Source organism: Apium graveolens, chromosome 1 (assembly GCF_009905375.1).
Source record: "Apium graveolens cultivar Ventura chromosome 1, ASM990537v1, whole genome shotgun sequence".
NCBI classification, from domain to species: Eukaryota; Viridiplantae; Streptophyta; class Magnoliopsida; order Apiales; family Apiaceae; genus Apium; species Apium graveolens.
In genome coordinates, this window is record NC_133647.1 from 42,580,849 (window position 1) to 42,652,937 (window position 72,089).

Genomic DNA, 72,089 nt, shown 5'->3' on the forward strand with positions numbered 1-72,089 from the left:
ATAATGACTCCCAATTGACCCCAACGACATGCCGATATATGGATTTGCGGGAGTGGAATGCCCCGTAGAAGGAATAATCAAGTTGCCAACAACCATAGGACAAGAACCAAGGCAAGCAACTTAGATGTTGGATTTTATAGTGGTGAAGGTGAGTTCAACTTACAACGCTATCATGGGAAGAACAGGGATGCATGCCTTCAAAGCAGTCCCTTCTTCCTATCATTCAGTTATGAAGTTTCCAACCCGAGATGGGATTGGAGAAGAGAGAGGAGATCAAAAAATGGCTAGAAGTTGTTATGTGGCCTCTTTAAGGGCAGACGGAGTTGGGGGCCAGGTTCTCCCTATTGAAGACCTAGATATCCGTGAGAATGATGAGAAAAGAGGAAAGCCAGCAGAAGACTTGGTTTCAATTCTTTTAGCCCCCGAAGATCCTGAGAAGGTGACTTTTATTGGAGCCAAGCTCGAGGAGCCCCTTAGAGGGAAGTTGGTGAAATTTTTGCAAGAAAATAGCGATGTGTTCGCTTGGTCGGCAGCTGATATGCCAGGAATAGATCCGGAACTGATCACTCACAAGCTGAATATGGATCCAAGTCGGAAGACGGTGAAGCAAAAGAAAAGAAGTTTCGCTCCAGAAAGACAAGAAGCTATAAAACAGGAAGTGGAAAAGCTCTTAGAGGCTGGTTTCATAGAGGAGATTCAATTTCCAGAGTGGTTAGCAAACCCTGTAATGGTGAAGAAGGCCAATGGAAAATGGAGGATTTGTGTGGATTTCACTGATCTAAATGATGCATGTCCTAAGGATTGTTTCCCGTTACCAAGGATCGATACTTTGATAGATGCCACTGCTGGGCACGAGATGCTGAGTTTTATGGATGGATTTAGTGGATACAATCAGATCAAGATGCACACGGACGATATTCCGAAGGTATCATTCATCACTGACTTTGGTGTTTATTATTATCTTGTTATGGAATTTGGTCTCAAGAATGCAAAAGGCACCTATCAAAGATTGGTAAATAAAATTTTTAAGGATCTTATTGGCAAGACTATGGAAGTCTATGTTGATGACATGTTAGTCAAGAGTCTAGTAAAGACTGATCATATAACCCATTTGAGGGAAGCTTTTGAGGTCTTGAGGTACCACAAGATGATGTTAAATCCTACGAAATGTGCTTTCGGAGTAGGATCTGGAAAATTTTTGGGATTGATGGTCTCCAAGAGAGGAATCGAGGCCAACCCCGATAAAATAAAAGCAATCCTAGATATGGAACCACCAAAAACTGTCAAAGATGTTCAGAAACTCACAGGAAGGGTTGTTGCCCTAGGACGATTCATCTCCAAGTCAGGGGACAAGTGCTTGTCGTTTTTCAAGTCCTTGAAGAAGGTCAAAGATTTTGAATGGAGTGAGGAAAGCCAGAAGGCATTTGAGGAATTAAAGAAATATATGGCTCAGGCCCCGTTGTTGGCCAAGCCAAATTTGAACGAGGTTTTATACTTGTATTTGGCCGTTTTAGAAAATGCCTTGAGCGCTGTGTTGGTTAAGGAGGAACTGGGAATCCAGAAACCCGTATACTATGTCAGCAAAATTCTGCACGGAGCTGAGTTGGGTTATTCAACCATTGAGAAGTTTGCTTTAGCTCTGGTAATGGCTTCAAGAAAGTTACGTCCTTACTTTCAGGCTCATCAAATTGAGGTTCTAACAAATTAACCCTTGAGAAATATAATCCACAGTCCTAAGGCTAGTGGGAGACTGATCAAATGGGCAATAGAGCTGGGAGAATTCGACATTAAGTATAAGCCATGAACGGCAATAAAAGCCCAGGCATTAGCTGACTTCGTGGTGGAATGTACCATACCCAACCAAGAAGTCGGGGGCAGGAAGATACAATACCTCAAGACAAGGAAGTTGATAAGGGGGTAAAGAAAAGGATGATAAGGAGAAAGAATATTGGGTTCTCTATTTTGATGGAGCATCAAAAACAAATTCAAGTGGAGTAGGTTTGGTGTTACAAAGCCCCGATGGGTTCTTGATTGAGTATGCCATGAAGTTAGACTTCCAGACCACAATATGAAGCTCTGATAGCTGGCATCGGCTTAGCAGGGACACTTAGAGTCAAGAACTTAAAAGTCTGTGGAGACTCGAAGCTGGTCATATCCCAGGTAAGGGGAGAGTTCGAAGCAAGGGATGATACGATGGCTAAGTATGTCCGCCTAGTAAGGGCTGTGATGACCCAATTCGATGAATACCATATTGAACACATTCCGAGGGAGGAAAATGCTAAGGCAGATGCGTTATCAAAGTTTGCTTCATCCGAGATAGAGGAAAGTTTGGGAAGTGTATACTTCCGCGTTCTGAAGACACGGAGCATTGATGTTAAGCTTGTAGCTCCTGTAGGTCTGGGGACTTCATGGATTGATCCCATTAAGACTCATATTCAAACCGGATGGTTGCCAATCGATGCTACTGAAGCACGAAAGTTGGCTGTTCGAGCACTAAGATACTCTTTAATAGATGGGATTTTATATAAAAGATCTTTTGTGGTTCCTTACTTAAGATGTCTCAGACCTGATGAGGCACGTTTGACTCTTGAAGAAGTACATTAAGGCATATGTGGACAATACTTGGGGGCAGAGCATTAGCTCATAAGATAACCTGTTTAGGCTTTTATTTTCCAGAAATGATGGTTGATGCCAAAGAATATGTGAAAAAGTGTGACCGCTATCAGAAGCATGCACCTGTTGTTAGATAACCCCCTGAGATGTTGACCTCCATCAACTCACCCATCCCTTTTGCTATGTGGGGAATGGATATACTTGGGCCTTTCCCCATGGCCACGGCACAAAGAAAGTTTTTGATTGTAGCCATTGATTATTATACTAAGTGGATTGAAGCCAAGCCCCTGGCCAAAATCACAACTAAGCAGGTTGCACAATTCCTATGGGAAAATATCATGTGCCGGTATGGAATTCCCCGCATCCTAGTCACTGACAATGGAATACAGTTCAACAACGAGGAATTCAAGAAATATTGTGAAGAAAATGAAATTGAGTTACGGTTCATCTCTGTGGCTCACCCGCAAGCCAATGGGCAAGCGGAAGTGGCAAATCGAATAATCCTGGATGGACTAAAGAAGAGGATCGAGAAATCGAGGAATAATTGGGTGGATGAGATAATCCCAATACTATGGGCCTATAGGACTATCTATAGAGTCACGACCGGAGCAACTCCCTTCATGTTAGCATATGGGGCAGAAGCAGTTGTTCCCGTGGAGATATCACATTCCTCTCCCAGGATTCAAGCTTTCAATGCTGAGGAGAATGAGGAAGGACAAAGATTAGCCCTGGATCTAATCGACGAAGTGCGAGATGAGGCACATGCGAAGATAGTAGAATATCAGAAAAAGGCTTTGTTCTACTACAATCTAAGGGTTAAGGAAAGGTTCTTCAAGCAAGGAGACTTAGTCTTGAGGAAGGTGGAAGCCTCTGGTGTTGGGCAGAAAGGAAAGCTTGCCCCGAATTGGGAAGGGCCGTACAAGGTTAAGAGCGTTCAAGGAAGGGGAACCTACAAGTTAGAGACTATGGATGGTTTTGAAGTGCCGAGAACTTGGCATGCATAAAACCTGAAGGTTTACTATGTGTAAGTCAATTGAGTACGATTCTCACTTGTCAAAATGACAAGTAGGTTTAAAAGCACCTTGAAGCTTTGCTTGCGTAGGATTTTATATTCCGGTAGAATTTACATTGTCGAGTCATTATTGTTAAGGGTCGAACCCATACTATGTAAGGTTTTGGAAAACTAGACTTCATATTAATGAGTTTGAAATTATTTCAACCTTTGGATGTTTAAGTTGTGACAATACCTTGTGTGATTTTAACAAAAATCATGCTTTGATCATTGAAAGAAGAAGACTTCAAGGATTCTTTTATTATAAAGAGTGCATGTTGCACAACTCAAAGGGCCAAGTAGTTCAAGTTTAAAAGCATATTAAGTGCTGGAAAGATAAAGGAGAAAGATGCGATTAAGAAAAGCAGCATAAAATAACCCCGAAGGGTAATAAGTTCTGATACAAACAAAGTTCAAACATAAGTTAATAATAAAATTACAAACTAGAAAAACTACTCCTCCATGCGGGAGCCTTCATTCCCTTGCTCCTTATCGGCACCTTCTTTCTCAGCATCCTTCGCAGGAGAAGCGGGAGGAGAAGTAGTGTTAGGATCCAAGATGCGATCATCTGGCTGAGGGGAGTTGAAGAGGGCATCTATGTTGTCCTCCGTCTCAGCCTGTTCAGGACTTATAAAGTCCTTAGGGTCGACTAAGCCTTGATGCCTCTCAGAAACCGCCTTCACGGCCGCATCCCATCCCTGGGTAAACTGTAGGGAATAAAGACCCTCATCATGAATCTCCATGAGATTATTAAACTTATCAGAATCCATGTAATCATCGATGAGTTTTTCCTTATCACTCCTAAGTTTCACCAGCTCGCAATGAGCCTTAGCCAGCTCCTCCTTCTTCGTGTCCAGCTTCTTCTCCAGGGCTTTAGCTCTCTCCTCCCATTTCTTCATCTCCTTCTCAAACTCATCAAAGTTACCCTTGCAAGACCCAGCCTGATGGAGGGCCGCCTGGAAGTAGGTGCTACTTTGCATAAAGAAACATGAGTTAACACAAGTTCATTGAAAAACAAGAAAGTTGGAATTTAAAAAAGAAAGAGTAGAATGTTACCGCAGCTTGGGCCTGAGAACCTCGATGCTCAATAGTCTCAATGTCACTCCCCGTAACGATGTCAGTGAAGTCATGGGGAGTGATGGAATGGTACGACCAATCCTTAGCATGTTTAGTGGATCCAACCACCATGTGACTTCTCCTAAAGCCCCAGTTAGGCCTGAAGGAGTGTGCCTTAAGTGGAGGATCCACGTCATCCCCCAGCTCCACAACAGGGACGTGGGGCATAAGGAAGGTGGGAGCATCAGGCTTGCCCCTGGGGTCCCTGTTTAGCTTGGCCCTCTTCTGGCGGCCAGATTCCCCCTCCTTGGGCCTGTTGACATTATTAATAGCCTCACAAGCTGAAAGAAAAAGTAGAAGGAATATTAAACTTCAGAAGATAATAAAGTTGCAATTAAAGGGAAGGAAAAATAGCTACGTGTTAGGACGAAAACACGCACTAATATTCACGCAAGTATACACGTTCGCAAGTAATATAGAATACTTTCTAGTTCGTTCCCTCAGAGACTCAGACTAAATTATTGTCTAATTAAACTCACTCACCAATGTATGATTACTTCTCAATGTTAAGATAATAACACTTAAAATTGTTGATCAAATATTAACTATAATTAACTACTTAGTTAACCACTTAACTAACACTTCAAATTATCAATAATAAAACACTCATGAGATCACAACTTCATTATTACTTCCTTCTATAGCCATTGTTATTACCTTTAGCATGTGACAGTGATGACATTAATCGAATAACACGAAACTGATAAAAGCCAACTTTCATTGTACTAGTACCATTCTACCAAGCATCCACAATTAAGATAGAAGTTGAATAGTCATCAATTATGTTGAGTTCCTATATGTCTACAGAAATTGACAACACAACGATTTAAGCACAAGTTATTCCTTTTGATTACATAGGGCAAATAAAACTGTTAGAATTACCCACTAATCATGCACAACGTACATGAACCTATGCTAGCATGGTAAGTTCTAAATCTCAAGATCCACCGTCGCTTCACAAGAGATCAACACCCTATCTTATATGTTCGCGACGCACATAAGACGAATACGCACAACCAATACTAGATATCATGCAATCATCATACACTAAAGTATTAAACAATTAACTAAAGAATTCCATAATAAATCCGTTGTAACCCCATGATCACGATTAGCCCATAATAGAACTCATCGCCATCATGGGTTCATATGAAATCATGATAAACAAACACAAGAAAATAATAACTAAACTAATTATATTAAAATATAATACGTCACAAGAGTAAATAAGTCAAAGCAAGAAAACTAGCATCCAACGTTACAACGAAACAAGAATCACAAGAATATATGCTTCCTCTTCGTTGTGGTGTGCTAAATCGGTCTTCTTCCTTATCTCCTTCGCTCCTTGCGTAAAACACAATCTAAAACATAATCTCCTTAATAATCTCTATGAAAACGTCTCAAATCTACCTATATAATAGTCCCATAAAACTCAGATTACATAGAAGTTAGAAGCCACACAGAAGTAGAAGTCTAAAATAATTCAGCTTTTTTTCCCCGACCCTGCGCGGCCGCTCAGCATTTCTGCGCGGGCGCGCAGGCTACTGCGCGGCCGCTCAGCATTGCTGCGCGGGCGCGCAGGACCCTACTGGAAAAATTCCAAGCTTGCTCCGTTTCTTCGCCGTAATCTGCCCATTCCTTTCCTCTCGCAATGGTGAACACATGCCAAGGCTTATTCTTGATGATTCCTCCCCCGAAATGCAACTAATACCCTGAAATACATAAACACTAGAAAAACGCATAAAATACTTGATTTCAAGACACCAATTTAAGCCATTTTAAGACGTTCTAAGTGGTATAAAATGCCACTTATCACACCCCCAAACTTAAATCAATGCTTGTCCTCAAGCGTCACAGACTCAAAACAAATAAAAATATGCATGAATGCAATCTATATGAAAATGCAACGATCCCCCTTACTACAATTAACCAACCAAATTGTCACATCTCAACGAATGCAGTTAGACATCTAAAGATCAATAAACTCATGCAACCGGATAAACAGCCAGAAACGTGGTGTGTGCAAATGCTTAACAGGTATGCTTCGGAACTAGACCAATTACTATGACTAGACTATCCTCAAGGCAATCCTACGATTATACAAAGAATAAAAATTCTAGGCACAAAGTGATATACAACACTACAAGAACTCTGGAGCTTACTACGGAATTGTGCTTTTTATTTACAACTCAAATGCTTATTTGACCGTGCAATGAGTGAGGTCCACAAAAGACTTATACAATGGTATCTATGTAACGAGCGTTAGGTTAGCGGATCCCAGACTCTAAAAGCCTTAGGTCACTAGGCACAAATGTAATAACCCCAATTTTTGGGAAATTTTTGAAACCCTTATGAATAGTGTTTTTGCTGAATGAGAAAATTTTTCATGCCACACTATATAGGGGTTCTGATATGGATATTCTGAGATTTTATTAGTACTTTATATGGGATATAAGTGTATGTAAAGATCGTCAGAATCCAAATCCGAACACTTTGATTTTTCCCGGAAATACACTAGATACGGAAAGATTTGAGAAAAAGGTAACAGGATAAAAAGGATTTAAATTAAAGGATTATAGGAGAGGATCATAAAAGGAATATAATATATTGAGAAAGGTTAAGGGAACCTAAGTAATAAGATCCCGGGTATGATCCCTCAAACGATAAACGAAAATGAAAGTTAAGCGAACTGTATAACAGATCAGCGGTCATTAGGCAAACGATTAGGAAGTTAATCAGGGGGATTAGTGGGGATGATGTCATCCAACCAATAGAAAGAGGACAAGGAGGGGAGGATGGCATCATGAGGATGACACAAGCATGACATGGGAAGGAAGGAGATGTGGTGGCTTTTTAACCACACAAAATCAAGGGCAACTAGGTAATTTACTAAAACAAACACAAAAATCAAACCAACCAAGCCAAGCAAATCATTTTTCATCAAAATCAAAAAGAAACCAAGGCATTGTTCTTCATGCTCTCGGCCAAAACAGAACCAGAACACTAAAACTGCTGTATCTCCTTCATTTCTCACTCAAATATTGTGTTCTATAGCTCATTGGAAAGGTATTGAGATGGCCTACAACTATTATTCACAAGTCTCGTCCAAATAATCATGGTAAGACCCTCATTTTTACAGTTCTTTAAATCGGACTTTTAGAAACTTCAAAGCCTAACTTTGTGTTCTTGATTTCTTTGGAAAGATCAAGCTTGTAGGAGGCTCCCTAAGGCTTCCTAGCAACTTAACACCTCCCAAGGAAGGTATAAACTTCAAACCCTAGCCTTTACTTTATTTGTTAGTAAGTTTAATGGTTGGTGTTGTGAAATGAGAAGCATGGATTGTGATTATTAGTAGTTTGGTTTGATTTGGAAGTGTTTTGGTAATTGAAGCTTGATTATAGTTCATAGGTCTTGATTGTGGTTGTTTGAGTTGAAAACCTTGGAGATTATGGACTGATGTGGTATGTTTTAGGTGAAGTTTTGTTGTATTGATGGTTATGAGTTGGTTGGTGGTTAATTGGAGTAGTTTAAACATTGGTAATCGCCTAAACATAGCCGTCGTAACGTCCGATTTTCTTTGGACTGTTTTTGTGCATAACATTAGGACCCGAGAACCCCCTGCTAGATTATGACCCCTGCCATGTTTAGATAGCTCATGTTACGAGCTTCGTTTTGATATGTAGTTCGTTCGATTCCGATGCACGGTTTAGGAGAAACGACCGTTTCAAGTAACGGCGTTTCGCGAACGAAACTTTTCCCCTCGCCTTACTTTGAAACATAGGTTAAAGACCAAAAAGGGTTAATTAATGTATGAAACATTTATGGTAAGTGTGTTAGGCAGTTGGTAAGACACTCGCGAAGGAATCGCCTTAAAACTCGTAAAGGTTAAATTATTAAAAATGGTGGAGCCGAGGGTACTCGAGTGACTTAAGAGAATCAGTAAGCGCAGAACAAGCGTTAGAGTCTAAGTTAGTTAAAGTATAGATTTACAAGTGACTTTGGTTTAATTCCAACTTACTTGTTGTTTATAGGTTACCAGACTCGTCCCGAGACATTCGTAACCCTCAGTCGCTCAGGCAAGTTTTCTACCCGTTATACTGTTGTGGTGATGTATATGTGTATATGCATGATCTTGCGATAAATGCATATTTGTTATTAGCAAATTCTTGCGATATATTGTAGCATGTGATATGGTATATATGCATGCTTGATTTATATTCTTGGTTTATATATCTGTTGGTTCAAATGCTTATAGTTGCATAATACCTATGCTAGAGATAAGCGGTATTTGAGTTTACCCTTAGTATAGGGGATAAAAGGTGAACATATTTCTAAACCGGGAGGCGAGGCTCCCGAGTATAATATATATTTATATATATATTTTGATATAGTTTTTAAAACTATTAATCGGATAAGGTTTATTCGATAACTTTATTTTATTTAATGAATATTATTACGAATATTCATTCGAGGACTTATGACTCCTTTTATTTTATTATTTGAATATTATTCGAATATTCATTCGAGGACTTATGACTCCTTTTATTTTATTATTTGAATATTATTTGAATATTCATTCGAGGGCTTATGACTCTTTTATATTATTTATTGAATATTATTTGAATATTCATTCGAGGGCTTATGACTCAGTTTATATTATTTAATGAATATTATTTGAATATTCATTTGAGGATCTATGACTCCGATTATTTGCTGAGATATATTCTGTATTTTATTAAAGAATAATGTTTCGATAATCAAACTTATTTTCGATTATTCAAATAAAGATAGTATTTTCATATAAGTATATCTTTGGTTATTTAATACTCATTTCAAGTATAAGTCTTACAACTTCTACTTCAATTATTTGTATAAAGATTATTCTTTATGGGAATATTATTTAAATAATAATATTCAGACATTTTCTAAATATATTGGGACTGATTTACTTCATTAAATCAGCATTACTCCAAACACTCTTTAAAGTGTTTTCGAGTCTTCAAAATGATTTTTAAAAGTTAGAGCGGATCCCAAAACTCATTTTTTATATTTAAGATCTTCCTTTTAAAGGGGATTTAAATACTCGTTCAAAGCCTGAGGGATCCGGCTCTATGGTGTATTTTATATTCGCAACAAGGTTGCTGTTTTGATAAATGAATTGATTACTTGCCCAATGTTCGGGAAGTAAGCCCATCTAATTGAGTCGGCATAAGCGACAGGCCGGGGTACGGTCTATCAAAGTGTAAGTGGTTGGGTGGCAGTCCATCAACGCGTGAGTGGCCGGGTAACGGTCTAGCGCGAGGTCCTAATGCGGCCAGGGTGATGACCGGTAAGGAATTCATCCATATACAGTAGAAAAGGTTACTTATTGGTATCTTTGCCTGATCAGCAAGATATCTATCTGGTTTATGCCAAAATTCTTTTCCTTTTCAAAATTCATTGGATATTATAACTCTGTTCATACTTTACATGACAGAGATTTTCAGGAAATGTATGAGATATATATATATATGGATATATATATCAGGACTTAATGAAGTATCTCGTAACTTCATTATTTATAATGATATTTCAAAGATTGAATCTATTCAAGTCTTATCTTGTAGTCTCATCTGGGTGATGAACTTTGAAACTGATTATAACTTGAACGGTGGTAGTTCAAGTAGTATGTGGATATAAAGTATATTGGAGTATCTTGTAACTTCATTTTTTTTAAAACTTATATCTAGTAAATGATTATCTTATGCATGACAAAGATTTTCAGAAAAACGTTGAGACAAGGTTAGATATATGAGATCACCTTGCAACGGTATTTTTATACAGTTATACACTGGAACTCTGTATGTATTATGCATGGAAGAGGACTTCCAATATTTTGAAAAGTATATATGTATATACTGAATATTTTGCGACTTCATCGCATTAAGATATCAAACTTGGTTCATTTCTTTTGACCAAGACTTTCATGAGTACTATGAGAAGGCTCATATACTATTAATCATTATACATATTATTTTGGTGGGCTTGCTGCTCACCCTTGCTTTCTTCTTTCATCACACAACAACAGATAGAAAAGATGAACAGAACCAAGCTCCCGATTCGCAAGCGATTAGGAGACGTTCTGCAGTTTTCTAGAAGCATTGATGCCGCCGTAGCTGAGGTAGGAACTACCAATAGGCTAGGCTTTCAACTTTTGATGTACCAGATTTATTTATATTTATGAATTGTAATAATGGCAAAGAAATGTAAATTTATTCAGAAAACCTTTTAAGGTGTATTGGCAGATAATTGTGGAATAAAATGACTTGTGGTTATTTTTGGATGTTCATCTCTGAGACTATAACGTGTGGTGTGTGTGTTTATTGTGGGGTCACAGTACAGAGTAGTTGAGTAATTATTAAGATTGGGTGTTATTAAGGGAAATGGAACTCGTAACGACCCGGATCCCCGACCCCGGATCTGGGGGTGTTACAGAAATGGTATCAGAGCTAAGCGTTATAAACCTCAGAGATGATGGGACGTTAAGATAATAAGTTCACTAAGATAATAAGAACTCTTGCCAAGTTCATAGTCGGGCTACCTAACGTAGTACTGACAGTTAAAACCCTTATGGGAACCCTTATAAATATCGTGATAGGAGCGTAGTTCGTTATCGTATATGGTAGCGGGACTCCGAACCCTGAGGTTGAGGAGCAACATCGCGATGATATTTTATTACTAATTGGAGATCGGATTGTGGATCCGATAGAGTGTCCTAATGCAGGACCGGATGATGTTGATATTGAGAATTTAGCGGTTGAGGATGTTGTCCTAGAAGGGATAGTTGTTGAGGAGGATCCTGACAGGATTGGATAAAGGACCACTGATGAATTGATGACCATGGTTTGGTCGACTACCAGAGGTAGGATTGGCCGGTCACTACCGGAGGTTCGTTCAAGTTGTAAAGATAGTAGCCCCTTTAACGTGGCTTACTCATAAGACTAAGAAGTTCGAATAGACAGAGAAATGTGAGAACAGCTTTTAAGAACTGAAGCAAAGGTTGGTGACGGCCCCTATGTTGGCGTTGCTGGATGGAAAAAGGAGATTTTGTGATTTGTAAGTGACGCTTCGCATAAGGAATTAGGGTGCTTCTTAGCACAGCAAGATAATCGCGTCTGCGTCAAGACAATTAAGGTAATATGAAATTCGATATCCCCGCCCATGAGCTTAGGCTCGTGGTAATAGTTTTACCCTAAAGATTGGAGGCACTACTTGTATGGAGAGAAGTGCGAGAATTACCTAAGCCATAAGTGCTCTAGTACATTCTTACGTAGAAAGAGCTCAACATACGCCAGAGGAGGCGGTTAGAGCTAATCAAGAATTATGATTGGGAGATTCTTTATCATTCGGGGAAAGCCAATGTGGTGGCTGATGCCATTAGTAAAAAGGAGAGACTCAAGATGATAATGTCTTTGGGAGAGTTGATAAGAGATTTTGAGAAAATGGAAATAGTAGTGAAGGTAACCGGAGCCGGTACCGAAAAGCTGTTTGAGATTGCAATAGAGACCGAATTATTGGAAAAGAGCATATTGTGCCAGAAAAAGGTGATGAATGAAGGCAGAGAGCCAACAAATAAATATGATATTAATACTGAGAAAGATGATAAGGGAATAATGAGGTATTCCTATAGAATTTGGGTTCCGAAAGTTCAAGAGCTTAAGGATGAGAACTTAGATGAGAGCCATAGTTTGAGGAATAGGATTTAGGGCAAACCCAGAGTGTGATAGTCAGGGAGGTTGCCATCAAGAAAGAAAGAACCCATAACATAATAGAGTGGAAAACAAGGTTTTTAATGTATAAGATAACCCCGATTATGGGAGAAGGTTGAAACATTTCATACTAAGGAAACAGAAAGTCGAGTAAGGAAAGGAGACCCGAGACGGTATTCCTATACGGCAATTCATGGACCTGTCTAAAAAGAACTTAGACTATTATCCCCAACCACCACCCTGAGGAGACAGTGCGGTGAGAAATTCTTTCAGGACCTTTAAGTCGCTAAGCTCTCAGAGTTCCATGGAACAAGATGACCCAGCCGAGGCAAGAGCCTGGCTAAAGGAAATATAGGAATTATTTGAGATTCTAAATGATTGACGAATCACAAAAGACTGTTTTTGTCACTTACCCTCCTAAGAGAGAGACCACCCGCTGGTGAAAGACCAAGGAAGGCACGGAGCAAGAGATTATAATAAACTGATTTAAGTCCAGTCAATTGTTTTCGGGAAAGTAATTCCCAAAGATAAGGAGATAGTGTAAAAGCTTTAGAGTCAGAACAAAGGCAGACGAGTATGATAAATTATGAATCTAAGTTGTAAAAGTTGTCAAGATTCGTTCTGAGGACACGAATCCAGAATGACGGGATGTTTGAAATCAATGCTTATGTTGTGTTAGTTCATGAAATAATGATAAGGAAGTTGGGTATGAGGAAACCCTAAAGACTCGTAGTAGTAGAAATAGAAAAGTAAGTAATCGTCAGGATGAGGGTGATTCACCATGAGTTAAAATTGATGGTTGAGGGCATAAGAGATACATATATATTATCCCCTGTAAGTTGGGAGGATTCGAAGAAACCTTGAGATAGTTCGAAGGATAAATAATGAGACGCGGATAGACTGGGGAGACAAGAAAGTAAGAAATTAAGAAAATTGGATGAAGGAAGTGACCTTCCAGAATGTGAAGTGTAAGACCGGTGGCTTGATACCGAGGAAGGGAGATGCCAGGTATGAAAGATATCCCAACATTGAGATGACTGTTGAGATAAACAACAAAAGTAAATAAGGATTTATTAAGAAGAAGTTCACGTTGAACACGACCAATATCTTCCAGATCATCCATGTGATCATTACCAAATCAGGAAAGAAAAGCGGATAACCATTTTTATCTTTTGGAGGCCATGTGGATTGACCTTAACTTGAATAAGGATGCTATTGTGAAATTCGGTATAGACTATCGAGGTGGAAATGATTGAATAAGATACCCTTATCAGGGATATAAGACTTTATTTATCCATGGAAGGATGCTTCTACCTTTTTAAAGGTGGAATTAAGGATAGAACATCGGTAACTTAAAACGAATCCTAGGGGAATGCATAAAGGTTGGCATTTCACCCTTAATAGGGATAGTATGAGTTTTGACAATATGAATTGGAAAGGATTAAGGTAATAATAACCTTTAAGGATCAGTGGAGAAATTTTTCAGAAGTATATAGACAATGGTTCTAGTATCAGTAAATGGTATTTTGATATGCCCTGTATATAGGGAATACAGGAGGAACGATTGAAGGATAACCTTAGAGGTTTTACAAGGAGAAAGGAAATATTCGAAATTCTCAAGAATAAAAATGTTGATAAAGGAAATATGACATAATTATAATGATGCCAAGTGGGGCACGTGTTAAACCACGAGAAAGTATGGATCGAACCAGTAAAGGTCGAAATTATTCAGGGCAATTAAGACTTAAGATAAAAGATGTTCTAAGTATGATTGAGAGTCAGTCGTGACAGTGATTAACCTCTAAAGACTGAGGCAATAACTTATGGAAAAATGGTGATATTTTTTTTTACTCATCAGATTTTAAGGAATACATCTTCACAAAAGCAGTGATTGAAATAAGGTAGAAAATTTATTTGGAGGTGGTTAAAATGACATTGACTATAAGGAAATTTTAATATCAGGAAAGGCCAAAGAGGTGGCCGACACTTTAAAGGTAAGAGGATAATTATAGGCGCTTGTGCCAGAGGAATACAGTGATGATGGTTAAAACTGTGAAGGTTGTATTATGGTTTGGAAGATTGACATTCCTTCTGATGACTGTGCAATACCCAACCGTAATAGTAGTTGGTAAAAGTTTAATTCGTGTAATCGCCATGAACGGGCTATCTATCTTAGGAGGTCCTATCTTGGGATAAGCCAGGACCATGTTTCCAAAAGGACTAGACGAACCTTTGAGTTAAGTCTTCTATTTAAGGCATATGATTAAGAATGGTATTAACCTGCTATCGTTGCTTTGATTGAAACTCTTCTGCAATTTTATCTGCTTCACGTCATGAATATACGTCAGGATCAGGAGTGTTCTTCATGAATCAAGAACGGTGATCATGTTACCTCCTTAGAAGAATTCGATATGATATAAATGGACTCCGTATGGTTAGCTATTAAAACTTCATGGAAAACGAATGACTACAGTAGGTCAACGGTGGGCCATAGTAATGTAGGAATGATTCTGAGAGTAATGAGCTGATTACTTACAACCGTGAGAGTTGTATTGGAATGGATGTTGAGAGTAAGTACCATTAATCGGGTCGTGGTGGTGTATAAGTTATCATTGATAGACTAATTAAGTCAATTATCTACCTATGATATATTTATTCCTTCTTATCGATAAAGAGTAGTATTACCCATACGAAGAAGGTTGCGGTATAGAAATGGATTCTAGTAACGATGAGGTCTAGAATGAGATCCCAGATTCGATTTTCGATATCGAGGGAGTTTCAAAGGTGATTGTGTATAAGCTCGAGGAAGAGCATGGGTCCGTAGAATGATGGACGGAATAGAAATATTTAGGTATGGGAAATACGATGCTATAATACTTGATGCTGATATAAATACGTTTATGTTTTGTTCACCTATGACAAACCTCTATAATTCAGAGGTAGGTTCCAAGCCAGATATTTTGTGGCAGTATATATATATATTTTTTATATATACAATTCTCTTCAGTTTGTTCTTTTCTCTTCTTTTCATTTCATGTAATCTGAGAAGAACAACCCTTCCAGAAGGGGTGGTATTGCCAAATGACTATCTATCTGTGTGATAGAAGCCTAGTAGGATACCATCTATTGTTTAATTGCTTGTCAAGTACTAAAGGCTGGCCACCTTCTGTACTAACTATGCAATATAACAAGTGTTCATGATCATAGTGATCTCTAAACAAATTCCTTTACTTCTATTTGATTGATCAAATTTTGGAAAATAGAAACAACTGAAAAAGGAGTAATAAAGTAGTGGTAGTATGCGGAATGGAAACACATTCGTGATACTAAGGTTGTCGTGGTCATTAAAAGGTTATAGAACGCTAACGAGCAAAAGTATAACTAGTATAATATTAGGAACGGAAGGTTGTAGCGATTACGAACTAGAAAAGAATGGGTATTGAGAAGCAAAAGCTCTAATGCTAAACGCTATAATGAGAGTCTGTGCAATAGACTTGAAAGAATTTGGAATGATCACTTAACGCGGATTTAGTTATATCACGACAATAGATCATATATCATTATCGAGGTGTCACCTTATGAGATCCTTGAGGGAAGATAATGTCGATCTCCCTTATGTTAGGATGAAGTTGTAGAGCGCATAGACTTGCAACCAGACGTAACCTATATGGAGCAACCAGGAAGGGTATAGAGTAAAAAGGAACGAGTGCTTAGGAGAAGGGTTATCAAACTAGTAAGAGTTTGACGGTAGAACCACAATGTGGGAAAATATACTCGAGAGTTAGAAAGTGCAATGCTAAGAGAGTATCCCTATTCACTTTCTATCTGATTCCGGGACGGAATCCTTTTAAGGAGGGGAGACTGTAATAACCCCAATTTTTGGGAAATTTTTGAAACCCTTATGAATAGTGTTTTTGCTGAATGAGAAAATTTTTCATGCCACACTATATAGGGGTTCTGATATGGATATTCTGAGATTTTATTAGTACTTTATATGGGATATAAGTGTATGTAAAGATCGTCAGAATCCAAATCCGAACACTTTGATTTTTCCCGGAAATACACTAGATACGGAAAGATTTGAGAAAAAGGTAACAGGATAAAAAGGATTTAAATTAAAGGATTATAGGAGAGGATCATAAAAGGAATATAATATATTGAGAAAGGTTAAGGGAACCTAAGTAATAAGATCCCGGGTATGATCCCTCAAACGATAAACGAAAATGAAAGTTAAGCGAACCGTATAACAGATCAGCGGTCATTAGGCAAACGATTAGGAAGTTAATCAGGGGGATTAGTGGGGATGATGTCATCCAACCAATAGAAAGAGGACAAGGAGGGGAGGATGGCATCATGAGGATGACACAAGCATGACATGGGAAGGAAGGAGATGTGGTGGCTTTTTAACCACACAAAATCAAGGGCAACTAGGTAATTTACTAAAACAAACACAAAAATCAAACCAACCAAGCCAAGCAAATCATTTTTCATCAAAATCAAAAAGAAACCAAGGCATTGTTCTTCATGCTCTCGGCCAAAACAGAACCAGAACACTAAAACTGCTGTATCTCCTTCATTTCTCACTCAAATATTGTGTTCTATAGCTCATTGGAAAGGTATTGAGATGGCCTACAACTATTATTCACAAGTCTCGTCCAAATAATCATGGTAAGACCCTCATTTTTACAGTTCTTTAAATCGGACTTTTAGAAACTTCAAAGCCTAACTTTGTGTTCTTGATTTCTTTGGAAAGATCAAGCTTGTAGGAGGCTCCCTAAGGCTTCCTAGCAACTTAACACCTCCCAAGGAAGGTATAAACTTCAAACCCTAGCCTTTACTTTATTTGTTAGTAAGTTTAATGGTTGGTGTTGTGAAATGAGAAGCATGGATTGTGATTATTAGTAGTTTGGTTTGATTTGGAAGTGTTTTGGTAATTGAAGCTTGATTATAGTTCATAGGTCTTGATTGTGGTTGTTTGAGTTGAAAACCTTGGAGATTATGGACTGATGTGGTATGTTTTAGGTGAAGTTTTGTTGTATTGATGGTTATGAGTTGGTTGGTGGTTAATTGGAGTAGTTTAAACATTGGTAATCGCCTAAACATAGCCGTCGTAACGTCCGATTTTCTTTGGACTGTTTTTGTGCATAACATTAGGACCCGAGAACCCCCTGCTAGATTATGACCCCTGCCATGTTTAGATAGCTCATGTTACGAGCTTCGTTTTGATATGTAGTTCGTTCGATTCCGATGCACGGTTTAGGAGAAACGACCGTTTCAAGTAACGGCGTTTCGCGAACGAAACTTTTCCCCTCGCCTTACTTTGAAACATAGGTTAAAGACCAAAAAGGGTTAATTAATGTATGAAACATTTATGGTAAGTGTGTTAGGCAGTTGGTAAGACACTCGCGAAGGAATCGCCTTAAAACTCGTAAAGGTTAAATTATTAAAAATGGTGGAGCCGAGGGTACTCGAGTGACTTAAGAGAATCAGTAAGCGCAGAACAAGCGTTAGAGTCTAAGTTAGTTAAAGTATAGATTTACAAGTGACTTTGGTTTAATTCCAACTTACTTGTTGTTTATAGGTTACCAGACTCGTCCCGAGACATTCGTAACCCTCAGTCGCTCAGGCAAGTTTTCTACCCGTTATACTGTTGTGGTGATGTATATGTGTATATGCATGATCTTGCGATAAATGCATATTTGTTATTAGCAAATTCTTGCGATATATTGTAGCATGTGATATGGTATATATGCATGCTTGATTTATATTCTTGGTTTATATATCTGTTGGTTCAAATGCTTATAGTTGCATAATACCTATGCTAGAGATAAGCGGTATTTGAGTTTACCCTTAGTATAGGGGATAAAAGGTGAACATATTTCTAAACCGGGAGGCGAGGCTCCCGAGTATAATATATATTTATATATATATTTTGATATAGTTTTTAAAACTATTAATCGGATAAGGTTTATTCGATAACTTTATTTTATTTAATGAATATTATTACGAATATTCATTCGAGGACTTATGACTCCTTTTATTTTATTATTTGAATATTATTCGAATATTCATTCGAGGACTTATGACTCCTTTTATTTTATTATTTGAATATTATTTGAATATTCATTCGAGGGCTTATGACTCTTTTATATTATTTATTGAATATTATTTGAATATTCATTCGAGGGCTTATGACTCAGTTTATATTATTTAATGAATATTATTTGAATATTCATTTGAGGATCTATGACTCCGATTATTTGCTGAGATATATTCTGTATTTTATTAAAGAATAATGTTTCGATAATCAAACTTATTTTCGATTATTCAAATAAAGATAGTATTTTCATATAAGTATATCTTTGGTTATTTAATACTCATTTCAAGTATAAGTCTTACAACTTCTACTTCAATTATTTGTATAAAGATTATTCTTTATGGGAATATTATTTAAATAATAATATTCAGACATTTTCTAAATATATTGGGACTGATTTACTTCATTAAATCAGCATTACTCCAAACACTCTTTAAAGTGTTTTCGAGTCTTCAAAATGATTTTTAAAAGTTAGAGCGGATCCCAAAACTCATTTTTATATTTAAGATCTTCCTTTTAAAGGGGATTTAAATACTCGTTCAAAGCCTGAGGGATCCGGCTCTATGGTGTATTTTATATTCGCAACAAGGTTGCTGTTTTGATAAATGAATTGATTACTTGCCCAATGTTCGGGAAGTAAGCCCATCTAATTGAGTCGGCATAAGCGACAGGCCGGGGTACGGTCTATCAAAGTGTAAGTGGCTGGGTGACAGTCCATCAACGCGTGAGTGGCCGGGTAACGGTCTAGCGCGAGGTCCTAATGCGGCCAGGGTGATGACCGGTAAGGAATTCATCCATCTACAGTAGAAAAGGTTACTTATTGGTATCTTTGCCTGATCAGCAAGATATCTGGTTTATGCCAAAATTCTTTTCCTTTTCAAAATTCATTGGATATTATAACTCTGTTCATACTTTACATGACAGAGATTTTCAGGAAATGTATGAGATATATATATATATGGATATATATATCAGGACTTAATGAAGTATCTCGTAACTTCATTATTTATAATGATATTTCAAAGATTGAATCTATTCAAGTCTTATCTTGTAGTCTCATCTGGGTGATGAACTTTGAAACTGATTATAACTTGAACGGTGGTAGTTCAAGTAGTATGTGGATATAAAGTATATTGGAGTATCTTGTAACTTCATTTTTTTAAAAACTTATATCTAGTAAATGATTATCTTATGCATGACAAAGATTTTCAGAAAAACGTTGAGACAAGGTTAGATATATGAGATCACCTTGCAACGGTATTTTTATACAGTTATACACTGGAACTCTGTATGTATTATGCATGGAAGAGGACTTCCAATATTTTGAAAAGTATATATGTATATATACTGAATATTTTGCGACTTCATCGCATTAAGATATCAAACTTGGTTCATTTCTTTTGACCAAGACTTTCATGAGTACTATGAGAAGGCTCATATACTATTAATCATTATACATATTATTTTGGTGGGCTTGCTGCTCACCCTTGCTTTCTTCTTTCATCACACAACAACAGATAGAAAAGATGAACAGAACCAAGCTCCCGATTCGCAAGCGATTAGGAGACGTTCTGCAGTTTTCTAGAAGCATTGATGCCGCCGTAGCTGAGGTAGGAACTACCAATAGGCTAGGCTTTCAACTTTTGATGTACCAGATTTATTTATATTTATGAATTGTAATAATGGCAAAGAAATGTAAATTTATTCAGAAAACCTTTTAAGGTGTATTGGCAGATAATTGTGGAATAAAATGACTTGTGGTTATTTTTGGATGTTCATCTCTGAGACTATAACGTGTGGTGTGTGTGTGTTTATTGTGGGGTCACAGTACAGAGTAGTTGAGTAATTATTAAGATTGGGTGTTATTAAGGGAAATGGAACTCGTAACGACCCGGATCCCCGACCCCGGATCTGGGGGTGTTACAACAAAGTCCCCTAAGAACTTAATAACTCGAATACCAAAGAGCCCACTCTTGATCAATTATGCAGAATTTTTTTTTTTTTTCATAACTTCTGAGCAAGTGCGTTTCGCTCCATCTTACTCAACCCTAGACTACTCGCAACATAAGCGAGCCGGCTACTAGCCATTTGACGCCTAGCCACAACTAGCAACAACTTCCATATTTTTTTTCTCCAAAACAATTTTTCTTTTTCATGTTTTTATCACTAAGAACCTATAATCGAATTCTAAGCATAATAAATAGATTGACCTTGAAAACAACCAAATCATAACAACAATCTAGCCCTTACGCATTCTTTAAGACTCAGTGGATTTACATTTGTTTCTAGCATGCATATCAACCTACACAACTTAATATCACTTTAATGCTATCACTACACTCGCATCAATATCACAATTCAGTCGATAAATCATTGCAAAAGGGATCATAGTAAATGCATGAGCTACATGACATTCATAAAAAAAACTATATGGCATAAATTATGCAACTATATGAACTAACTATCATGAATATGCAACTAAATGACACACACACAATATTCCTTTAACTACCACCCCCAGACTAAAAATCTTCACTGTCCTCAGTGAAAGTAGTAGAAAGGAACACAAGGTATACCTACTCGGAGTCATCATCATCACCCTCAGCGGGTGGAGTATCAGGCGGCGGGTATGCAGAGTCCTCACCAAAAACTGGCCACTGGATATCAGCTCCAAGGCCTCGAAAAGCAGTCCCTAACGCAAGGGTGAGCTCCTGAGCAAACCTACTCTGCGTCTCATACATGGCATCCATCCGCCGTGAAAGCCTCCTATACTGGGCATCACCCATCCCAGCACCCTCCTGAGCTCTCGACGAACCAGCCTCACCACGCCCTGGCCTAACCATAGTAGCACCTCGTGCTGGACGCCCTCCTGGAAGACGATAACCCAGCCCATGCTCCTCAGGCTCACCACCGGTCCACTCCTGCATCCCATTCAGAGTGCCAGAATCTATTGGAGCTGCTGGTAACTGTAACTACTCATGAGCCGGCCAGTTCACTCCCACTGCTCGGCATAGCTTCGTAACCGTGGATGCATAAGGGATGTTCATATGCTTTGCTCCCCTCAAAAACTTCAGAATCCCTTGGTAGATAAACTCACCAAGGTCCACATAGTATTCCTCATTCAGAATTCCCCACAACAGCAGTGCTCTCTCAACTGTGACCTCGTGTGCATGTGAAGAAGGCAAAATATTAGCACATATAAATGCATTTCATGCACGGGCATACCTGTTCATGGCGATCACCGGAAAGTGACGATACTCATTGTTGGCTGGACTGCGGTTCCAAACTGTGCCCGGTCGACAGAGAGTCGCACAAATCAAATCCAAGTCAAAATCCTCAGCAGTCTTTTCATTCCAGTTCTCCTCCTCGGGCTTCCTCTCTCGCTGTCCAATCACACGGCGAATCGCCGCAGGATGATAATCAACCGTCAGCCCACGGACTACAGAAAACCCATTCTTTTCAGCCTTCGCGTTCGCGTAGAACTCGCGAACAACGCTCATTGGTACTGCTTCGGGTGACTCACAAAAAGCTATCCACCCCTTCTCTGCAATCATGGGCAACAACTCACCATCCCTCCCTGATGGTAAAAACCCCCTCTCCTTCAGAATCGGCTTCCCCAACAGCCTAGTGTACTCCTCCTCCGCAGCTCTATCAGTTAACCGAGGCCTTGCAGCAGTGCCCCTCGAAGAATCAGCAGTAGGAACTGTGCTGCTGCTGTCAATAGTGTGTGCTCTCTTGGGTGCCATTGATTCGTGAATAGAAGTGTGTAAGAACTGATTTTTGATATTTGTCAGAGGGTTTAAGTGTAGGAAGTTTTGTGGGAGATATGTAGGATAAGTGTATGTATATATAGGGTGTGGATTAGATTAGGGTTTGGGAATTAGGGGATAAAATCATGGGGTAGTGGGAACAATTCGTGGGTTTATGGGCTAAAACTGTTTTTGTGTTTTTTTTTTATTTTTTATTTTTTATTTTTTTTCTGAACTGCAAAAAAATTTCTGGAACTCGACCCCTGCGCGGCCGCTCAGCATTTCTGCGCGGGCGCGCAGCAAGCTGCGCGGCCGCTCAGCCTAGCTGCGCGGGCGCGCAGAGGGTCTCTGGAATTTTTTTTTTTTCAGCCCCTGTTTTCTGATTTTTTTGTGTTTTTGGATAGGTTATTAACTTCTAAGGGTTCCTGTAACAACAATTCATGGGTTGCCTCCCATGCAGCGCTTCTTTTTCGTCATTAGCTTGACGTTCCGTACCTTTCTCAAGTAGTCAACAAAATGGCACTAACCACCTCTCGGCTTGCCATATCCCCATAGTAGTGCTTCAACCGCTGACCGTTAACCTTGAATGCTTGGTCCGAATCATTCTCAAAAATTTCCACCGCTCCATGTGGAAACACAGTTTTGACAATAAAAGGTCCAGACCACCTTGATTTCAACTTCCCAGGAAAAAGTCGGAGCCGAGAGTTGAACAAAAGAACTTGTTGCCCTGGCACAAATAACTTAGGATGTAGCTTCCTATCGTGCCACCTCTTCACCTTTTCCTTATACATTTTGTTATTCTCGTACGCTTGAAGTCGAAATTCATCAAGTTCATTAAGCTGAAGCATTCTTTTCTTACCAGCTGCATCTAAATCCAGGTTCAATTTCTTCAATGCCCAGTAGGCCTTATGCTCAAGCTCCGCTGGTAGATGACATCTCTTACCGTACACCAACTGAAACGGTGACATCCCTAGTGGAGTTTTGTATGCTGTTCTGTAAGCCCAAACAGCTTCATCGAGCTTTAAAGACCAATCCTTCCTTGACGGACAAACAACCTTCTCTAGAATGCGCTTTATCTCTCTGTTAGACACTTCCGCTTGACCATTTGTTTGCGGATGATAGGCAGTAGCTACTCGATGATTCACATTATAACGCTGCATCATAGAAGTGAACTTACGGTTGCAAAAATGCGATCCTTCATCACTTATGATTACCCGAGGCGTTCCAAACCTTGTGAAAATTTGCTTATGAAGAAAATTTAGTACTACCTTTGCATCATTTGTCGGTAAAGCTTTAACTTCGACCCATTTTGAGACATAATCGACTGCCAGCAAGATGTACTGATTATTGCAAGACGAGATAAAAGGCCCCATGAAATCGATTCCCCACACATCAAAGACCTCGACTTCAAGCATCACATTTAATGGCATCTCATCCTTCCTTGACAAATTTCCCACTCTTTGGCAACGATCACACCTTAAAACAAACTGATGAGCATCCTTGAACAAAGTAGGCCAGAAAAAACCTGCTTGCAGAATACGAGCTGCCGTCTTCTCACCTCCATAGTGTCCACCATAAACCGTGGAATGGCAGTCTCGTAATATCCCCTCCGTCTCACAGAACGGGATACATCTCCTGATGATCTGGTCAGCTCCCTGTCTAAACAAATATGGTTCATCCCACATATACCACTTCACCTCATGCAGAAACTTCTTCTTTTGCGCGGATGTCAAATTAAGAGGCATTATATTGCTGACAAGATAGTTTACAATATCTGCAAACCATGGTTCTTCCTCCTGAATTGCAAACAACTGCTCATTCGGAAAAGATTCATTGATTAACGTCCTATCTTGTGAAGTAGAATCGGGATTCTCCAACCTAGAGAGATGGTCAGCTACTTGATTCTCGGTACCTTTTCTATCTTTGATCTCTAACTCAAATTCCTGAAGTAAAAGCACCCAACGAATGAGTCTCGGCTTCGAATCCTTCTTAGAAACCAAATAGCGAATAGCTGCATGATCAGTGAATACTGTTACTTTCGTACCAAGCAGATAAGATCGAAATTTCTCAAAGCCAAAGACTATAGCCAAAAGCTCCTTCTCAGTAGTGGTGTAGTTCAATTGGGCACCATTTAAAGAAAACTACGGATTCCTTTCACAGAATTGGGTGGGGGAAGATTTTCAATGACTCCCACCTTGGCCTTGTCCACCTCCAGACCCTTACTAGAGACCTTATGCCCAAGGATAATGCCTTCACGCACCATAAAATGACATTTCTCCCAATTAAGCACCAAATTAGTTTCCACGCATCTTTTGAGTACGGCGCGCAGATTATTCAAACATTCATCATATGAGTGTCCAAAGATGGAGAAGTCATCCATGAACACTTCGACGTTATTTCCAATCATGTCAGAGAATATAGCCATCATACATCTCTGAAAGGTGGCCGGGGCGCCACATAACCCAAACGAAACTCTACGAAAAGCAAATGTGCCAAATAGACAAGTGAAGGTAGTCTTTTCCTGATCCTCTGGTGCAATACAAATCTGATTATACCCGGAATAACCATCCAGAAGACAAAAATACTCATGTCCCGCCAATCTGTCAAGCATTTGATCAATAAATGGAAGAGGAAAGTGATCCTTCCTTGTGGCTTTGTTCAATTTCCTATAATCCATGCATACTCTCCATCCTGTAACTGTTCGAGTAGGGATGAGCTCATTCTTTTCATTTGCGACCACAGTGATACCTCCTTTCTTAGGTACACATTGTACGGGGCTCACCCACGAGCTGTCAGAAATAGGATAAATGATGCCTGCATCTAGCCATTTCAGAATTTTTTTCTTCACCACCTCCTTCATAATGGGATTTAGTCTTCGTTGCTGTTCCACAGTTGGCTTACTACCTTCCTCTAGCAGAATTTTATGCATACAATATGAAAGACTTATCCCCTTGATGTCTACTATGGTCCATCCTATAGCCGATTTGAATTCTCTCAAAATCCTTAAGAGCTTGTCTTCCTCACTACCTGAAAGGTCAGCTGAAATAATAACAGGTAACGTAGATGAATCACCTAAAAAAGCATACCTCAAGTGTTCAGGTAGTGGTTTGAGCTCCAAGGTAGGTGCTTCCTCTATTGATGGTTTGAGCTTCCCTTCAGCATTCTTAAGGTCAGAAGTACCAAGAGATTCAAATGGTATGTCCAGCTTTCGCTTCCAGGGAGAAGCGTTCAGATATTGTAATTGCTCGTTGCTATCTTCATCATCACTGTCAAATTCCCCCACCAAGGCCTTTTCCAATGCATCAGACATTAGCATGTGCTCGAGTTCCGAAGTAACCGCGGAATCAATCACATCCACTTTTAAGCACTCCTCATCTTCTGTAGGGAATTTTATTGCCTTGAATACGTTGAAGGTCACATCCTAATCTTGGACCCGCATAGTAAGTTCCCCTTTTTGTACATCTATCAAGGTACGGCCAGTAGCCAAGAAAGGCCTCCCCAAGATTATGGGAATCTTCTTATCTTCCTCAAAATCCAGAATAACAAAATCTGCTGGAAAGAAGAGCTTATCCACCTTGACGAGCACATCCTCAACTATGCCCCTTGGGTAAGTAATGGAACGGTCCGCCAATTGTAGCGACATGTATGTGGGTTTTGGATCAGGCAGATCCAGCTTTTTAAAGATCGACAAGGGCATCAGATTAATGCTTGCTCCCAAATCACAAAGGCACTTGTCAAAAGTTAGATTGCCAATGGTGCAAGGAATGGTGAAGCTTCCTGGATCTTTCAGTTTTGGTGGTAACTTTTGTTGCAGAACAGCGCTGCATTCTTTCGTGAGAGCAACGGTTTCAAGGTCATCCAGTTTCACCTTCCTTGAAAGAATAGTCTTCATAAACTTCGCATAACTAGGCATTTGTTCCAGAGCCTCAGCGAAAGGTATATTGATGTGAAGTTTCTTGAACACCTCCAGAAACTTCCCGAACTGTCTATCCAGCTTTTGTTGCTGCAATCTCTTAGGAAAAGGTGGTGGAGGATAGAGCTGTTTCTCCCCTGTATTAGCCTCAGGAAGAGTGTGTTCAACAGTAGTCTTCCTTGGTTCCGCCGCTTTCTCCTTTTGCTTAGATTCTTCATCTCTAACTTCAGCTTCGACTTCTTTTGCCTTTTCAGCATCAGCTACTTTTCCAGACCTTAAGGTAATAGCCTTGACTTACTCTTTAGCTTCCTTCCTGCCTGGTACTTCCGTGTCACTGGGAAGAGTGTCAGGTTGACGATTGAGCACTGCATTGGCTAATTGACCGATTTGATTTTCCAAGGTCTTGATAGAAACCGCCCGACTCTTGCACAACAGCTTAAGTTCCTCAAAATCAGCACTAGTAGGTGCAGCTGCACTTCCTTGTTGAGGATATAATTGCCTTGTAGCATACTGCTGTGGTTGCTGAAATCCAGGTGGGTTAAAATGTTTACTCACCCCTTGCTGATATGGTGGCTGAATAGCATTCTGATTATTCCCCCAGCTGAAATTTGGATGATTTCTGTTATTAGGATGATAGGTCGCTGGCACAGGCTGCTGTTGTCGCTGATAATTATTCACATACTGAACAGATTCGTTTACAAGAGAACACTGATCCGTAGCATGAGAACCTGCACAAAGCTCACAAACCATAGCTATTTGATTAACTCCATACGTAGCCAGAGAATCAACCTTTATTGATAGTGCTTGGAGCTGGGCTGCAATAGCGGTGGCTGCATCAACTTCCAGAATACCTGCTACCTTGCCTGACGTCATCCTCTGAGTTGGGTTTTGATGCTCATTTGCAGCCATCGTCTCTATAAGATTATACGCCTCAGTATAGCTTTTAGCCCATAAGGCGCCTCCAGCTGCTGCATCGAGCATGGGCCGAGATTGGGCCCCCAAACCATTATAAAAACCAGTGATTACCATCCAATCCGGCATTCCATGATGTGGACATTTTCTCAACATTTCCTTGTAGCGTTCCCAAGCCTCGCACATAGATTCTGTAGGTTGCTGCGCGAACTGAGTAAGAGCACTCCTCATAGCAGCAGTCTTTGCCATTGGATAAAACTTCACCAGAAACTTTTGCGCAAGATCTTGCCACGTAGTGATGGACCCAGCTGGTTCAGAATGTAACCAGTCTTTAGCCTTATCCCTCAGTGAGAATGGGAAAAGCCTCAACTTGATAGCCTCATCAGTCACGCCATTATACTTAAAAGTGCTGCAGATCTCGACAAAATTTCTTATGTGCATGTTGGGGTCTTTAGTTGCCGCTCCTCCAAAAGAAACAGAATTCTGCACCATCTGAATAGTGCCCGGCTTGATTTCAAAGGTGTTAGCTTGAATAGCCGGATGAAGGATGCTTGACTGAATATCATCAATTTTAGGCCGAGAAAAATCCATAAGAGCTGGATCAGCTTGAACAATACGATCTCCCATGTTTACTGGTTCTTTCTGCTCAGTTCCTGAATCCGAATCCTCAAAATCTAACTTCTCCGGAATATCAAGAACTTCGTCTGTCTCCTCAGTTGTATCTAAAGTCCTCTTGCGAGCACGAGAACGAGTTTGCATAAACGCTTGCTAAAGTACCTGAAACACAACCGAAAAGAGTAAGTAACTACTACGTCCTAATCACTGAGTCCTAATGACCAATGATGGTAAGTACATAAACTAAACAAATATGCCGAGTCCCCGGCAGCGGCGCCAAAAACTTGTTAGGGCGAAAACACGCACTAATATTCACGCAAGTATACGCGTTCGCAAGTAATATAGAATACTTTCTAGTTCGTTCCCTCAGAGACTCAGACTAAATTATTGTCTAATTAAACTCACTCACCAATGTATGATTACTTCTCAATGTTAAGATAATAACACTTAAAATTGTTGATCAAATATTAACTATAATTAACTACTTAGTTAACCACTTAACTAACACTTCAAATTATCAATAATAAAACACTCATGAGATCACAACTTCATTATTACTTCCTTCTATAGCCATTGTTATTACCTTTAGCATGTGACAGTGATGACATTAATCGAATAACACGAAACTGATAAAAGCCAACTTTCATTGTACTAATACCATTCTACCAAGCATCCACAATTAAGATAGAAGTTGAATAGTCATCAATTATGTTGAGTTCCTATATGTCTACAAAAATTGACAACACAACGATTTAAGCACAAGTTATTCCTTTTGATTACATAGGGCAAATAAAACTGTTAGAATTACCCACTAATCATGCACAACGTACATGAACCTATGCTAGCATGGTAAGTTCTAAATCTCAAGATCCACCGTCGCTTCACAAGAGATCAACACCCTATCTTATATGTTCGCGACGCACATAAGACGAATACGCACAACCAATACTAGATATCATGCAATCATCACACACTAAAATATTAAACAATTAACTAAAGAATTCCATAATAAATCCGTTGTAACCCCATGATCACTATTAGCCCATAATAGAACTCATCGTCATCATGGGTTCATATGAAATCATGATAAACAAACACAAGAAAATAATAACTAAACTAATTATATTAAAACAGAGTACGTCACAAGAGTAAATAAGTCAAAGCAAGAAAACTAGCATCCAACGTTACAACGAAACAAGAATCACAAGAATATATGCTTCCTCTTCGTTGCGGTGTGCTAAATCGGTCTTCTTCCTTATCTCCTTCGCTCCTTGCGTAAAACACAATCTAAAACATAATCTCCTTAATAATCTCTATGAAAACGTCTCAAATCTACCTATATAATAGTCCCATAAAACTCAGATTACATAGAAGTTGGAAGCCACACAGAAGTAGAAGTCTAAAATAATTCAGCTTTTTTTCCCCGACCCTGCGCGGCCGCTCAGCATTTCTGCGCGGGCGCGCAGGCTACTGCGCAGCCGCTCAGCATTGTTGCGCGGGCGCGCAGGACCCTACTGGAAAAATTCCAAGCTTGCTCCGTTTCTTCGCCGTAATCTGCCCATTCCTTTCCTCTCGCAATGGTGAACACATGCCAACGCTTATTCTTGATGATTCCTCCCCCGAAATGCAACTAATACCCTGAAATGCATAAACACTAGAAAAACGCATTAAATACACAAAATACTTGATTTCAAGACACCAATTTAAGCCATTTTAAGACGTTCTAAGTGGTATAAAATGCCACTTATCACTACGCAGGTATAAATTTACCCTTATCACTGGCCTGAGAGAGACCAACTTTCTTCAAAGAAAACTCCTCTAAAAGGGTCCAAGTGTCTGTTTTCCCATCATCTGAAATTAAGGCATGATAGGCCACCTCCTCCTCATCAGTTAACCTGATGCTACCAGGACTACCATCTGATACTTTGAAAAAGGGCTTACGGAAGAGTGTGGCCCAATCACCCCTGGCCCAGGTCAGCCTAACAAACTCATCCCTCCATTTAGGGTTGTTCTCGACTATGGAGTTGCTATCGAAAATATGGGGAATTTTGGGTCGTTGACGAATTAAAACCCATCCCGGTTGACCCATGGAACTATTATAAAATTGAAAAACTTTCCTAAAGACAGCTACAGAAAGAGGAAAATTGTTTCTAAGACAAAGAACCATAAAACAGAGAATATTCCTCCATGCGTTAGGGGGAAGTTGACAAGGGTTAATTTTTACATCTGCAAGCAGACGAGGAATAAATTCGTGAAATGAAAACCTAAGACCAGCGTTCAGGGTTCCTCGATAAATAAACAAGATATCCCCCTCCCAGTTACATGTCCTATCCCCGAGGGCAGCTGGGGTAATCCTAAGATAGGGTTGAAGTTTATACAGGGTATTCATGGACTCAATTCTACCCTCTAACTCATGAAAAATGTTACCATGGTTATACGAATCTAATTCAGATAGAGAGGGATATTCATCACCTCTAAAGTTTATCATATCGATTAAGGAAGTATACAGAGATTGAATTTGAATGTTTGTACCTCTCTTGGAAGTGTTCATCTTCCCCAAACGAGCCAAGTCACGATCCACCATTGATATGCTTCAGATGAATGCTTGAAACCCAGAAAAAACTTGAAGGTGGTGGAGCTGCGGTGGCTGAAGTCGCCGGAAATCGCCTTCTGAAGAGAGAAATCTAAGAGAATTTTGAGAGGAAGTTTGAGAAATGAGGAGTGAAGTGAGGATTCTCACTTATCATTTCTCTTATATAAGCGAAAAGCTCGGAATACGAGGTGTTTTTAGGCCCATGTAGCCAGGCCCAACTTGAAAAAAGCCCATTGTCGAGAAGTGTCAGGAATAATCTAGAATCACCAATGGAAACTGAAGGGTCAAAAATCGACCAGAATTTTAAAGAAATGATTCGATCAGAGTCCTGATCGACAAAAGGCAGGAATCTTGGTCGATATTTCAGTTGATCAAAAGGGTAAAAATTCATCTAGTTCGATCAGAGTCCTGATCGACAAAGAAAAAAATTCTTATCGTTATTTCATTCGATCAAAAGGGTAGAAATTCACTTAGTTCGATTAGAGTCCTGATCGACAAAAAGAAGAATCCTGATCGAAAATACCATCGATTAGAGTGGTGTATTGAGAGCTAGTTCGATCAGAATCCTGATCGAAATCGATCAGGAATCCTGATCGATTCTGCTTAAATCCTGATCGAAGATTCCGTCGATTATAGTGTTATTTTCTGAGCTAGTTCGATCAGGATCCTGATCGAAATCGATCAGGAATCCTGATCGAAGATTCAATCGACCAGAATGACAATATCACAGTAAGATCGATCAGGATCCTGGTCGATTTCGACCAGGATTCCTGATCGATTTGGTATGAATCCTGATCGATTTTAAGCCAAGAAATTAAGGAAAAATCCCAGAATAAAGGGAAAAATTCCAGAAAATTAAGGGAAAATCCCAGAATTAAGGGAAAAATTCCAGAAAATTAAGGAAAAATCCCAAAATAAAGGGAAAAATTTCAGAAAATTAAGGAAAAATCCCAGAATAAAGGGAAAAATTCATGGAAATTAAGACAATTTCTAAATAAAAAGGGATGAAAGTAAATCGTTGTAAATGTGTAGGTCGCTCCACACTTTACGCAAAAACGAAGGGAACAAATGAACTTAACTTCTGCGAAACCTAGTCACTGTTTCCCAAAAGTTGAGGGGCAAATGATAGGGAATAAATAAATCCTGATTGCGTGGTTAATATTGTATTAATTACACATGATTTGGGCTGCATGGTCCAATAAGAAGATGTATGATATTCAGACCAAAAAGGTTAACATATTGATCAGACCTGATGGACCAGATCAGGCCTGATGGACCAGATCAGGCCTGATGGAACAAAGAAGGCCCAAAACTCTGATTATTAATTTGTTAGGTCACACTTTCACTGTAGAGGGGGTGAATACAGTGTTTATTACAATCAAATCAAACTTCAAGAACTTATGTAACAGAAAACAAACTTTATTCAAACAATAAACTCTGTTACAATCTGGAACTGTTATCTCTCAGTGATGAACAAAATATCACGAGAGCTGCTAGGGTTATTATAAATAATATTCTCGATAATGATAACACTTATAGTGTAAACCCTATGTCTGTGTTTATATACTACACAGTTACAAGATATTCGCTAATTGATATGGAATATAATTCTGCTTCATAAAATATATCAATCAGATATCTTCTATTCCAAGTATTCCATTCTTCACGGAATTCCTTCTTCATGCATATCTCTTCTTATGTTTATCTTGATCTTCTTAACTTTAATCAGCTATTGTCCTTATCTGATCGTCCTTCAGCACTTAAGTTCTGATATCTATCTCCTGATAACATAAGTACTGATATCCCTTAAGTTCTGACTTCCAGTATAAGTACTGATCAGTTAAGTACTGATTTGTTCTGTTCAAATAAGATCTGAAATCTAAACATAAAACATATTAGCCATGACATTATCAAATATATCTAACAATCTCCCCCAACTTGTAAATTAACAAAATATACAAGTTTAACAGATATTTGATGATGTCAAAAACATTAAGTACAAATGCATGAGAAATAGACAAGATAACTACAACTTACAGTCCTTAAAGTTTTTACCAATTCAACTTCTGATAACAACTTTAATCTGTATAAATATCAGAATTTAAGCAGTTGTAGATCTTCGACTTGGCTTCATCATTTTCTGATCTCTCTGATGTCAGGAGTTGTTCTGAGATAATTCTTCAACAAACATTTCTCAGCATATCTGAGTTCATCAATCATTCTCCGTTTGACATCTTTAAGCTCTGCAGTATCTTCACCAGTTTGAAATATTGCAGCTCTGAGATCATTAATCTTTGCTTTTCTCAACTCCCGATCTAGTCTTATGACATAAGCTTTATTAGACTCTAGATTGAATTCAAGCCCCTTAATACCAAGATATGTTCTGATCTGTGCAGTATTAGGCTTCATATCAACAATATCACCATTGTGATTTCTGTACTTTGGAACATATCTGCTGTCAGACTTAACAGAATAAAGTCTTTTCTGTCTCTGAATCTGTTCCTTTAAGTAGTTTGCAGCAGTCTCTGTTATTCTGTCATCCACTTGAAGTAAGAATAATACATGCTCCAATTCTTCAAAATACTTCAATGGAATGGCATTTTGTCTTATATGATAAACCCTACCATCTGTCATGAAATACAACATGATGTATTCTTTCAAGTAGGTATGGTAAACCATCTGTACAGATTCTAGTTGATTCAATCTCTCAGGAGTTGCTCCAATACCTGGTTCACTCAAGGAAGTTGGATCATCGGTAGTGTTGTGTACTCTTCTTTCATCAGCACTTCCCAATCCAGTTTTATCTCTAGCTTCCTTTCCAGTAACTACTCTTGCTTCAAAACCACTTGAAGTAATCTTCAAAGATTGAGTCTGTTTTGCTTTAGTGAATCGTGGTAGGAGTGTTTTAGATTTATTTTCTGATATCAAGTTAACTTGAGCACTGTCAGAGGTTACTTGCTTCTTCTGAATATCAGAACTTACAATTTCTTGACTCTGAAAAACTTGAGCCATGTCAGAGGTTGTTTTAAGAACTTTTCTTGAAGTCAGAGAAAGATTATCTTTTCCATCAGTAATTTCTTCTTCATCAGGAGGTACATAAGGCTTGATAGGTTCACCAACCTTTTCTTTACCCTTGGATCTTGGATCTATCTTTGGTTGTGATCTAGCCAAAGTTTCTTCAGTATGTATCCTTTCTTTGATCACAATGCCTTTAGGTTTTGGAAGTAACTTTTTACCAGAAGCTTCAGATTTAGATGTGACTTTCTCTGATTTAAGTCTGGCTTCTTCTTCCTTTAAACTTTCCAAGTCCATCCCTGGATTTTCTTGAAGAAATAACTGTCTTGACATTTCCTCATCAAGATCTAGAAGTTCATCAGAACTTATCCTTTTACCAGCAGCAGACCTTATTCTTTTCCCAGTATCAGAACTTGTTCTGTGACTAGCTTGTCTTGATGTAAACCTTCTACCTTGACTATGACCACTACCCATTCCAGAGTTTCCTTGGTCATCTTTTCCATCATCCTTTCCTTGCAGTGACTTGTTGGTTTTGCATTTGGACTTAATTACCTTCTCCCCCTTTTTGGCATCAGCAGGTAATAAAAGAGAGATAAGTAGTTCCACTGAGGTCTGGATTTCAGTAAGTTGCGATTGCTGAGAAGCTTGATTTGTCAGAATTTGATCAATCTGAGCTTGTTGCTTCTCTTGAGTTTTCTCAATATAAGCAACCCTGTCAATGGTAGGTTGGAAGAACTTTTTCTTATCAAGTTTCCAAACTTGTTCCTGTTTAATAAAGTTCTCCTGAATCTTGTGTAGCTCTGCATGAGTGTTGGAATGAAGACCTTGTAGATGTTTAGTACTCAATGTAGTGACTCTAAGCTGGATTTTAAAATCATCAGAATGTAACATTTCATCAGCTTTAGTCAAGTGCTCAGCAAGATGTAAAGCATTTGGAACACATGAAACTGAGTTCCATTCCTTAGTCCACTCCTGACCTGCAGGAGTTTCACTCCAAGGTACTGGTGCATCCCTGATAACAAACTCCTTTAGCAGTTCAGACTTAAGAAGAGTCAGTGGAGGAGTATGTCCTGAAGGACCTGCTTCATCAGCATCTACAGTTGTAGCAGCTTCACCAGTATCTCCAACATTTGCAGCATCAGAACTTAAAGAATCAGTATCTTCTGATAAGACAACTGTATGAGTAGCAATGGAGGCTTCAACATCCTCTAATTGCTGATCTGATACTAAGTTCTGATCAACAGCCATATCCTGATGCTCACCTAAAATCTGATCATCATCTTGATGCAGAGAAGGTATTAGTGATAACTCAGGAGTTTGAACAGCATCAGTAACAGGTGTTGTGGAAGGATTATTTGCTGTTGGAGCTTCTAAGAAAAGTATTTCAGGCACAACCAAGTTCTGAATATCAATTTCAGCACTTGTGCCTGGATCAACAAGAGATATAGAAGGTGAATTAGCCTTGTCAGATACAGGTTCCTGAGATGGAGTTGATGGAGAAGAAGTGACTGGAGCAAATTCCTTGTCTTGTGAGAACAGAGATTCCTGATCCCCTTCCTTAGCTGCTTCCTCCTCATCATCTGAAACTGGCCTCTGTGCCCTCTGTTTCTTGTACTTCCTTGTTGATTTGGATTCCTTGGGAGTTGCAGGAACCGTCATACGTCTAAGCCTCTTGAGAAGCCTAGAACCCCCAATTACAGAATCCTTCTGAGAAGTTGCCTTCTCAGCTTCATTCTTCTATACAAACTCGTACCACTACACCATATTGTCTTTTATCAAACACATAAGAATGCCATTCAAAAAGACATGCACAGTCTCATCACCGTAATTGTAGAACCAGCCAAATTCAGCCATTTGTGATAGTAAATGAAAAACAAGACTGAATTTGTGATACAAGTGTGATGAGAAGACTAATGTGAAGTGGTTGCATATATAGGCATGAGAATGCCAAGAGACACAAAGATATTGAATGCAGACAGGTAGAATTAAATCTACCTCGTCGCCCTAGACTTTGAAAAAGAATAACAGTCATTGGAAAAGGAATGTACACATGTAACAAGAGTGAACTGTTCAAGGACGAGTGCCATTATGTTTTAACCATAGACTATTAATCTTCCACTTCAACATTTCGAAGTTAATCTGAGACTGTTACCAAATTTTACTCACAGATAAGTCAAGTAAAGGGTTAGACTGAAAAATCAGAACTTAGACCTATACCAGAACTTAACAGTCATCAGAAGATAATGTCTTAACTCGAACAAGGAATATCTATCTTAGTAAATACTCATACAAGTTCTTAGTTATGAACGTCAGAACTTAATCATCAGAACGTGTAACTAGAACTTGTCCTCAGAATTTGTGCAAAAGTGACACAATGACTGTTGATCTAAAATAACATAGACCACCACAGAAATTTCATCATTCATATGGAGTGATGTGTGTGTGCATTAAGCTAAATAACAGACAAAGAGTAAAGTCTGATCTACTTCAGTACATCTTAGAAATAAGTCATAATTAAAATTTTGCTAAAGAGCTGTCATTATCCTGAAACCTACTGATAAATGAGTTCATGCATGAGTTCACCTCTACTGTTTTTGTGCTAATTTTATGCATCTTTTGAAATTCTATTTTACAGAGGCTTCTCAGTGTAAGTGAGTCACGACTGTTTATCAGAATTTATGCTATTATCAGAGTATTTCTCCAGTAATCATAGAGTGTGAAAAGTCACCAAGAAAATATTTTGCTTTTCTAATGCATATTTACTTAATACCAGCAATGCACTTGGGTCGTCCCTTTCATATTTTTACTCTAGATCTCAAAGGAGTACCTGATATTATTCTTTGATTATTGTTCTTCTTCTTTTGATAAGTGAGGTGTATCAGCACTTAGTACATTCAGCAGTTTTACTAGAATCAGAACTTAAACAGATGAGTAGCATTATTCTAATTTGTGACTTAGTAATAAGATATACAAAGTAAACTTAACTAAGCTCAGTTATCAGAATTTGCTTGTGTCATAAGATTTCCACAGAAATAATTACTTCTTTCATGGGATCATTTGTTTATTGAAGACTAGTAGGTCAGTATCTAGCACAGTTATCCTCATAGGATTGAATAGTTACTAAAACAGACATATCACTTATCAGAGTTTAGAAACATATATCAGACAACAGTCAGTACTTAAAGACATTTATCAATTAATGCACAGAATATACAAAGAGATTAATTCTGTAAATACTGATCATAAAGTCTGATAACATAGAACAAGTTTAAGCAGATTTAGAGAAAGAACCTGAAATCATTCCAAGTTCATTTACCAATTTTGAAAAGGTAGCTTCACACAGTGGTTTTGTGAAGATATCTGCTACTTGTTGATCTGTGGGAACAAAATGCAATTCCACTGTACCTTCATCCACATATTCCCTGATGAAATGGTACCTGATGCTGATGTGCTTTGTCATAGAGTGTTGAACTGGATTACCTGTCATAGCAATAGCACTTTGATTATCACAGTAAATAGGGATTTTGAAATACGTTAACCCATAATCTAGTAACTGATTCTTCATCCAGAGAATCTGTGCACAGCAGCTTCCTGCAGCAATATACTCTGCTTCTGCAGTTGATGTGGAAATTGACTTTTGTTTCTTGCTATACCAAGAAACCAACCTGCCTCCAAGAAATTGGCAGCTACCACTTGTGCTTTTCCTGTCAATTTTGCAACCTGCAAAATCTGCATCTGAGTAACCTATTAATTTAAAATCTGATTCTCTAGGATACCATAATCCTAGATCAGCTGTTCCTTTAAGATACTTAAAGATTCTTTTTACAGCTGTTAAGTGAGGTTCTCTTGGATCTGCTTGAAATCTTGCACAAAGACAGGTAGCAAACATGATATCTGGTCTACTAGCAGTTAGATAGAGAAGTGAGCCAATCATACCTCTGTAATCAGTAATATCTACTGAATTACCAGTATCCTTATCCAGTTTTGTTGCAGTGGCCATGGGAGTGGATGCACTTGAACAGTCTTGCATTCCAAATTTTTTTAGCAAGTTTCTGGTGTACTTAGATTGACAAATAAAAGTTCCTTCTTCACTCTGCTTGACTTGAAGGCCCAGAAAATAACTAAGTTCTCCCATCATACTCATCTGATATCTTGACTGCATTAGGTTGGCAAACTTTTTGCAAAGTTTGTCATTTGGAGACCCAAAAATAATATCATCAACATAAATCTGGATCAAAAGTAAGTCCTTGCCATGGTTGAGATAGAACAATGTTTTGTCAATAGTTCCTCTGTTGAATCCACTTTCCAGAAGAAACTGAGCTAAAGTCTCATACCATGCTCTAGGAGCTTGCTTAAGTCCATAAAGTGCTTTATCAAGCCTGTAGACATAATCTGGATGTTTGGAATCTACAAAGCCTGGAGGTTGTTCAACATATACTTCCTCTTCCAATTCTCCATTGAGAAAAGCACTTTTCACATCCATTTGAAAGACAGTAAACTTTTTGTGAGCAGCATAAGCCATGAATATCCTTATGGCTTCTAACCTAGCAACTGGAGCAAATGTTTCATCATAGTCAATTCCCTCCTGTTGAGAATATCCTTTTGCAACCAGCCTTGCCTTGTTCCTTACAATTATGCCATCACTGTCAGTTTTGTTTCTGAATACCCACTTTGTACCAACAACCGATCTATTCTTGGGTCTTGGCACTAAGGTCCAGACTTTGTTTCTTTCAAATTCATTCAACTCTTCCTGCATTGCTTGCACCCAATCAGCATCTTGAAGAGCTTCTTCCACTTTCTTTGGCTCAGACTGAGAGAGGATAGAATTGTAAAGACATTCATTCGAAGTACATGTTCTAGTTCTGACACCTGCCTCAGGATTTCCAATTATTAAATCAGGTGTATGTGATTTTGTCCACTTCCTTGCAGATGGAAGATTTTCTCTAGAACTGGATGCTCCCCCATGATTCATGCTGTCTTCGGTTTCATTTTCTGATGCTCCCCCTGAAACTATGCTCTCTGAGTTGGATCCTTCAGTATTTAGATTTTCAGCACTGTCAGTACTTGGCTTATCAGAACTTGACGAATCAGAATTTGAAGAGCCAGATGTATGTTCTGATGCTTCTTGAGATGTGATAATATCTTGAGTATGCTCCCCCTGCATTGGTGCATCTTCCTTTGACGTAGTCACCACAGTTTCAATAACATCAGAGTTTAATCCATCAGAATTTACAGTATCAGGACTTAGACTGTCAGGACTTGAGATATCAGAATATGAATCTTCATTTTCAAATCTCAGCTTATCATGATCAATGCAATCTTCAAGTCCAGTGATCTTCTTGTCATCAAAAGAGACATTGATAGATTCCATGACCACTTTTGTTCTCAAATTATAGACTCTGAAGGCTTTTGTAGAAAGTGGATATCCTACAAAGATTCCCTCATCAGCTTTTAGATCAAACTTGGATAGCTGTTCAGGATGAGTCTTGAGAACAAAACACTTACATCCAAATACATGAAAGTATTTGAGATTTGGCTTTTTGTTCTTCACCATCTCATATGGTGTTTTTCCATGCTTGTTAATGAGTGTTGCATTTTGAGTAAAACAAGCAGTCTGCACAGCTTCAGCCCAGAAATAGGTTGGAAGCTTTGCTTCTTCAAGCATTGTTCGTGCAGCTTCAATTAGAGTTCTATTCTTCCTTTCAACAACTCCATTTTGCTGTGGAGTTCCAGGAGCAGAAAATTCCTGCTTTATTCCATGATTTTTGCAGAACTCTTCCATTATCAAATTCTTGAATTCAGTGCCATTATCACTCCTCAAAATTTTCACAGAATCTTTGATCAATTTATCCAGATGTTTGACATGATCAATCAGGATAGATGCAGTTTCACTTTTTGTGTGCAAGAAATACACCCATGTGTATCTGGTGAACTCATCTACTATGACCAACGCATATTTCTTCTTTGCAATAGACATGACATTCACTGGACCAAATAGATCAACATGAAGTAGATAATAAGGCTCAAGAATTGATGATTCAGTCTTGCTCTTGAACGAAGATTTTCTTTGTTTAGCCTTCTGACATGAGTCACAAAGACCATCAGGAACAAACACTGATTTTGGCAGTCCTCTCACAAGATCTTTCTTGATCAGTTCATTTATCTTGTTGAAGTTTAAATGAGAGAGTTTCTTGTGCCAATTCCAGCTTTCTTCAGTTGAGGCTCTACTCACTAAACAGATTGCAGAACCATCAGAACTTGTTGAAAGCTTAGCTTCATAAATGTTACCACGCCTGAATCCCTTCAGAACAATTTTTCCTTTAGATTTACTAACTATTTCACAATGTTCTGCAAAGAAATCAACATGATAACCTCTGTCACAGATTTGACTTATACTCAGTAAGTTGTGTTTAAGTCCTGAGACCAGAGCTACATCTTTAATAATGACATTCCCAAGATTGATATTGCCATATCCCAAAGTTTTTCCAATGTTGCCATCTCCATAAGAAACACTTGGGCCAGCTTTCTCCACAAAGTCTGATAGCAGGGCCTTATTTCCAGTCATATGTCCTGAACATCCACTGTCCAGAACTAAAATATTTTTCCTGTTGCCCTGCAATCAAAAAGACCACTAATTATTAGTTTTAAGGACCCAGACTTGCTTGGATCCTTTGGCCTTTTTAGGTTTGTTAACATTTGCAGCGGATTTAACATCAGATTTTATGTTAACAGTTTTCTTATCAGAACTTATACTAGAAGGAACAACAGAAACTTTCTTTAAAGAAGGTTTTATTTGATAATAATCATAGTACAAACTATGATATTCCTTACAAGTATAAATGGAATGCCATAAACTACCACAATGAAAACAAGGATTTTGTGGTTTGTATCTAACAGACTGACTCTTAACTCCTGACTTTGTAGATAAGGAGTTAATATTCTTATTCTTCCTGCAAAAAGAAGCCAGATGGTTAGAACTTCCACAGTTATGACATGCTTTCCTAGGAGCATCAGGAACAGATTTATAGTTATTGCTTTTATTCACACCTTCCTTTCCATTCCTGTTTTTCCTAGGTGATTTTACCTTGTTTGCATTCTTAACATCTTTCAGCTTATGCTTAAGCTGCTTCTTTGTCATTAAGCCTATGTTAACTTCAGCTGTCTTTTTCTGTTTTAGTTTGTCAGAAGCTAATTCCTTTTTAACTTCTGATTTCTCATTTTCGGATTTTTCAGTTACAAACTTAACAGGTTTTAACTTCGGCTTTTGCTTATCAACAGGCTTAATTTCTACAGTTCCTTTTTTATTTTCTCCATAGCCTAAGCCCTCTTTCCAGTTTCCACTGCTTAGCAAATTTTGAGTTGTTTTGCCAGAGTTAGTCCAAGTTCTGATAATCTCTCTCTCCTTTTCTAACTCAGTTTTTAGAGATTCATTCATTTTTAGCACTTCATCCCTAACATAAAAAGCATCATCTCTATCCTGCTGAGTTTGATGAAACATGACTAACTCTTTTTCTAAGAAATCATTTCTTTTCCTAAAAGCAAGATTTTCAGAAGTTAATCTTTCACATGTTAAAGTTTGATCTCTATAACTAACAAACATGGTTTTAAGATATCTTCTCAACTCATTAATATCATCAGTATGAAAAGCATAAGTAGTCTGAGGTACCTTTGTTTCAGCAGCTTCAGAACTGCTCTCAGAACTTGATTTATCAGCATTTGCCATCAATGCATAGTTCTCCTCACTTTCAGAGTCTGAGGTGTCTGTCCAGCTTTTCTGCTTTGTGACAAGAGCTTTGCCTTTGTCATTCTTGGTCTTCTTGCAATCAGGAGATATGTGGCCTTTCTCACCACAATTATAACATTTAACATTAGCGTAATCTCCTCTGTCAGACTTTCCTCCTCTTCCTTCAGATCTTCTGAAATTCTTCTTATCAGAACTTATGCCTTTCCTGGAAAACTTCTTTCCCTTCCTGAACTTCCTGTATGCAATCTTTGTGATTCCTTTCACCATAAGAGCACACAGCTTCATCATCTCCTCATCAGCATCAGTTTCAGGCAAGCTTTCAGAATCTGAGTCATCATCACTCTCAGAACTTGATGACTCAGTATCAGATTTTATGATAAGAGCTTTGCCCTTATCTTTCTTTGAGGAAGGTGGTTTGGGGGATTCCTCTTCAACCTTGAGAGCAACTGTCCTTGACTTTCCTCCTTTCCTCTTGCTTCTTTGTTCCATCTCAAGTTCATGAGTCTTGAGCATTCCATAGATTTCATCAAGAGTTGTTTCATCAAGATTGTAGTTGTCTCTTATTGTTGTTGCCTTCAAATCCCAACATTCAGGAAGAGCTAACAGGAATTTGAGATTTGTATCTTCAAGATCATACTCCTTATTTACTAATGACAAGTCATTCAAGAGTTTGACAAATCTATCATATACATCAGTCAATGACTCATTAGTCCTAGAGTCAAAGTGTTCATACTCTTGAGTGAGTATTGTCTTCCTGTTCTTCTTAACTGTTTCAGTTCCTTGACACCTTGTCTCCAGTGCATCCCATATCTCCTTAGCAGTCTTGCAGTTGATTACCCTGTTTGACATTACATTATCAATGGCACTATGCAATAAGTGACGTACCTTGGCATCCTTAGCAATAGATGTTATATCTTCAGCAGTGTAATCATTCTTTTCCTTTGGTACGGTCATTGCTGCTTCACCTGCAACTACAACAGCGAGCTTGGTAGGTTTGTGAGGCCCTTCCTTGATTCTATCAAGGTATTCTGGATCTGTTGCTTCCAGAAACATGGTCATCCTTACCTTCCATATGGGATATTCAGATGGTCTCAATATGGGAACTCTGATAGTCTCATATCGACTCTGAGTTGATGTCTTTGATGATTCCTCAGTTTTGGTAGGCTTAGTTGGAGTTTCTGTGTCAGACATGATTGTGTTTGGATCTTTAACTGTATGTGTGTTAACAGATAGCTCTGATACCACTTGTTAGGTCACACTTTCACTGTAGAGGGGGTGAATACAGTGTTTATTACAATCAAATCAAACTTCAAGAACTTATGTAACAGAAAACAAACTTTATTCAAACAATAAACTCTGTTACAATCTGGAACTGTTATCTCTCAGTGATGAACAAAATATCACGAGAGCTGCTAGGGTTATTATAAATAATATTCTCGATAATGATAACACTTATAGTGTAAACCCTATGTCTGTGTTTATATACTACACAGTTACAAGATATTCGCTAATTGATATGGAATATAATTCTGCTTCATAAAATATATCAATCAGATATCTTCTATTCCAAGTATTCCATTCTTCACGGAATTCCTTCTTCATGCATATCTCTTCTTATGTTTATCTTGATCTTCTTAACTTTAATCAGCTACTGTCCTTATCTGATCGTCCTTCAGCACTTAAGTTCTGATATCTATCTCCTGATAACATAAGTACTGATATCCCTTAAGTTCTGACTTCCAGTATAAGTACTGATCAGTTAAGTACTGATTTGTTCTGTTCAAATAAGATCTGAAATCTAAACATAAAACATATTAGCCATGACATTATCAAATATATCTAACATAATTAATTTTGTAATTAATTAAAAAGGAAAAAATCAGCTATTGAGAAGAGTCCCAATAAGGACATAAATCCTTGTAGATTGACCTCCAAGGAACCTCATAAGATAAGGAATCAGCTTACTACTTCCTAGGACTCCAAAGTCCATTCTAATTCAGAGACTTGACCACCGAATCTCCTACTCCAAGTCCAATTCAAGGACTCCCAGCATCTATATAAGGGGGCTCACCCCATACATCAGAACTACGTTTTTTGACTTGATCCTTGACAATCAGCAAGGTACGTAGGCATCTTGTTAAGGCAGATTGAGTCACGAAACACAAGAGCAGTCAAACCGAGTCTCGAAACTCACTTTCCTTAGTAATAAATACAGCGATCATATATCTTAGTTTTTAATCCATTACAATCTCTTTCATAAATATATCATCTTAAATTTTTGTCGACTATTAATAAAGATAAACGTACGCGTTATCAATATCTCTAACCTTTTACTTTTTTGGATACAGATATGCAAAACAATCAACAATTTAATAAATATTGAATTTGGATACTCTTGGACGGAAATTTCGAGGTTGCAGCTATAAACGTCAATTAGTTAATTTTTTGTTAATTTCTTTTTAAACTCCATAAATATGAATAATATATAAAAATTCAAAAATCAAATTCATGATTAAAAACATTCGTAAGTGTATTTAAATTAGTAACATCAATTTCATAAAAAAAATTATTTTTAAAATTTGTTACAAGATAAAATATATGAAAAATCGTGTTGTAATCGAGTCCTGACTTTTCGAAGGTCGAACTTTTAAAAAATTGGTGTTTTGTTTGGGAAACCAAAATTTGAAAATCCATTTTACACAAAAAAGTGGGGCCTAGCTAAAATATAGATACAGATACAGGTAGACCCACATACATATACACACACAATACAGCTATACAAACATACAAGCACAAACAGGGTTTTACTGATAAAGAGAGAGAACAAAAAAGGCGGAGAGAGAGGAGAGAGAAGGAGAGAGAGAGAGATGAAGAACACCAGAAGCCGAAGCGTTGCCGCTGGAGAGAACGAAGCTCCGGCACCGGAGGAGCAAGTGTTTGAAGAGATGGAAAACGGAGCTGAAGAAGATGATGAGATGGAAAATGGGGTTGAAGAAGAGGCTAGACCTGAGCTGCCTGAAGGGTTTTATGAGGTTGAACACATCAGGAAGAAAAGGGTCAAAAAGGTCTCTTTTTTACACCCATTTTTTGTTTATTTGTGTTTTTGTATGTGGGCTTTTTGATTTAAGTTGTTTTGGTCTGATATGTTTTGTTTTCTTGATTTTTTTGGATGAAAAATGATAAATGGTGGTGATTTATAGGGAGAGGTTCAGTATCTGGTGAAATGGTATGTTTTCTTTTCTTTTTATTGTTCATAATCTTTATTTTTGGGGTTTTTTGTCATGAAATTTCTGATTTTTGTGTCAAGATATGGTTTTTGTGGTGAATGGTTTGTTTATGAAGCTAGATTTTGTGATGTTGATGTGGGTTTGTTAAGATATGTGATTGTGTTTGTTTTTCGTTTGGATTTTTGATGTGGATTAGCTCAATTTATGTTTGTTATGAGCTTGTGCAAATGATTATATGTGGCTATTTTTCGGCTTTTTGTGATGGAAGGTTTTTTAGTTATATCTTTCGTTTGATATGGTTCGTCATTATGTGGTGGTTTGTATGATTTTCTGAATTGAGTAAGTAAAGATCTTCTGTAATTGAAATGGCGATTTTGAAGGCAAGGACATGTATTATGGTGTATTTATGTCTTTTGACCACAACAATCTGAATATGGAAGAAATTGCTTTGTATTTATTGTATACTTCCTGCAAGAAACTGTAGTTTTGTGCTAACTTCTTTCTTTGTCATGTCTGTAACTTTGAACTAAAATTATGAGCTTAACTTGGCATTATAATATATTAATCTCACTTGCTATCTATGGAGATCACATGATAAAATTCAAATGTCTGAACTCCGAGACCCTAATTCCATGTGATATATACCAAGTATGTCAAAGAAGAATCTTATTTTATTAGTGTGTATGATTTCATGATTCAGCAAGTTCTGTATGTTAAAGAAGAAATTTTGCTATGTATAACAGTTCTTAGCTATGTTGATACCATGTATCTGTAGTGTTGTTTTATGAGGCTTTGTTGTTTGTTATCTTGTAGGCGTGGTTGGCCGGAGAGTGCTAACACTTGGGAACCATATGAGAATCTTGCTTCTGTTCCTGATGTTGTAGATGCTTTTGAGCAGAGGTTTCTATCTTCCTTTGTGTTGTGTATTTGTGTTTTTTTTGGTTATATTCACCAAGTCTGTTTAATTTGATTATCTTGAACAATGGAATCCAGAAGAGGTAATACTTCGAGGAAGCGCAAGGGTAAACCAAAAGGCACCAGTCAAGCCAAAAGGCACCAGTCTTCTGCAACTGTAAGGGTGGACTTGGTACAGGACCCTTCTCCCATACCTTATCACGGTGATGGTGTTCTGAACAATGGTGTAGATACTACTATGGGGGACATACATATCTCTGAAGTAACGGAGAATAACGGAAGTGCTGTGTTTCCTTCACAAGTTGAAGGAGTGCAGGTTGGAGCACAAGTTGAAGGAGCACAAGAACAGAACGAGAGGAATGTAATCGATAGTGAAATAACGAACGACATAAATACTGGGAACTTAGGCGCGGAAATGCAAAGGTGGGGGGCACCACCAGTGAATGAAGTCCCGGTCCATGCTGGTCACTCAACTTCTCGGAGGAAGAAATCTGCAGTGGTCAAAAGGTTTCGGAAAGACGAAACCGATTGCAGAACTGACCATGCTATGCCAGAGGACTCTTTAAGGGTCACTCGCTCTCGTGTGCAAGCTGGACAACAACGCCAGAATCCTGTTGACAATTCTGGTGATCACAATGATACTTCCATTATCCAGATAATTAAACCGATGAGCTTTGAAGCTTCTGGTCCTGATCAGGATGTTGTAGTAACCTTTTCAGCGTTAAGGTTTGTCAACTGAACTTTTCTGTTCTTCTGAAGTATACTAAAGTTACTGCATTGAAGTTATACAAGTGTTTGTTAGATATACAATAATTATCTCGAATTCGGTAAAGACTAATACTCCTGTTACAGACTGTATGCTCTGCAATCCTAAAGCCCACCTTATTAAAGTTTGATTGCATACGTTTTAATATATTATTGTAATATATTCTCACTTTAGAGAATGTGCCAACATTAGTCAGTCCAGCTTTAACTGGGCATGTGTTTCCCCTTTTGTGTCTACTCGTGAATGTTTTCATCCATATGATTCAATGTGGCGTAGGGCCAGTGTAGCAATTTTGACTTGTCCATGTTAAACAGATAGGTTTTGTTTCACACAATGGTTAGGCCCTGTGCAAACTTAAAAGACAAATTGTTAGTCTCTACCCCCGTCCCCAATATCTTTGTTTTAGCTAGTATTCCTTTCCTTCTCTTTTAAATTTGAACAATTCCAACTTCCATCTGATTAAGTTATCACCCTCTCGATATTCCTTGGACATTGCATGCAATTGTAGTGTGCAAATATTTATGTGCTTTGAAGTTATATGATACAGCAATTGTTTAAGTTCTGGACATGCTTAAATTTTTCAAGTAGGTTGGGATCTTTACGTTCCTATTGGCTTCAGTTATTTTAATTTTGAACTGGACCATCATATTACTGCATAGATGTTTATTTTGACTACTTCAATTTTTGTATTTATAGGCATTTAGATAACTGTTTGGTTGCAATAGGGGATTTTTTTTTTGGTTTGAGATAGAACCTTACATACGTTCTTGATGTATAGGGCCGACCAGAAAGAGATCGTTGTTGACAATAAATTTTTGAAGGTCAACAATCCCCTGATGGTAAATATATTTCTCTCTCGACTCCTATCAAGTATCAATTATTGCTCCATAACTTGACATCTTCCAATACTGTCATGGCAGTTGATCAATTTCTATGAGAAGCATCTCAAATATAATGCAGATATGGAAGCTCAGATGTAGGTCGATGGCTGATAGGGTGTTGGTTGTGAGCAAGGGAATGCACTTTTGTTACATTTGTTAAGTTTCGCCATGTGTATCTGCTGATTAACTCCTATTATGTATGGTTATACCTATTATTGCACAGTAGTTAGTGAGGGGTTCCTAAAGTACTTGGTTACAAAGATCAGAATGTAGGAATTTGTTGTTGTCTCGGTAGGGGGATGTGACATGCAGTTATTTGACTTGACTATCTTGTTATTTGGAGTTCCTATTTGAAAATTTTTATTAGTATGTGACAGTGTCTCCAATGCCCGTGTTATAAATAGATGTGGTGAGGCAGGCTTGTAATCTCTTCCTGATTTCTGGTTTTGTGGTGAAATTTTTACTGTAACATTCACTGAATAAGATAAAAATGATCTAGACTTGCTTTGGTTTACATCTTAGTTGTAATACATAACATATATTGAATAAAAGCTTTAAAGATGATCCACAGCCCTGTTTTTAAACATATAACCGCAACTCCAGTTGGTAAATTTCAATTGCTTTGGTATTTGGGATTGGAGCAATGGGATGTGTAATATTGAGTTGTGTGGGTTAATCTAACCAGGGATGGCAAAATAATCTAACGGATATTCGATCCGAAACCCAAAATTTTGGATTTACTGAACCCGATTTTTTGGATTTGAATATGGATTTAATTTTGAATCCTATTTTTTGGATTTGAATATGAATTTAATTTTTAAACCCGAAAATTTTTATATTTGGATTTGGATATTAGGTATACCGATCCGAAATCCGATCCAAAATCCTAAATTCTATCCGAATAAGATCCGAACCCGAAATCCGAAAAAACCCTAAATTATTTGATATATATATTATTAGAATTTTATATATTACACATTATAATATTATATATATATGTATAGATATATATATTTATATAATATACATTATACATATTATTATATAATTTTTAAAATATATATTTTTATATTTATATTAAAAATTAACTAATTATAAAATTTAATGAAATATAATTAATCAATCATTTAAACGGGTGATAAGGTTTATAAGGTTAAAAAAACATTTTTTAGTGATAAATCTAAAAAATTGGATATCAACTTTGTTGATTTTTTAATATTAGCTATACATATAATAACACAATTAATTATGTGGTGAAGTGATTGAAAATGACACGTTAAAACTTTTTCTATGCAAGTCGCGTGTTCGATACCAAACACTTGCAATATTAATAATTATACAAATTTTCAGATTTCGGGTATGAATATCTAATTCAAAAAAAAATTCGAGTTTCGGGTATACCCGAATCCGATCCAAAATCCGATGGATCGGGTTCGGGTATTCATTTTCGGGTATTTTTCGGGTTCAGGTATGGATAAAATTTTCGGGTTTGGATATGGATTCTGCAATACTCGATTCGACCCGATTGCCATCCCTAAATCTAACTGTTAGGTAACTGTTAGGGTTGTGAATAGGGATGACAATTGGGTCGAATCGGTCGGGTATTGCAGAATCCATATCCAAACCCGAAAATTTTATCCATATCCGAACCCGACTTGAACCCAAAAAATACCCGAAAATGAATACCCGAACCCGATCTATCGGATTTCAGATCGGATTCGGGTATACCCGAAATCTGAAATTTTTTTGAATTGGATATTAATATTAGAACCCGAAACCCGAAACCGGAATCTGAAAATTTGTATTATTATTGATATTGCCTTAGGATAGAACATGCGACTTATAGAGAAAGAGTTTTAACGTGTTTTTTTCCAACTACTCCACCACATTATTAATTGTGTTATTATATATATAACTAATATTTAAAAAATCAACTCAATTCATACCAAATTTTTTAGATTTATTGTTAAAGATGTTTTGTTAACCTTATAAATCTTATCATCCGTTTAAATGATTCAATAACTATATTTCATTATACTTTTTAATTAATTAATTTTTAACATAAACATAAAAATATATGTTCTAAAAATTAGATAATAACATGTATAATGTATATTATAGAATATATACATACATATTATATATAATATTATAATGTGTAATATATAAAATTCAAATAATATATATATATATATAAATAATAATCGGTTTTTTTTGGATTTCGGGTTCGGATCGGGTTCGGATAGAATTTCAGATTTCGGATTAGGTTTCAGATCAGTATACTTAATATTCAAATTAATATCCAAAAAATTTTGGATTAAAAATTAAATCTATATCCAAATCCAAATTCAAAAATTCGAATTCGATAAATTCAAAATTTCGGGTTTCGGATCGGGCATGCATTGGATAGATTATTTTGTATTCCTAATTGTGAAATGAGTATATACTTGTGTGCCTTTTTCCTATGCATTAATTCTTGGCCCTTTGCAGAATCCAACCATATGGATTCTGTATTATACTGTATTTTTTTATTTATTGCCTTCAAATTTCAACTACACTAACTTTGTGCTTTCTACTGTCAGTTTGCATGTACAACCCGTCTGCCTCATTGCTCTTTTTTTACACAAGGAAGCCACTTTGCTGCTTATAAAGAACTTGCGATTTTATTACCTCAGCCATTCACTTTAACTAAACTTTTATATTTTTACATTTATGTCAAAAATAATAATTTTACTTGTTTTGATTCATTTTTAATTATTAGGATATATTTTAATAGAAATTTGTCAAAATTAGATTTTATTATATATGACTATTATAATAATGTTGATTGTTATTTCTCTGTCATAATTTAAAATAGTATACTTAGGGTCATTTGTTAATATCTTAATGAGCTTAACTTAATAATAGGATTTTGAATTGTTAAGATCATTTGTTTAGTACTTTTATGTCGATTCATAATTTTCTTGAGGCATAAGAAACAAATTTGCAGCTAAATGGTTCAGAAAAGTGCTGGCTTTGCTATCTATACATCTGTACTTCTTGTTTCATACCTTTTACTTTATTTATTTTGATCATTTTATTAATAATAGTTATACATAAGATAAATCACATATATAATATAATTATTATTTTAATAATATCTCCCATTGTGTTATTAAAATCCTTAAAGTAATACTTATTTACCCTAAAATTATTATCACATGCTTGCAAATAAAAATATCATTAACATCTTCTGGATATTGCATACGTATAATAGATTCATTATTTCAGTTTAAATAACAAAATAATAGTAAAATAATAGGATTCAGAGGTTCTTTTTATATATATATCATCAATTGATCTTATTCATTCAAAATTCAGATTTTTAATCATTAATTTTTTTTATGATTCAGATTTTAATAATTAAAATTTGCGAAATGACCCCTTACATAGGAGTTATTTCATATTTTATAGTTAAGATACAAATATTCTTAGTATTTCCTGTTTGTGTTATTTAATGGCTTATTAACGTTTTTAATTAGACTTTTTTTTCCATAGTAGCATCAGATATTGTATAGTTTAACTTTTATGTACGGTAAAACTAAGTTGGCCCTATTTAGTCAAAGCTAACCCCCTAAGTGGGCCCTGTTTAGCCAAGCTAACCCCTAGGTTGAAAGGTGTGGGAGTTTGTTGTAATTTGCTTTTTCTGTGTACTCTCAATATATCAATGCTCCCAGGCCAGCATTGGCCTTTCTAAGTGAAATATTTGCCTTGTTTTCTATTGGGTCCAAGAGATTCCATATTTGTTATCCTACAAGCAAGTCCAAGCTCCCTTAAATATATTCTTAACTCCAAATATAAAAAATCTGACAAAAAATTACACTCCAACAGGTGTGTTAGTGATTCTCTCTCATACCTTGTCTTTAAGGAACCACATCCCTTATTTCATATCAATAAAAAATTATTTTCTCTCTCTTTTTTAGTTATTTTCTCTCTCTTCCTTTTATCTCATTCAAATTTATTATTATTATAATAATAATGAATGAAGATAAGAATCATTGTTGAGTTCAAATTCAAAATCATGTCTTAAGTCACTAAGAGTTAATATTTTATAATGTTTATAAGGAATCTATTAAGAGACTATTGGACTTGCTCTAAGGTGTAATTTAAAGAATAAGGCTAAAAAATATACTCCAACATAATTTTAATGAGTCTTATGTCATAAGATCTTTTCTCCATTACTTATAAATAACTAACCTACTCATTTTTCGTAACAAGTGCTAATGTTAGAGCACTTTCTTTCTCTCTCTAGTATGTATGTAGTGTATGGAAATTACTTTTAATAATACAATATCAATTAAGGAACTAATATAAGGAACATTTTTGGAACTCAAAGTCCTTATCAATATTCTAAATTACTAAGATCCAATATTTTATATTATATATAAGAAATGAACTAGCATTGGGTTGGACACACGCGGAGCTGAAATTTAGAGGGGGCCGGTTTTAGAACGTAGTTTTTAAAAGAAAAACATATTCTGAACGTAGTTTTTAAAAGAAAAACACTGGTGGATGTGGTAGCAAATATTGTTTCTGTCCAGCTGATATGTATATTCATTCGCTATAAAATTAATACTGGCAAGGTCATATTGGAAATCTAGGGGGCAGGGCTCCCTCTGGAACCCTGTCTCCGTCTCTGGTTGTAGGACTAAATTCTTGTCCAAAGAATTTGAACCGGTTTTGCATTCAAAGTCAGCAATCAGAGAACTGTTAGAATTTTTGTTTGTAAACATTGAAGTTGTACTCTTGCTTGAATTTTAATTATGTAAAAAAGTAGCTTTTGTAAGGGAATCATTTGACTGTGTGGAAAAATGTTGGATCAATGTAACTTGTTGGGCATGTAAAATGTTAACTGTTTCCAACTCCTTGATTGTGGCTGTGTCTCATATCCTGCATTATTTTCAGGAGGGAAAAAGTTGATGCTTGTATGTTCATATTATCGAGTATCGAAACAATGCTGGCACTAGCACATTTATGTAATGAACCAGCTACTACTCTTAACAACTACTCAGTAATAGATCTCAGTTAATAGCAAACTAGTTCAGAATATTCGCTGGTTACTTGTCTGAGATTACAGCTACGGACAATTCGAGAGGTCCGTTCTCTCCCAAAAGAAATAACAATAGCAATTGACAAAATTAATCGATACCCTAATTCCTTTTCCCTCTCTCTTTTATCCTCTCTTCAGTTCTGTCCCATTTGACCCTTCTACTTTACTTGCATTTCCTTCTTTACCCTTTTGACATGCACTTCCTTTTTTATCCTTGCTAGTGTATGTGATCATGTTGTGTGGTTTTATCTAGTGTATGTGATCATGTTGTGTGGCTTTATACCGTTCATCACATTACCCCGGGGCCAAAATCTCACCTTGTCCTCAAGGTGAACGTCTGGAATACCAAAATCCAAGTGCAGCAGCGATGGGAATCCAAGAGGGTAGAATGCAGCAAGATTGACAGAAGCCCCTAGATGATGCCATCCACATCTTTTAGCAACTCCTCCTAATACGTTGGAGACTCTAGCACCAGCACCAAGTCCATACGGTATTGCATAGAGTGCTGCGATTGTGTTCAGACATATAGCCAGTACATAAGTTTCAAGCTGTGGATTTGATAAAAACCCCTGAGAACAAGACAAGTAGCTCAAAAGACCACCACTCAAGGCAGATCATGAAAGCCGAAGGAATGGCAAAAAAAAAGAATTCTTTGATCCCTTTAAAAATTTCCATGATAAATGAAGCACAAGTTTTTGTACAAACACTTGAGTATCTTATAAGTACACCAATAATTATCACATATACCCACGTGGATATACCTATTGCACTCGCTGCTCCAACAATATGCATTCCAGATTTGAGAACCAGTGCCCAGCACAAAGGTAAGTGTACACAAAAAGTGATACTTGTGCTAGTAAGCAAAGGAAGGATATAACTTTGCATTTGAAAGTAGCGGACAAATGGTTGAAGAGTTGCATAAGCAAACAGGGATGGAATAAGCCAAATTAAGAATTTACTAGTTTCGCGTAAAATCATAGGATCTTGTCCTAGAGAACTTAGTATATAGCCCACGCCAATCAATAATACAGAGATATGCAAACAAACTATTATGAGGCATAAAATAGCAGTGTAGGTTCAAATTCCAAGCTTTTGATATTGCCCAACTCCATAAGCCTTCCTGGATAAAGTTTCTAAAACAGTAGCCAATCCTTGCTTTTCCTCAAGGGGGAAGCCATAAAATTTGTTGTTAATGGTATTTGCTTCTTGGTGGGTTGCCTTAAATAATGGTAAACCACTTAAATAAAACCTCCAAGTTAGCCTCCGAATCTTGTTGTACTTGGCGCACATCCATCATCGCTTCTGGTTTTGCAACTAATTTTAACTCAGGTGCAACTTGTTCTCGCATCATAACAGGTGCTGCTTTTTTTCGCTGGGAAATGTGAAAAATATGATGTACTTTACTTGTCTCACGAACTTTAATCTATATGCTACCTGCTCAATGCGGTCCAGCACTTCAAAAGGGCCGTAAAACTTTGCATCTAATTTCTCATAAGGTCGCCCAGCCAATGTTTGTTGGCGATGAGGCTGGAGTTTCATATAAGCTTGCTCCCTAACGTTGAAATGATCATCACTACACTTATTATCAGCATTGACCTTCATAATTTGCTGAGATTTAAGCAGATTCATGTACAAATCTTCCAACACTGCATCCCGTTCCAAAAATATAGCTTCATCACTGTCCATGTCCACAGAAGAATGACCGTTGCCTAGCTAAATAACCATAGGAGGATCTCGACCATACAATACTTTAACTGACCTCTTAACCACATCTAAATTTGTATGAACCCACCATCCTTTAATAAGCAACTCACGGATATATTCACCACAAAACATCGCATTCACCCACCTATCAATAATTTGCTCAATAGAACTATCCAAATTATGTTTAACAATCCCAACTGCCATACTCATTTTCATGTAGCTTATAAACTGTAATCATATCGTACTTGATAAGTTGTTGAATATATATTTTTATATTCTTTTCGCATATCACAGCGAGTAAGACGGTTGAAGACGATATCAAAGCTTCCACCACGTGCACTCTCTCAAGAGTATCATCAGACATTTTACAGTCATACTTTGCTAGTTGTACCAGTTGTGATTTTTTTGAATCCTTACACTTATCATTCATTGGTTTCTCTAGTCTATTCAAATTACCCGGCTTATCAAAAACTGAGATATGAGTTGAAGTATTCAACAATTGATTTACCTTATTTGAGGACAACTCCCTTGACTGCGAATCCTTTTCACCAACTTTATCAATCTTCCTCACCATCTCCGAAAGCGAACGATGCATCGCTTCCACTGCTCTATCTATTGCATTATACACTATCTTCAAAATTGATTCCTCCATCATCATCATCTTCTCTTCAATCAGATCTAGTTATTGTGATGTTATCGGCGGTCCCATAGGAGCGAAGTGCTCTGATACCACTTGTAATGAACTAGCTACTACTCTTAACAACTACTCAATAATAGATCTCAGTTAATAGCAAACTAGTTCAGAATACTCGCTGGTTACTTGTCAGAGATTACAGCTACGGACAATTCGAGAGGTCCGTTCTCTCCCAAAAGAAATAACAATAGCAATTGACAAAATTAATCGATACCCTAATTCCTTTTCCCTCTCTCTTTTATCCTCTCTTCAGTTTTGTCCCATTTGACCCTTCTACTTTACTTGCATTTCCTTCTTTACCCTTTTGACATGCACTTCCTTTTTTATCCTTGCTAGTGTATGTGATCATGTTGTGTGGTTTTATCTAATGTATGTGATCATGTTGTGTGGCTTTATACCGTTCATCATAATTTATCTCATAATGTGTGCGCCAAAAGGGCAGGAATAGAAGAACAAGGGAATGAATATATTATAAATGGAGCAAGCCAATAGTTTTAAAATATCCCACCAATAAAAGTGTACATCTGCATTGGTGCAACTGTAAGATCTTGTAGCTCACCAAAGAAGCATCACAAACCCAGTAGACGGCCAAACTCCATCCAAAATAATACACCATCGTTTAATAAAATAATACAAATTCAAAATGGGGCTGAGGGTATTTTTTACATATTCATACGATTTGGTACATATACAAGTAGCCTTCTTACCGTTAAAAAAATGTATGCTGCCACACTGGATGAGCTTGTTGGTGGAAGGGTTAGTATTGCCTATTCTTCAGTTGGCATCTTGAATGTCGTTGTCACAATTATGATTCTCTATTTCTCCAGCAATTTGCCCCCCCCGAAATTGGATGAGTTATACTTATTAGATTACTGAACTCATCAACACACGCTTATGCCAACGTTGGCTTCAACTTGTGCATTTCATTTTGCCACACAACATTTGGTAAAGAAATTCTCTGAGATAAAGAAGATCCATGACGAAAAATTGGTGGCAGACGTTCATGCACTCTCAGAAAAGCTAAAGGCTCATGTTACTGTTATACATCAAAATGGTTAAGCATATTTAGAGAAGTTAAGCATACAACAGGTTACAACTGATCTCTAATACTTGCAAGAATTGTTCATTAAATATTTTTGTTCAACCATACACTATACATTGAGATAAGTTTACTCAATTTTTTTAATCTTAGGGCTCAATAATCCTAAAATAGTCCTAAGTGTTTGCTAAATTAGGGTGTTTGATTTAGATTGGATACATCTACTATAATTCACTTGTTTTCATTAGTCAACCTTTAATTCTATCATTTCCTATCATCTTGGACTATTATTTTCACAATGCTCTGTCGATTTCCCTAAGTTGTGATATGATCTCTGTATCTTAGAACACTAGAACAATAAATTATTATCTAAAATGTGATATATATCCCTAAAATGTGATATATATAACTGTTTGGTGACTTTAAATCTACATTTAGGATGTTTAATTATGACATTTTATTTTCCTTAAAGCAACCTAAAGGGTCTTTTTTCTTGTAATTTAGGTGGCAGCTGATCTTTTGAAGCAATACAAGGAAAAATTAAAAGGCGGAACAATTATCATCACAAGAAACTACTTGAGAGAGTCAATGAATGCATACCTCTCACAACCAAATCCATTAACCTCGGGTTGGGAAGGTGAAGACCATCAACACATGATCCAAAATTTCAGTTAAACGTTATTAGGGCTAGTTCTTCAAATGTTTAGTAACAGTGTTGTAGGAAAAAGTTATTGCTCATGTTAAATCTCTTCTATTGGTTTGCAATAAATTTTGCAGCACTGAATATTTCAATTGCTAAAAAGTATTGTTGCGCGGCTTTAGAAGCATTCAAAGAACCTGGTGGTTTCGGTACATGAAACAGATGTTTATATCATCTACTTACACTAGCAAAATCTCACAAAGTAAACAATATTTCAAAAACAGTTCACAAAACATATTATAGGTATTAAAACAATCAATTTCACAAGTACAATACAGAAAAGAACATATAAAATATAAGTCAATTATAATGCAAAACATATATATGAAACTCGGACTTACGATTAAATCAATATTTGGTTACAGCTTCTGTTAGGTCACACACACTGTAGAAGGGGGTTGAATACAGTGTATAGCACAATCAAATCGAATTCAAAGAACACAAGTAACAGAAAACAAACTTTATTAAACTCTGTTACAATGTAGAACTGTCCTCTCTCAGTGATGAACAAGTATCACGAGAGCTGCTAGGGTTACAATGAATAATATTCTCGATAATGATAACACATATAGTGTAAACCCTATGTCTGTGTTTATATACTACACAGTTACAAGGTAATCGCTAATTGATATGGAATATAATTCTGCTTCCTAAAATATATCAATCAGTTATCTTTTCTTCCAAGTATTCCATTCTTCACAGAATTCCTTCTTCATGCATATCTCTTCTTACATTTGTCTTGATCTTCTTTCCTTTCAATCAACCGCCTTCCTTATCTGAAAGTTTCCTTTAAGTCCTGATATTATCTCGTGATAAATATCTCCTGAACCTTAAGTACTGATAACTTAAGTTCTGACTTCAGTATAAGTGCTGATTTCAGTTAAGTACTGATTTATCCTGTTTAAGTAAGATCTGAAATCTAAACACAAATCATATTAGACATGACATTATCAAATATATCTAACAGCTTCTCAAGATGCGACAATTGTAACGCCTTCCAAATCAGGGGTCTAGATCAGGGGGTTACTTGCTAATCACCAAAGTAATACAAACCTGTATAATAATAATATAAACATATATCTAATCCCTTCTATTCTATCCAGGATCTTTTCAGGTTAAGTATGAAAACAAGAACAACATATTATCTTTATTACAAACTCATAGAACTCTCTTCATTACAAACCATTATCTAAAAAGTTTTAAACTACATTCATTTTTATTCAAAGTCACACCACATCTATCTACACTACACCTGTTTAGGTAGCTCAAAGCTCTCTTCCTGGATTGGGATTAACACTCTTGGTATTAGAGGATCCCGCTGCTTGACACGATTCTTTACCACGCGAGTCCGGATAGGTTTCATTCTCTTTCTTAACTGAAAACAAATAAGGTAAATAACAACAAAGGGGGTGAGCCAAAATTTGCACAATAATTCCACAATATATAAACAGTGTTATAATAAAGCTAAATGAACCGATAATTTGGTTACATCTGCAAAGCTATAACCTCGCAAGAAAAAAACAAAGGCCATTATCGACGGTATCAATAAACTAAAATGGACACAAGTTCGCACCTATATCCTGCTGATCAGCCAGGATACAATACAGATCCATACCTCATTGTATAGATCCAGTCGGGTACCCAGGCTCTACATGCCCAACACAAGAAATCCGGTTAATTCGCGGTCCTTAGGATCAAGTGTATACCTGATCCTAATCGTCACCATCTAGTCCACAGATGAGCAACCAGAACTATCGGTATGCTTTGATGTATCCCAATATCGGAATATATCAGGATATATGTATATATATATAAACTATTGGAATATTAATAGATGATTCAAGGAATTAGGAGAAATCATGAATCAAAATAAAATACGAACAAAGGAATACTAATTGTGTATCCGTGTTTGTGAACATGAATTTTCAGTATAGAACTGCGATAAGAATCTGAAAGCAATTCACTATTCTGAATTTAGAACACGGGAGAAACTTGCCTGTTACGCGACTTACTGCAATTATATCACCGTTCTCTATCGCTGGTTTGGTCCGCCTTGTTGGCTTCGTCTCTATCAAATAAAGATGCTTATTTAGTCAACTCGTATCTTAATCGCGTCTCAAACCGACTTCACGTAGCCCTTATCGTCTACCCGCACGTATATAATTGACTCGTATAATAGTTACTAACAATTAGGACTCGATTAACCACATAATTTACATAGCACATAAGTCACATATTCATTCTAGACTTGAAAATAATTTTTAGAATTGAAATCGACTCGCTATTCGCATTATTGAACAAGATCTGGCTCGTTTACTAATTTTCGGAATTTATTGGACTCGTCTCTATAGGTCATAGGGCATATATGCAATTAAATATCAAAAGTCGACTCGTTTCTAAAGGAAATTAGGATTTTAAACTATTTTTAATGAGAACATATCATTTTTCCGAGTCGAAGGGCTTTCATTTCGTTTAAATCGAATAAACGGTTCAATTATTGCTCAATAAATAAGAATAAATCAATTTATTATTTAATATAATTAATTATTCAAAATAATTGAACCTCAAAAATATTTTTAAATAATTATTTAGGAAAAATCAGAACCAAAAATGATCTTTCCATAATTTTTGGAATTAAAATAAATTTATTATGAATTATTGAAAATAATTTGATTAATTATCAAAATAATTAATCATTTTTAAATAATTAATAAATAATAAATAATTAAAGAAATAATTAATCTCGAATTTTAGAAAATATTTCAGAATTATTTATAAAATAAATCAATTAATTAAATAATTAATTAATCAATTTACAAAATAAATAAAACTGATTTTTTATAATTTATAAAATAAAAATAAAATAAAAATTCCAGAAAGAATTGCCAGAAATGGGACTTCTGATAAAACAGATCAAACACGGGTTGCAAAACGGGTTGCAACCGGGTTCTGAAGAACATCCCGGGTCTGGATGAACTTGCCGGAATTTGCCCAGAATCCGGCGAGTTCCCCGGACTCCGGTGACTCCAATACAGCCTCAAATCAACACCATTTGGTGTTGTTTTTGAGTGCTTTTCATTCTAAATCAACACAACAACACAACTCTGGCCAAAACAACTCGGAATAACCCTCAGAACTCCATCTCCGATCAAACCGACTCCAACTCCTGCCAAAACATCGATCTCACTCATCTGTACATAAAACTTTGATTTTAATAGCTCAAATCAAAGCTTAAACACTGTATAATCAAACCACTAACATCTAAGGAACCAAAGATTCTTCAAAATAAAAAACGTATAAATCAAAAATTAACATAAACCCTAATAATTGAACTTCACTATCCAGGAATCGTTCGTTCAATTAATTACCATGAATCGATTGCAAACATCATAGAGAAGCTACATTAATCATCAAAATCATCTTATAACCCCAGAATCAAAAAGACCCAAATTAGACATGAACCCTAGAATTCGAAATTGAAAATTCATGAATTAAAACTTGAAATTGATATCAGAAACAGAAAGAACATATCAAAACCTTTGATTTTAGTACTTGAACGACTTGATTTGGTGCAGAAAATCGATCAAAATCACCGATTAATTCTTCGACCCAATTCTGGCAAACCCGACCCGATTTCAGAGAATTTTGTATTTTTCAGTATTTTTGATAATTAATTATAAATAATTAAATTAAAAATAGGCTATCTATAGTAGTAAAAATAATACTCTTAATTAAAATTAAGACCCTAATTATACATCTATTAAAAATAACTGGCCCCTAATTTTATAATTTTCGAGTATCACTTTCTAATTTTTAAAATTTTTATATATGCGATATATATGCCAAAATTCCCAAAAATTTTGAATAATTCAAAAATGCAAAGAAATGGAATAATTGAAAGTCCCATAATTTTAAAAAAATAAAAATGTGATTTTTATGGGGCTTTTAACACCCAAAGGGGCTAGAAAAGTTATTTTTCACGAAACGAGAAAATTTATAAAATATCTAGATGTTCAGAATAACGCGGTGGTACAAGCCATTCTAGAAAAAATAAGGCCAATTATTTTATTTGAAATATCAGCTATTAAAACATAGTTCGGGTCGTATAACTTTTGATACGAAAGATTTTAACACAAAATAAAATACCCGATAAATACCCGGAAATACCTTGACGATACGGAACATACGTAGCACATATCAGTTAGGGTTTTATGACAAAATACATATAATAACATAATAAAACACATAATTTATCTTTATTACGATATAATACAAGCATAATTTCCTAGTCGTTACAACAATCGAGTTATTTCTACCGAAAGTACTTGTACCAGGAAGAACCTTTAGATAAATTTTATAACAACAATACAAAATCTCAACCATGTTTACATAAACTCTAAACTAAAATACCTAAATTGTGGAACAAAACGAAGTCCTTTAAATCTCGAAGCCCCGAATTACAAATGAAGTCCCAAATCGAAATCCATCACCCGCCGTAATCGAAATTGAAGACCTAAATCATCCAAAAACCACAAGTTAAAATACAAAGTGAGCAAAAATAAGATCAAAGAAAGAACATTACCCATTTCTAAGAATAACATGACCTTAATTATAAAGAGATAGAGAGAGAGGCGGTGAGGAACGAGAAGGAGCTCTTTGTTCAAGATCTCTTTTCTTTTAGTACCCCCTAAAAATCTCATCTATATTAATTTTTATAATATTTTTTATTCTTTTATCTTTATTAAATATATATTAAGTGTATGGACCAGACGCTAATGAGAAGTTGACTATTAAAATATATAATAATATCTATTTTTTTCTGAAATTTTTGAAATATTACTAAAATATATTAATCTTGACATTCATGCAGTTCGATCGTCGATAAATTTTAAAAATCAAAACATAAATTCAGGACGAAACACTAGTTGGAAACATCAATTAGCATTTGACTATTTAAAATCTCATACCAAATAAAATATTTTTTTCTATTTTTTTTGGAATATGACTAAAATATATTAATTTTGACATTCATGTCGTTTGATCGCCAAGAAATTTAAAAAAAAAAATCAGAACACAAATTCATGACGAAACACTAGTTAGAAGCAAGTAGACGTGATTTCAAGATTTTAAACGGGTTTTCGAAGAACACGAGGTGGTTCATTAATGTAAGGGGCTGAGTTTATGGGATTGAAGCTCAAGAACCTTTCAAAAGTATTAATGCTCCTTCACTAATTCTTCTGCGCATTGATTTGCTTTAGGAGTGCACATCGATGCGGCCTAGCCACAAAGGCCCAAGAATCGGTTACGATTTCAGAACTTTGCGGATTAGAAAACTCCCCGGCCGGTGGATATCCCATCCGCTACCTCTATTTTCGTCAACTAATGTTTTTTAGAAATTATCCCACATCATTTGTAGGAGAAGCAAATTGCCAAGTCCAACACGTGGTATTAGAGTTTCAGGTTGTAAACGGTCCATAACAATCTCCGATGACTATCAAAATGGACCTAAAATGCGAAGTGTCGAGTCCGATGTGTGAAGGGGAGATTATGAGATATCCCACATCATTTTTGAGAGAGCCCGAATGCTAGTATATAGGCAATAAAATAACTGAATTAGTATGTATTTGGTCCGATACGACGTAATAATAAGCTAGAGGGGGGGGGGTTGAATAGCTTATTACCGATTCTTAAATTATATTGCCTTTTTAAAATCTTTGTTAATGTAAATGTAACGAAAGCAAATAATCTATAACCGTTCGAGATCTGTAACATCCCCAAATCCGGGGTCGGGGATCCGGGTTGTCACAAGTTCCATTTCCGTTATTAACACTTAATATTAATAAAGAACCAACTACTGCATACTGTGAATATACTCGCACACACACACACACACTACAAGTTATAGTCTCAGAGATGAATACAAAAAATAATACAAGTCATTTTATTCCACAATTATAAGTCCTTACACCTCAAAAGGGTTCTGAATAAATTTACATATTCTTTGCCATTATTATCATAAATATACATAAGTCTGGTACATCAAAGGTTGAAAACCTAGCCTACTGGTAGCTCCTACCTCGGCCATAACGGCATCAACCCCTGCAGGAAGCTGCTGAACATTTAAAATCTGTTCGCGAATTGGGAGCTTGGTCATGTTCCTCTTGTCTAGCTGTTGTTGTGTGATAAAATAATAAAGCAAGGGTGAGCAATAAACCCACCAAAATAACATGTATAATAATTAACAATATATGAGCATTCTCATAGTAGTCATGAAAGTCTTGGTCAAGTAGAAATGAACCAAGTTTGATATCTTAGCGCGACAAAATCGCAAAATATTCAGTATATATATACTTTTCAAAATATTTGAAATCCTCTGCCATGCATAATATACTTAGAGTTCCATTTTAGAACTGTATAAAAATATTGTTGCAAAGATAATAAATTAACCTTGTCTCAACGTTTTTCCCCGAAAATCTTTGTCATGCATAAGATAATAAATTACTAGATGTAAGTTAAAAAGATGAAGTTACAAGATACTCCAATATACTTATATATTTTCCGAATACTACTTGAACTACCACCATTCAAGGTATAATTAGTTTCAAAAGTTCAGCACATAGACGAGACTATAAGATAAGACTCGAATAAAATCAATCTTTGAAATATCGTTTAAAGAAATAAAGTTACGAGATAATATATTAAATCCCAATATATATATATATACACTTATATATATATATATATATATCTCATACTTTCCTTGAAAACCTCTTTTATGAAAAGTATAAACAGAGTTGTAATACCCAATGAATTTGGAAAGAAGAAAACTTTGGCATAAACCCGATATCTTGCTGATCAGAAAAAGATACCAATTAAATCACTTTCTCTACTAGTAGATGGATGAATTCCTCGCCGGTCATCATACTAGCCGCATTAGGACCTTGCGCTAGACCGTTACCCGTCCACTCACACGTTGATGGACTGCCACGGTGACGCCCTCAATCTCGGGGTTAGGAAATGAGGACCCACACACCTCTAATCTATGAATTAAATAAGCATAAACCCCGATTAGCTACTAACATGATCAAACAGGCTAAAGTATGAGACAAGATTATAACTACCAACCATATAATATAATTTACAACCCAAAATAAAACCAAATATACATAGTCAATCCCGACTTGGAACCGACAAATAACCCACTGTATCTTAACAACTTTTCAGCTAAGCGCTTGCTCACTCAAAACCTGTACTACCTGCTCTGGCAACCGGAAGCCCTCAACACGGTAGGGTTCACCAGGTACGCTCTTACGAGCAGTGCGCCTAAACCTGGCCATCTTCTTGCTTAACTACCATGGTTAGATTAAGCAAAACATATGAGTATAAAACTCAACAAGTAACCATATAACAATTCTAAGATACGAAATCCACAATAAACCATTTCACTTTTCTGGGCATTCTACTTTAACATATCTAGGTGGCAGATTTCTATATTTTGGGCAATGAAAGGGTTATGAAGAAGACTTTGGGATTTCAAGGAACAAGGCTCAAGATAGGGTGAAAGCCGACATTCATCACAAATCATTAACAGGATCACAAATGATATTTTGAATGGAAAGAGATAATCTTTTCAATCATTGGGAATCAATTATATGATCAACAGAATCAAAAATCAGGGTTCACAAGCTGTAAGCTTCACAATACCATAATCAACTCTTTTCAAAACAATATAAACCTTTTTCATTTTTAAACAATCAATTACTGGATAGGAAATTCAATTCCTTTTTAAAATAGTTATGGAACCCTTGATTGGACTATTTCAACTTTTCAATTCATAATAATACGGGTGTTCAGCCCGTATCGACCTCCATCCGGTCTTTAAGGTACGAATGGCATAATTTCAGCCTTAAACTGGACTAGGCCCGCTAGCCTCTTAACATGACTGGACTAGTCCCACTAGTCTCTTAAGTCTCAATCCAATCCATCAGGAATTCGTTTGGAAAACCTTTGGGTTGGAAAAATAAGGGTTTTACTAAATTCATTTTATCATTGCCAAGAATATGAAATCATTCAGACTCTTTCAAGTTGAAACTCATTCTTAAGTTCAATTTCAAGAATTCAAAGTTAAGGAAAATCAAGGATAAGCAAGGTTCAATTCTAGGGATCTTGATCAAACAATAACAAGGTACTCAAGTTAGGGAATCAAAAACCGTTTCAAGGATCATTAGGGAATAAGGTAAACAAATTGATGAAGGATCATTACAAGGGGTTCGTAAAGGTACTTATAGGGTTTACAACAGTTCATGGTATAACAACTAATCAGAATAGGAAAAAGGGTTACCAAAGGGTTGGATCAATAAACTTATCACTAACAAGTTCACAAGATCAATGACAGGTATCTCAAGAATCAATAACAGGGGTACATTACTTTAACAGTTCAATACTCTACATGGCATGAACAATATCCTCTTTATAACCATTTACAGAAGTAAGTAGAGTTACTTGTCTGAATTCGCTTTCCTGTTTCACAAAGGTTGAACTACTGCCACCTAGTATATTTTTCCCTTTCCTAGCCTGAATGCCCTCACGCTCCGAATCTATAATCAAAAACCAAAACCTTAATTAGATTCCCACTTGACGTTCCCTGAACGCTTAACATTTCCCTTAATCACAATATCCTAAGAGCATATATACTCAATTACAATCACACAACATGTCTATACCATAACTCGTATAATTTTAACCATATAGACTTCAAATCACACATTACGATGCGAATACGACATATAACATTTAATCCTTGCATTTTCAACTCTATACTTGAGTTATTATATCACTTATATAGTCTTATATCATGATTATTTAATTCTTTCCTTTTCATCCATCAATTCGAACTATAACTCACACATAAATCACATAATTTTTAAAAATCACACATGCATTCGCTTAACATCAAATCAATCCCTTTTATACCTATATTTCATTCGGTTATAACCATAAATCACAATCCAAGAATCAAACATTGACATGCAAATATCAAAATTGCATACAAACTTGAGATCAACCCAACTCTTATTCTCTTTAACTCATTTCTAACTTGTACGCTTATATGCAAAGCTATACCTTAATATGCATCCAAATTCTCATGTCGATTCTTGCTAGTAACTAATGCAATTAGCATATAAACTCACAAAAATAACTTAACCTTCTTTTAACCATAAGATCCATTCGGATTTTTTTCCAAAAGAAACAAACATGCATGGATAAATTTAATATGCACTTTCTAGAATCAAATCGAAATCACACGTATAGTTCGTTTAACACATAAATCAACTTTAATCCCTTAAAATCAAGCAAGAACACCCGAATTTTCCATTAATCAAGACATGCATGCATCAGTTGGAGTTCTTAAACCATATATTAGTCCACTTATTCAAGAATCTCTACAATCTATCAATCAACAAATCATTTTCATCATAATATCAACTTAATAAACAAGAACCATTCGGTTTTCAAGCAAAATAATACATGCAACTTCTATTTCGATTCTTTAAATCATCAACTAATTAAATTTCTTAATTACTTCTATGAATACACATTAACAAGTCATTTCCATTCATGAAACAATCAAATTTACTTTCTCAAAATCAAGGACCCATTCGTGTTTTTATGAAATCACTACATGCAAACTTTGAAAATAGGTTTTATGATTAGTAGAGCTCAGTAATAATATCATCACTCACTACCGGTTCACCAGAGTTCATCACCGGTGGCAGTGGCTTCACGGTGGTGCCCTCATTCGAGGGTGTCCAACCATAAAACCCCCGATTTCCCTTAAAAATCATAACAACAAACATATGCGAGACATATTCATCACAAAATCACATCATCTTGATTCTATAAAACAAGAACTCGGAAAAACCAAACTTAAACACACATACACACTCGCATGCAAGTACCAAACCACATATGCAAGTGAATCAAAGCTCATATATGGGACAAGGATGAAGTTTTATGGAAGAATGCATAAAAATTAAGTGAAGAAGAGAGATGTACCAAGAGGAAAAGAGAGAGAGAGACTTCGAGAGTGAGAGAGAAAAAGAAAGAGAGAAATGAGAGAATGTGAGAGAGAAGAGAGAGTGGCCGGGGTGAAGAGAAAGAAAAAGGGGGAGGGAAGGGAGTATTTATATTGAATTGGAGGGTAGTGTGGTCATTGTACCACACTTTTACATTTCTTTTTCTTTTCTCTCATAATTTTCAATCCAAAACGAATTTAATCAAGTAATAGGTCTCTAGGAAAAGATGAGAATGAAATGAATTAAAATTTTAGAATGTAGATCTTGAAATTAGCTTTTCAGCCATATTTTCGGAATAATTTTTGAACAAACGATTGATTAAATACGGATTTTACAAGATTATGCTGCAAATAACATTTTGGCTCCATTAAATCATTTAAAAATGCAACGATCACGAAATAAATCCATTTATCACTTTTAGAAAGTCTCTGGGACTATTTTAAAGACAACAAAACAATTTTTATGCCTTGACCATTCTCGAATAATTTTATAAAAATGTATAAAGGTTCAATAAACCTTATTTTAAATCCCTTAAATCCATTTAGAAATTAACAGATCACGTACTCATGCATATAGGAAAGCAAGCACATACATATCCACACATCACAACTCATAATTGACCTTACAATTTCCACTTTTAATTATTATTCCTCTTTTCGCGTACCAGGTCACGTTCTGCCTGACGGCCCGACGCTCGGCGTTTCAATTACGCTTCACAATTATCTTTACCAACTGACACGTCACTAGAACGTAATACTTACTCAAACATTCCTTTTCACATAAACACACATATTTCATATTTAAATACCTTAATCCCTTTTTAAGATGAGTTCTGTTCTACCTGACGGCCCGACAACACAACTTAACCCCTAAGCTGACTCTTTAAATTGGAACTAATCTATCTACGCTCCTAGATACTAATATACAATAAAGACAATGAACCATCACTTAATCACATAATTTATAATCACTCCACATAAATCATACTTTATTCATTTTATTACGTCGTGAAATTCCTAGTCGTTACAATCTACCCCCCTTAAAAGGATTCTGTCCCCAAAATCTAGTCTAAGCAAATAGATGGGGATACTTATCTTGCATTTCGCTTTCCAATTCCCAAGTTGACTCTTCCACTAATGGATTTCTCCACAATACTCTAACTAGAGGTACAACTTTATTTCTAAGCGTCCTCTCTTTCCGATCTAGGATTCGAACTGGTTGTTCCACATAAGACAAATCTGGTTGGATTTCCACTGATTCCAATTCGATCACATGGCTTGCATCAACATTGTACTTCTTTAGAAGAGATACGTGGAATACATTGTGAAGATGTTATATTTGCGGAGGTAGCGCTAATTCATAGGCCACTTTTCCAACTTGTGGCAGTACTTCGAATGGTCCAATAAACCTAGGACTCAACTTCCCTTTCTTTCGAAATCTGGTTAAACCTTTCTAAGGAGATATCTTTAACAAGACTTTGTCTCCAGGCTCGAATTGCACATCTTTTCGTTCTCGATTTGCATACTTCATTTGTCGATCTTGAGCAGCAATTAATCTTTTTCGAATCATTTCCACCTTTTCTTTCAATTGTTGAACTAGCTCTGGGCCAATTAATTTGCGCTCACCAACTTCGTCCCAATATGTAGGGGATCTGCACTTCCTTCCATACAATGCTTCATAAGGCGGCATGCCAATACTTGCGTGATAATTGATGTTGTAAGAAAACTCAATCAATGGCAAATGATCGTCCCAATTTCTTTTGAAATCTAATACACAGGTTCACAACATGCCCTCGATCGTCTGTATTATCCTTTCACTTTGTCTGTCGATCTGCGGATGATATGCCGTACTCATTTTCAGCTTAGTTCCCAAATGATCATGAAATTATTGCCAAAATCTCGAGTTAAACCTCGGGTCTCTATCAAACACGATAGATACTGGAACTCCGTGACGTATCACAATCTCATCCAAATACAATTTGACCAACTTTTCTAACGAAAACCTTTCGTTAATCGGCAAGAAATGCGCTGATTTCATCAATCGATCGATTACCACCCAAATTGCATCGTGATTAGACTTGGTCTTTGGTAATCCTACCACGAAATCCATTGCGATATGTTCCCATTTCCATTCTGTTATGTCCAGTGGTTGAAGCAATTCACTTGGTCTCTGATGTTCCGCCTTTACTCTTTGACACGTATAACACTTACTTATCCATCCCGCAATTTCCTTTTTCATGTTTGGCCACCAATAACTCTCTTTTAAATTCTTGTACATTTTCGTACTTCCAGGGTGAATCGAAAATCTCGAGTTATGCGCCTCCTGCAAAATTTCATGCTTTAGCTCTAAAACGTTAGGTATCCAAATACGTGAGTTAACACGATATATTCCGCTTTTATCCTTTTGAGCTTTGATTTCTTCTCCCGATATCTTATGTTTCTCACGGTTCATTACTTGCTCTTGACAACATCGGATCTTTTCCAAAATTTCAGGTTGAAATGACATAGCATACATTGCTTCACCACCAACTTCGGGAGTCTGCACTTCTATTTCCATCTTTTCAAAATCCTTGATCAATTTCTCTGATGACGTTAACATATTCAAATTTTCCTTGTGACTTAAAGCATCTACTACCACATTCGCCTTTCCAGGATGATAATTTATTGCACAGTCGTAATCTTTGATCAATTCTAACCACCTCCTCTGTCTCATATTCAAATCCTTCTGAGTGAAAATATACTTTAAACTCTTGTGATCCGTATAGATCTCGCACTTTTCCCCGTACAAATAATGCCTCCATATCTTAAGGGCAAACATAATTGCTGCCAATTCCAAATCATGCGTAGGATACTTCTGTTCATGCGGCTTGAGCTGCCTGGACGCATATGCTATTACCTTCCCGTGTTGCATTAACACACATCCGAGTCCTTTATATGAAGAATCGCTGAAAATCACAAATTCTCCTTTCTCATCTGGTAGCACCAACACTAGGGCGGTTACCAATCTCTTTTTCAATTCTTGAAAGCTTTCCTCGCACTTATCTGTCCACACAAACTTCTCGTTCTTCCTTGTCAACTTAGTCAGTGGAATAACAATCTTAGAGAAATCTTGCATAAACCTTCTACAGTATCTGGCTAATCCCAAAAAATTCCGACTTCCATAGGAGTCTTGGGTCTTTCCCAATTCATCACAGCTTCTATCTTGGATGGATCTACTTTGATTCCTTCCTTATTAACTACATGTCCAAGAAATTGTACTTCCTTTAGCTAAAACTCACACTTCAAAAACTTGGCGTACAACCTTTCTTTTCTCAAAATTTCCTAGGAAATCCTCAAATGCTCCTTATGATCTTCTTCCATCTTGGAATATATCAATATATCATCAATAAACACTATAACGAACTTATCCAGATATTCCTTGAACACTCTATTTATAAGATCCATAAATGCGGCTGACGCGTTCGTCAAACCAAACGCCATTACCAAAAACTCGTAGTGCTCATATCTCGTTCGAAACGCCGTCTTGGGTATATCCTCCGCTTTAATCTTTAGCTGATGATACCCAGATCTTAAATCAATCTTGGAGAAACACGAAGCTCCTTTTAGCTGATCAAACAAGTCATTGATTCACGGTAGATGGTACTTATTCTTAATTCTCAACTTATTTAATTCACGATAATCAATGCACAATCTCATACTTCCATCCTTCTTTTTTACAAAGAACACTGGTGCACCTCACGGGGATACACTCGGGCAAATCACTCCTTTATCCAACAATTCTTGCAACTGTGCTGCCAATTCCTTCATCTCGACTGGCGCCATACGATAGGGAGCTTTCGATACTGGTTCCGTTCCAAGAGCCAAATCAATCGTAAACTCGATCTCTCTATCTGGAGGTAGTCCAGGTAATTCATCTGGAAATACATCAGGAAAAATCTCTTACTACAGGAATATCTTCAATCCTTACGGATTCTTTCTCCACATCCTTAACATGAGCCAAATAAACTTCGCATCCTTGACGTAACAATTTCTTCATCTCAATCGCCGTTAGAAATTTCTTCTCTTATCTTTTCCCTTTGAATATCACTTCATCACCATCCTTGGTCTTTAACTTCACCTTCTTACTTTTACACTCTATTTGCGCCTCGTGGTTTGACAACCAATCAATTCCTAATATAATATCGAAATCTCTTAACTTAAAAGGAATTAAGTCAGCAGAAAAGTGCCGACCTTCTATAACCACAATACAATCGGGACAAACTTTATTAACAATGACTTTATCTTGATTTGCTACCTCTATAATCAAGTTAGGTTCCAGAGGGTACGCAACACAATTAAGTCTATCAAGAATACTTTCAGAAATAAAAGATCTAGTTGCTCCAGAATCCATCAATACTTTTACTTCTACTGAGTTTATAACGAGCATACCTGCCACCACATCCACATCTTGCACCGCATCTTTCATTGACATATTGAAGGTTCTAGCTCTGGGTTGAGCTGTTGGTGCTGGGAGAGGCGGCGGTCCAGCAATCCTAAGAACATTGGCCTTCTAAACAGGCTCCTTGCAGTTTTGGCCATATGGCCCACCTTTTCACATTTGAAACAAGCTAAGTCAGGCTTCTTTGCTCCATTCGGGCACTCTGATGAGTAATGCCCTTTCTGATTGCACTTGAATTAGGTCACATCCAACTTATTACACCTTCCCGGGTGTCTCTTCCCATAAACCTTGTATTCTTGAATCTGAGGTCTATTATCCTTTCCCGGTTGTCCTGCTTTCTGGAAACGGCTCTTCCGCGCTCTGTTACCGGGTTTAAAATTTTGAAACTTTTGGTTAGAGACCCTCACCATTCTTACCAAACTTTCCCCTAAACTTTGAACTTCCTTGCTCTTGCCCTGAGCTTTCAAACTTCCTTTTCCTACCTTCATTTTCTCTTTTTGCAGCTTCACGCTCTCCTTCCATTATCATTGCCTTCTGCACCAAGGCGGCATAATTATTAATCTCCAACAATGCCACTTGACTTATAATCCACGACCTAAGTCTCTATTGGAAACTTTTGGCCTTCTTTGCCTCCGTATTTACATACTCAAGTACGAATCTAGACAACTCCGAAAATTTTACCTCACATTCCGCTACCGACATATCTTCTTGCCTAAGGTCCAAAAACTTCATCTCCAACTGATCTTGCATATAACTTGGAAAATACTTCTCCAGAAACATTTCAGTAAACTTTTCCCATGATAAGTCATTTCCTTCCAAAAATGCCTTTGAAGATTCCCACCAGAAACTCGCTTCATCTTTAAGGTAATAACTCGCATACTGAGCTTTCTTGTCATCCTTAACTTCTGCCAACTCAAACGCTTTCTCCATTTCTCTTAACCATGACTGAGTTTTTATCGGGTCTGGCAAACCTAAAAACTCCGGGGAATGGACGGATTGAAAGTGTTTGAAGTTTCCAACTTTAGGGGCTACGTGTTATTGCAAAAGCTGAGCAAGTCTGCTCATCATGGTGGTTTCTGAAATCACTTCTTGGTCTTGGGTTTGGATTTCTTCTTCTTGGTGATCTGGTGAGTTGGCCATTTCTTACAAACCTGATTGAGCAATTATTTAGCAATACGATATCATGGCATATATATTAATAACATTTATTACGAAATCTCTTTTACGAGTTTTAAGCTTTACCCAATTTTGCACATGCAATATTATTACTATATAATTCTCATATCAGTGTTGTTTTCTCATGGCACAAGGTAGAATTTTACGAAATTTTAAACACGGTTGTATGAAATATGGTACACAAAACAGTTTATAAAGGTTTTTCCAGGGTGCACAATA

At 36.8% G+C, this 72,089-nt stretch overlaps 1 protein-coding gene, 1 non-coding gene and 1 pseudogene across 2 annotated transcripts; 2 read left to right on the forward strand and 1 right to left on the reverse strand.

Moving 5' to 3' along the window:
* Positions 1 to 27,326: 27,326 nt before the first annotated feature.
* LOC141679958 (small nucleolar RNA R71) lies at positions 27,327 to 27,433 on the forward strand. Its single transcript, XR_012558216.1, has one exon. It is a non-coding gene; the product is annotated as a small nucleolar RNA R71 (small nucleolar RNA).
* Positions 27,434 to 43,936: 16,503 nt separating this feature from the next.
* Positions 43,937 to 47,324, forward strand: LOC141663345 (chromo domain-containing protein LHP1-like). Its single transcript, XM_074469281.1, has 6 exons — positions 43,937 to 44,231; positions 44,367 to 44,392; positions 45,207 to 45,293; positions 45,387 to 46,034; positions 46,853 to 46,913; positions 46,995 to 47,324. The coding sequence occupies exons 1-6, from the start codon at positions 44,034 to 44,036 to the stop codon at positions 47,052 to 47,054; spliced, it is 1,080 nt and encodes a 359-aa protein (XP_074325382.1). The 5' UTR covers positions 43,937 to 44,033; the 3' UTR covers positions 47,055 to 47,324.
* A 4,687-nt stretch (positions 47,325 to 52,011) lies between these two features.
* On the reverse strand, positions 52,012 to 54,663 carry LOC141663361 (protein DETOXIFICATION 12-like; annotated as a pseudogene).
* Between the last annotated feature and the right edge of the window lie 17,426 nt (positions 54,664 to 72,089).

What these genes read in the sequence shown, in the direction of transcription:
- LOC141663345 (XM_074469281.1), top strand. Translation starts at nt 44,034, where the DNA reads ATGAAGAACACCAGAAGCCGAAGCGTTGCCGCTGGAGAGAACGAAGCT. An exon ending in GTTCAGTATCTGGTGAAATG is followed by an intron (nt 44,393 to 45,206) that starts GTATGTTTTCTT and finishes GTTATCTTGTAG; the next exon opens with GCGTGGTTGGCCGGAGAGTG. An exon ending in GTAACCTTTTCAGCGTTAAG is followed by an intron (nt 46,035 to 46,852) that starts GTTTGTCAACTG and finishes CTTGATGTATAG; the next exon opens with GGCCGACCAGAAAGAGATCG.